Genomic DNA, 72,089 nt, shown 5'->3' on the forward strand with positions numbered 1-72,089 from the left:
CCCAAGAAGATCAACAAGCCCAGATGCCGATCGTTCAAGAATATCAACTAGCTTAAAGATTATAGTTTATTTTGAAAGCATCAAAATACTATGTATTAGAGATTGTACTCACTTTCCACAAAATTAATACGAATACAAAGTTCAAATTCCACGAAATAATTTTCCCTTGAAATCTCGTGCGAACAAATTGACACGCCCAGTGGGACCTTTCTACCTCTCATCTCTCTCAGCATCCAAGTAAACTAATGACACCAAAGAAAGTTGCATCCAAAGCAACTGCTGCAAGTAACACCTACACAAGACTTGTCATCTACAACCATTCAAATGAGAGTATGCAAGAGCAAGAATAAGGTTTTGTCTTCGCAGAGAAAATCTGAGAGCAACTGATGGAATCTTCTAAAGGCGAGATCATCATATGAAAAAATTCTTTGTTTGATAACTCTACTTATGCTTCTAACCAATCAAAGGAAAAATCATACCTCAACGTAGTGTCTGTCGTGATGGCCGATATAATGACTAAGTTAGCCATGGCAGAGATGGAAACGAAGATAAATCTCCTAATGAAGGCTATAGAGGAGCGAGATCATGAAATATCTGCTTTAAGAAATCAGATACAGGCTGCTTGTTATCTTCCCTCGCATACACGCGTTATATAGATAACTAGAAGCATTAAAGAACATATTGGGTGATTTTTAATTTTGCTTTTGGAATGTTTAGATATTGTATATTTGTAGTTCTAGAATGTATTTGTGGTATTCATGTTGTTTTTGAAGCAATGTATATTTGCATTTTCGTTTGTACTTAATTTTGTTATTTTAGGTGGTCATTTATTAATTAGTATTTTTTTTATATAAATTATTTTACTATTTTTATAATTTTAAAACTTTTTTCCCATTTTTTCAAATGAAAATTTTAAAATTTACTGTTCTCTTGTCAGTCTAATATCAAATCTATTGACTATGCATTTTAGATTCAAGTTGAATCCATCCTAAGATGAACTTGGGCCGGCCCTTGGGCCACTGGCAGGTAATGAGGCTAACTTAGCTCAATTCGATTCAATACAAAGAATACAGTGCCGACCGTTTCCGAACCGGTTCGATTGGGTCGGTCCACAAACGAACCGAATCGCAAATAAAACCGCGTCAAGAAAGCGGAAAAAACAAACGCAGGTCAGGATCCGTTGGTAGAGAGAGAGACGGGAGAAGACGGGGAAGAATCGACTTCTAGCCCCTGCCCTAGACTCCATGTTCGTCGTCTACCCAAAGGTATTCCTCTACCTCAACCTCAAATCATTCTTTCAAGATTAGTTTGTCACTGCTGCTGTCGATGAATTCTTAAAGATGAACACAGATCTCCTCCTGATAGGCCTGTATAATTGTTCCCATTGTTCTTAACCTCCCCTTTACGCTGGATATCCGGTTTCCAGCTTACCTTTTGTAGATGATTGCTTGTATACCAATCGCATTATCTCTCTTTCTTCCGGTTCTTCTTCCATCTCTCTTTTTTTCGTCATTTTTTCCTATCTGTTCGTCTGCTTGTTTACGACTGCTAATTCTCTCTATTAGAGTTTTTTTGTTTCCCTTTATTTCAGTGTTTACTTTGTTTGTTAAGGTATATGTCTAAGGTTTTTCCGTTGTTCAACTTCATTAATTTTGACCAGTTAGTTTATCTTGTATGTATTTTTATATATTTGAACATTATCTAAGTTTTTCCTTTCTTCTCAATTTATTAAAATTCATCACTAAGGAAAAAAATTCCAGATTGGAATTTTTTTGTTTTGTCTTGTAGAAGATCATCTTATTGAAATGGGGAAGCGTCCCACCTGTGGAATACTCATTTTCTATTAGTTTTCATTGTTCAACTATGTTCTTTGAGAGTATATTGGCATTTCCATCCCTACCATGTCTCGTGCTTTCTACTTCTCGTTCTTGGAGGGTTAAAAAGCTGCCTTGTATTTTAAGCCTTCTTACGAGAAACATTCATCTTCCCTTCCATCTTGGCTTCTTCATTTTATGAACTTCATCCGTGTGCTTTATATCATAAGCTTGTTTCCCTATTCATTATGGTTTAGTTCCTAATAATGCTGCATTGTTTCTATTTTATTTCATTTGCAGACTTTTCAGGTTTAGTCAAATCTAGGTTCCTACCCAGTATATTATTGGGACATGGTTTCTGCAACAGCACTTCTCCATGACCATGAGTATGACAACTCCTTATTCTCACGTAAAAGGCGTAAAGTGACAGACATTCAACATCAAGATCCAGATATATTAGGCCGTGAGTGTAAATATGATTGTTTTCCCTCATCTTCACAGCTTAGCAGAGATGGACGCTCCTTCTGCAGGTAATCTATAAATTACATATCTCACCCCTCTCTCTTCAACATTTATGTTTATGCATAGCTCAAGGTATATGTAGGCACGATAAGTATTTGTGTAGTCATGAACATACCTGTAAGTGCAAGGTTAGGTCCCTATCTAGGATTTTCATATAGAGTGAAGCTTTCTTTGGTTAAACAGCTTTAGGTTTGCTTGGATAATCTTCAGGAGATAATCTATTGGGGTTGAAAATCTAATTCCAACCTGCTTTATTTCTACTTCATCTTCTGTCCTCTTTGTTGTTGTGGGGTTGGGATAAGGAGTCAAAGTAATTTCAATATAGGAAATATAAAGAAGGGGCATGGAGAAGTGATTTGAATTATCAAGAAGCATGGAAAAGAAAATAAGAATCAAATGCTCTTTCCCCTGATCTTACTTAGTATACTTCCTCTTTTTGATGAAAGCTATGTTTCTTATTAAAAAATAAGAAGAAAATGTAAACAATGATGGATTGACAATCGTAACATTTATATCAACCAAGTTCCACAAAGGGTCTTTGAAGAGACTTCCAGTCGAAGTAATTGAAGGGTATCTAGCTTCCTAAAGTCTTATTCAATGAAAGGAAACTTGCCCTAAGGCAATTTACAACTCCTTAACCTGTATAGAAGGCTGAGTCCCCTCTCCCTCACATTCTCGAGAAGAAATTACCAAAATGAATGCTCCCTCTCTCTGACTTCCCCTCTTACATATATTCCCACTCTCCCTAACTAACTGTTGTCCCCCACCATTTTACTCTCAGTCAGAGGAGGATGTTCCACTCTCACTAACATGAGGAATTCCCTTCCTACCCTTACGTTGGTATTGAAATATAATTGAAGGCCTAATAGTGTCCTAGTACTGTGAAGAAATATCATGTTCAGAGGTACTTTAGGCTTCTGAAACAATACATCATAAATGTAGTCTTAGTATGTATTTTTCTCTTCTCCTCCTAAAATCTTTATTTGGTCTCACCACTTTTCTCCCTCAAGGTTATATTAAGTGGACTATGACTTGGGTAGGTTAGTAAGCTGTCCGTTAAGGCAGAAGGTACTTGCTTCATTTATTTCCTAAATGCTCATTTTGAGAGTTTTGTTTCTCGGTGGAGGTTGTTTGAAATTTTCTGATTTCGCTGGACTTTGCTTTCTCGTGTCTCTACTTTGTGGATCCACCTCTGCAAGGAAAAATTAAGGTTTTTTATTTTATTTTATTTTTTATTATTTTTAACCCTGTAAGAGTGGTTTGCCTGGAGAAAAATTATATATATACATGTTGCAGTAACTTTTTGGGAGCATTCATTAAATATTTTTGTGGACCACTTTCCCACCTATTCTAAATCAAGTTGGAGCTATATCAATGAAGTTTGAGGGCAGGATATCTGCTATGGGTTGAGCAATATTTAACTTTTAGGATGAGAAGTTCTAGGAGGGAATTATTCGATAGTATAGAGGGTGTTATTACATAGCTTATAGTGAAGATCTGCAACATTTATTTTTTGAATATTGTTTCTCTCAATCACCCCCCAATTGTACTAAAAAAAGAATGTTGTTTCTCTCAATCATCTTGGTGGCGTTGTTTCTCATTTTTCCAGATTTCATGGACCTTTGACAACTCTTTTCGGAAAAACATACATCAAACTTTTTGGTCCTCCATTGGCCACTAATTTTTAGATTTTATGGTCCAATGCAATTAAAGCTCTTTTGTTAGAAATTTGGTTTGAACGTAATCATAGGGTTTTTCATGACAAATCACTTCCTTGGTCCACATGGTGTTCTCTTTCCAAGACTTTTTCATATTATTCTATTATGAACACTAGTTTGAATTGGAATGCTTTTTAATTCTCGGTTAAACTTGCTTTATCTTATTTTTGTAATGTTATTTTCAGCTCTTGTTTTGTGTATGTTGAGCAATAGACTCTTTTTATTATATCAATGAAAGGTCCTTTCTTTTTTTTTTTTTTTTTTTAAAAAAAAAATTAAAAAAGCAATATAGCATTTAAGCCTCTAAGGTTTACAAAAGGAAACTCTATTCCCCTAATTTGTATTCGAATTTCTGTAGTTCCTAGCTACGAGGGACTATCCTTCTCTATTTGTGGAGGTGGCTTATTGAACTAGAAACCATCAAAGTATACAATGAAATTCTTCCTAACTAATAACCACACAAACAAACCAATCTCCATCTAATACTAGTTAACTCATTTTAAAAAAACAATTATTAAAAAGAAATTCATGCACTATTCTGTCTCTTCAATCAATATACCAAGAATATTTTGAATCATATACATGTTTCCAAGGAAAGTTTGCATGTGAGGGTACATCCATAGTGTAGTAATAAGACAGATGGTTGCATATACTATTTGGAGATCACTGTTTAGAAAACAATAGTATCAATTATCATAATCTCACAGACAATTAATGGAAAAACTAATATAGAGAATAAAAATTTGCACTCTTTAATGAGGCATGTATCTAGCATGGTGTTGGGTCTGGTCCCGTGTTTTCTCTAGTTCCTAGAGTAAGGTGCTTGGACTTTGACAGATCTGCATGTTAGGTATGCTATCTCAACGATTAGTATTTGTGATGATAATATGCTAAGTCTTTTCTTGTAGAATGTTTCGTCCTTATATCTTCCACATTTCCAACAGTTTTTCATTGTCTTACTTCTTTATATTAACAAAAACTCAGATGCAGGGATAGTGCTTGCATATCTTCATGTTGCATCGATATTGATGAAAAAAATGGTTCATATTCATCAGTGGATATGAGCTGCCAGTTAAATGGCACTAGCCCTGATCTTCCAGAATGTTGCAGTTCGGAGGGCTCCTCATTTCAAGATAAGGGTTTCTCTGGGTATTCTTTGCTTACTTGTGTAAGTGGTTGGATGTATGTTAACGAACAAGGTCAAATGTGTGGCCCTTATATCCAAGAACAGCTTCATGAAGGATTATCTACTGGTTTTTTGCCAGATGAGCTTCTTGTTTATCCTGTTTTAAATGGAGCATTGAGCAATCCTGTACCACTCAAGTACTTTAAGCAGTTTCCTGATCATGTTGCAACGGGTTTTGCATATTTGAGTGTGGACTTCTCCAACATGGGTATTAATGGAGCTCATTCTGATACTTGTAAAAATGATTTGGCTATGCATAGGCAAGAGGGTTTGGTGGGGTATGCGAATCCACAGACTCTTTGTCATGAGTTGCAATCTGGTCCTCTAGGTCTCGGATATGAAAATGGTGGCTGTAAACAGGCTTCAAATTCTGAAGCATTTTTCTTGACTACTTCGAATCTTCCATCGGTAGGCAATCATTTCCTGTTGACTACTCCAGAAAGTTATACAATACATTTGCTTTCTGAAGTACTCAAAACTATTATTCCTCTTCTCTAAACTTCTAATTTTTTTATTTTTAATTTTTCCAGTCAGTTGAAGTAGCATGCTGGTTCATTGAGGATCATACTGGGAGGAAACATGGACCCTATTCTCTTCTACAATTATATTCTTGGCATCAGCATGGATACTTGAAGGACTCAGTTATGGTAAGCTGGAGATCAAAATGGTGCCCATTGTGCTTAGCAACTCTGCGTAAATCTTTGAAAATTTTGATGCCATCATCCATCCACTTTGAAAGAGATACCTTTTCATATTTTTGCTACAATGCAATGCAAATCTTTTATAACCCAGCCTAGAATCTATAGCCTAATTATATTAAATTCTCAAAAAGGGGATTAACTAATTTAATTTGCCCCATTTTGTAAAATACAACTTATTGAACCTGTCTAAGACTTTTCCTTTTAGAACTCTTTGGTTCCTTTCAATCTAAAATCTACTCCAAGGATTACCCTTTTACTGCTTTATCCATGATACACTTTAACTGGATTGAACGGCAATATAATCTTTTTTGACTTTCTCTGAAGTTATTGCTACATAGAAACTTTATAATGTTCTATTTTTTGACAAGCAAAACACTCATGAAACTTGCGTTTGTTGATAATAACTAGCGTTTTCTATTATTCTGGAATTTAGAATTTTACTAATGTGGAAATGAAAAGTGGACAGTGTTCATCTGTTTCTATGGCTTATAAGATTGTCCTAGGCACTTGATTTCTGTATGAATTCCACATTTGAGCAAATTAACTTGGTCAGGAGAAGTTTCCAAAACAGTTTTTTTTTTTTTTTTTTTTTTTTTTTTTTTTTTTCCATATGCATGCAAAATTGTTTTCAAGAATTATAATTGTGTGACTCATGAAATCAGTATTCAACAGCCTTTGCTTATAGAGGGAAAACTAACTTTTTGTTCTAAAATGGAGCATATGTGAAAATAAACTATAAGAAAATAAGAGATTTACATCTTTTAGATGTAGTTGCTTAAACGTGTTTTTCCTGGATTGCTGTGGAAAGCAAGATTATTTTATTTTATTTTTATTCTTAAATACTTTCCCAATCTTTGTCTTTATTTGAATGCATATTTGGATGTAACCGGTTCAGTTATTTGATCAATCTTCTCATCTGCCTTCATTTGAAATGTATTACTGGATGTCATCAATTGTTCAATATCTGGTTAACCTTTCCTTACTGTAGTTCATCAATTTTTATGATGTAGATATACCATGTCGAAAGCAAATTTAGACCCTTCACATTATTTTCTGCGGTGAATGCATGGAAAGCTGCAATAACTCCACCTCTATTCTCATCTGATCTCAAAACCAATGAGAGTTGCTCTTTACTGAAATTTATATCTGAAACTTCTGAAGGAGTTTCATCCCAACTACACTCTGGAATAATGAAAGCAGCTCGCAAAGTGGTGCTCGATGAGATTGTTGGCAACATCATTGCAGATTTTATCACCATCAAGAAATCTGAAAGACAAATTAAGGTTGGACAAACCAACCAGACTATGAAGGTTTGCTCTCTGGACAATAGAATGGTAATGAACTATTAAAAGAAAAAAAAAAGTCGATTATATTTTCATATTTCTATTTTGCTTTATAGATAATAATATTTTATTTTGGCAGCCAGAAGTTACTAGAGGAGGGGATCTTCCTGCTGATTCAATGCCAGAAGCACGAGATTTCTTTAGTGTTCCTGAGAAAGTTTCTACTGATGCTGTTCCTGTTCAGTCCCCTAAGTTGATTGGCAGCGTCGATAATTTTAGGGAGGTGCATGCAGTTATTTGTCGAATGCTTTTTGACTACTCCTTACAAGTAGTTTGGAATGCTGTTTCTTATGATACGGTGGCAGAGTATTCATCTGCATGGAGGAGGAAAAGATTTTGGTCTTATCGTCCTCACTATAATTTAGCTTCTAGTGGATATAGTGATCGTGTCAAGAAGATTGAAAAAATACCTGCTGAAGCTGTAAGTCTCCACATGGAGCATATTTTTCTGCTATTCTGGTTGCATTTTTATGAATATATTTGACACCAGGGAGTGCCTGGATGAAGTTTAGTCCTAAATGTTAATGGATATGTGTTGAATTGTTATGACCAATACCTATACATTTTGTATTTAGTAATTGACGTAACATGTAAATAACATATTTTTAGTTAAATTTCTTCTAAATAACTATTTGTTTATAAAGTTCTATCACTTCTCGAGATCATCATCCATTATGGAAGCCGTTTTGAGATGGTTGAATCATACCACCTTTATCGGATCAATTCTGATTTGCTAGTGTTTCTGAAATCTCCGCTACTGTACATAGGTTCATTTCTTTTTGGACATGGCTTGATTAATGAAATGTTTCTTATCCATAAGAGATTATGCAAAAGTCATGGATCTAATTAGGGAAGTGTTTGCCTGATAAATGAGACTCTCATGGCCCTCCTTGCTTGCTGGTTCTGGTATTTATTTTAAGTCCTGTGTTGTTCTGTTAAAGTTTGATGTAATTAGCCTTGATTCAAGCTTCAAGGAGTTTGTACAACATTGAGGTTTGTATCCTGAATAGTATTTTTTTCCTGAAGCTAATCGTATGATGAGTGGCCATATAATGTATTTAGAGAGTATGTTTTGTGAAGAAAAGAAATTTGTTTCTATAAATGAAATGATATTATTATAACGTATTGTTTATTTTGCAGGCTTTACCACGAAAGGAATCTTCTCTTTATGGTGTCAATTCCCTATCAGTCTCCAAATTTGAGGGAGCACAAACAGAAAACTGTGTGCACTCACCTGCCATATCTCGGTCAGTTCCTGTTAGACACAAATCTTCTAGGCCAACAAGTCATTCTGGTTGTGATAGGCCAAAGGACGACTTAAAATGGATCGTGGAATACCTCGAAAAAGAGCTTCATTCCTCTGCAAAGGTATCCATGGTTGAGTATATTCGGGATATCCTCGAGGATGAGGTGACAAGCTCATGCAACTCCTCAAAAGATATCCAATTAAGTAAGGTATGTTTTAGTTTGGCTCATTTTGGTGGGGGCTCTTTAACTTTTCCTCAATGAAAGGTTTGGTTTTCTCATTAAAGAAAAAATAACGGATAATTTTGGATTTAGTTTGTTTCTCAGCTTCTACTTTGGAGTTTTTTTTAATGTGAAGTTTTTTGTAATTTCTCTTTAGATAATGTTCATGCCGATTGGAGTAGGTCATTCTTGTACTCCTAAGGCCTTGATTAGAGGAGATACTTTACCTTTCCTTGATTTTGTAACTATATGTCATTGAAATTGAAGAGAGTTCTTATGAGTGGAGCTGAAAATGACCTTTATCTTTTAATCTTTCCCATCCAGTAAATCTAAAGAGACTTCTCTTATTGTTCCAGGTTACTCTTGATACTCTTGATACGTCCATTCAGTGTTCTAGTATTAACAATTATTCAGACTCCTTTGGTGAACTGCATTGCGATTCAAATGATACACGTGGCGATAGAAATTCATGTGAACTTGAACTAGCTGTGTTGCCAGAGGACAATCTGTCTAGTGATACGGCTCTGAATGCTGTTGCTAATTCATTATATGGAGTGTTCAAAGAAATCTGTACAAATGAAGTTTGTGCTTTTAATGAAGATTCCAATGAATTACCAGTTCCTGGTCTTGAGGAAAATCCTACCTTTCTCATTCCATCTCCTGCTTGTAAATTTCGTCCTTCCAGCTCAAATAAGTGCTCTCCTAAGATTGAGGGGTACATTATGCTGGCAATATGCAGGCAGAAATTACACGATGCTGTTCTTAAGGAATGGGCATCATCATACAAAGATGATCTTCTTCGTCAGTTTATTACTTCATGGATTGCTTCAAAGAAACATTGTAATCCTAATGGAATTGTGGTATGATGTGATTTCATTTTTGTTCTTACTCCAATATTTCTCATGAGACAGCTGCCGCTTCATTTGCACGTCTAGTTAGTTTCTTTGGGTCTGCTGACATCCTTGAAATTTCTCTTATTTGCACACGTTTGATTTGTGTATTATTTTTACATTAGGAAGGAGCATGTGATGGTGGTGAAGCCTCTAAAGTACCAGACAAATTAAGGGAGGGATCAAAACGCTTCTTGGAATCTTCTCTTGTAACTGGTAATTATACTTATTACCGCAAGAAGTCATCAAAGAAAAAGTTAGGATCTTCAGATTGTGCTACTGAGGGTAGCCCTGTTGTACGAATTCAACCTTCTGAAAAGTCGAGGAAAGAAAATGTTTCTGCTGATGATGCGTGTGAGACTACAGACAGTGAAATTGCTTCTTTGAAACTTAAATGTATTGCAAAAAATAAAAGGCAGAAGGACTTGTCTGTTAATGCCACCTGCAAGTGGACTTCTGCAGAAGTTACATTACCCAGTAGTTATTCTTCTGGGAAAACCATATGTGGTACAAAGAAGTTAAAAATGTCACCTCTCGTTAAAGGTATACCATTTCGTGTTAAGATTTCTTAACTTGCAAATGTTTTTGACAATTTCACCTGCATGATTGCTCACTGGTTCTCTATTTAGATGATAATGCCAAGAAGGATTCTGTGAAACATGGGAAAGGGAGGATGATAGGTTCGCCTTTGGTGAACAAGAATGTTGATAAGGTTATGAATAAATGTGATCGTGGAGTTAGTGCTCAGGAAAAGCTTTGTAAGGATCCCTATTAATATTTTTGTTTTTACTGTTATTATTTCTTTAATTTTCATACTTGTTTCTTAATTTCTATTTCATTGCTATTATCTTTTTTGATTCTTCTTTTTCTCTCAAGTTCTTTTACTCGCCTATTCTGTGCAGCTGTGGATGTGTTGAAAATAAAGAGGAAGCAGAAGATTGATGAGGTATCCTTGTCTTGTAATAAGCTCTCAACAATAGCAGGTGATGTTAGCAAGCAAGCTGCAAGTAAGAAGGTTGTAGCTCAAAAGAAAAAGTCTGATAAATCTAGGAAATCAAATCTCTCCATTAGATCTGATGGTTGTGCCCGTTCATCAATTAATGGATGGGAATGGCGTCGATGGACACTGAAAGCAAGTCCTGCTGAGAGAGCTCGTAATAGGGGTCTTCAATATTTTAACTCTGAGCCATTAGGTCCTGATGTCAGTACTTCTCATTTGTTAAATGGCAAAGGCCTTTCGGCACGGACAAATAGAGTGAAGTTGCGGAATCTTCTTGCTGCTGCAGATGGCGCCGACCTTTTAAAAGCATCTCAATTAAAGGTATTAAAGAATTAGTTGGTCATGGAGTACACTTCATTCTCCCTTTGACTATTATACCATATGCATGTAAATTTCAGGCAAGGAAAAAGCGTCTACGCTTTCAGCGTAGTAAGATTCATGACTGGGGTCTAGTCGCCCTAGAGCCGATTGAAGCAGAGGATTTTGTAATTGAATACGTTGGGGAACTAATTCGCCCACGGGTAAATATCTCTTCTCTGTAATCTTATTCTGAGAATTTATTTATTTATTGATTCGTAAGTGCCTTTATGCTTATTATTATGATGAAGTGAATGAATTGATTTGACAGATTTCTGATATAAGGGAACGCCAGTATGAGAAGATGGGAATTGGAAGCAGTTATCTTTTTAGACTTGATGATGGTTATGTGGTCAGTATAATGCCTACAACCTCTATCGCACCTTTCTCCTAACCTATATATTCAGAAACTTTATGATTACCAAAAAATAAAATAATAAGAATAAAAAATTATCCTGCTATTGGTAGCTTTTCTAGCACTATCCTACTTTTGGAATTAGTATGGATGGGTTGTTGACAACCTTACTTGAACAGGACTTAGGTTTTACAACTGTGGCATTGAGTTTTAAATTATAGATGTTTGGTGCTTCTCTTTCAATGTGATATTCTCTTTGTTCCATGTAATCTGGCCCCCTCTCTTCCACTTACTTGCAAATCTTGTTGAGCGATCTTTTTTTCAATGAATTTTTGTTAGGTTGATGCTACAAAGCGTGGGGGTGTTGCACGATTTATAAACCATTCTTGTGAGGTAACTTGGGAACTAGTGTGATTTTCCTTTATTGAGAAGGCTATTTTCCTACCTCACATGGATATTGTTTGCAGCCTAATTGCTATACCAAAGTTATAACTGTTGAAGGTCAGAAGAAAATTTTCATCTATGCAAAACGACACATATCTGCTGGTGAAGAAATTACGTACAATTACAAATTTCCTTTGGAGGAGAAGAAAATTCCTTGTAATTGCCGTTCAAGGAGGTAGTTTAACTATATATATATATATAGTATATATATATATATATATATATATTATTCAATCTATATTTTATTATTATTTAAAATTAATGTACTTCTATCTTTGTAAATTTGTTGATTCCAGATAAAAGGCCCATGAATTTTTCCTATTTTCACATATGTAGAAGTTGTCTGACCTTGAGTTTATTTTCCCCCCCTTTCTTTTCAGGTGTCGTGGATCACTAAACTAGGAAAATTTATTGAACTTTCCAGGTATACATCATTCTTAAGAAACTTGTTGAGCGATATGTATACTTTTTTCTAATTATCTCTCCATCTCATGTTGAAAAAATGTTTGATATTTGTTTTTAGGATCTTGTTTTCACTCTTTATGTTCTTATTTAGGATCTCCATTAAAGAGATGCTACATGTTTGGGTTATAATCTTAGCTTTTGTACTGCTACCATGTAATATTAGAAAGTGGCTGTGGCATCTCCAAGATTTGAGTTCTTGTATTTTGCAATTAACTATTGTCAATCAAGATAGCATACGAGGAGTGCCTGTTGAATTTCCTTTGTATCAAATATGAAAAAGGAGCTGTAAATGCTAGCGTGCTGAACTGATGGTTATCGCATTACTGTGACTTAACCAGATGGTGGTTATGGTTCACGAACAAGGATGTTGAATTCTTGTTTTTGGTCTTTTGTCCCAACGAATTTTGTTCCTGGGATTTTTGAATGATAGTCACATAATGACATATTTCTGATGATGTTTTCAGATGCAAGATACAACTCTCAATTGCTTGAGGTTGAAAAGTGATGTGGTGACATTAGTTTAGGGAAGAACAAGAAAAACAAGTAATGTCAATAAGAAATTATAATAGAAACAAGTAATCCGAGGTAGTTGCACCATCCCTCTTGATATCTCTCCCAAGCCCTAATTCATTCACATAAAGAGACTAATGCTCATACAGTGAAACTGAACTGCATTACAAAAATACCAAAATGAATGCAAAGAAAAGAAAAGTACTAAGCATGAGAAATAAAATCAATCCAGATCAAACATTAAGAGGCTTGAACGCGAGCTGAAACAAAGTGAGCAAAGAGACTTATCTTAAAAAAACCGCTGAAGTCTTTCAAACCAAAGCTTTAACAGAAGAACTTAAATGCCAACTAAGCTTGAGATGGTTCATCTGCCCGTTTGGGATAAGGAAGGGGCTCTTTGGTGTGTATCTTTCTTTCCTGTCTACAATATTTGGCTTGGACTAGGAAATTTTCTGAAGCATTTCAAGGCTTTGGAGAGTTGTGGGCTTTAGTTAGATAGTGACAATCCTTCTTTAGGTTTCCTTCTCTGAGGAGTTTTAGAACGTTTCTTTGTTTTTTTGTCTCTTATAATTAATATTTATAATGGGGGCCTTTCTTGTAAGTCTTTGGTTTTGGTCCCTCTGTACGGGCTCTTTTTGTTGTGTAATTTACTTCTTTTTTGTACGATCTTTTATTTTTCTTTTAGTTCTTTTTCTTCTGAAACAACCATGATATTTTAACAATGTAGGAAATTATGGAGATAAGTCTTTTCTTTTTTCTTTTTATTCATGTTTATCTGCTATCTCTGTTTTGTTTAGAAGCAGGGAAAAGGAATAGAGGAATAGAAGATGAAATTTAGAGCATAACAATTAAATTAAAGAAAAAAAGTGAACTTATTGTCAACCTCTTTCAGATATGAATCTATCTGATTAAGAGGGAAAGAACTTGCATCAGTATCTCAATTTCAATTCAAACATGGGTTTGATTCACACTTCATGTTCTCAGAAATATTTACCATCCGAAAAAAGGAAAAAACGGAGTCTTTGTCTAGCTTTCTTTGGAGAGAGAGATTTGATTGAAAATGTAAGAGAAAATTAGATATATGTCAAAAGTTGAAAACCGTCAGTTCATGTTCTTGAAGATAGCCACTTACCTATGGAGGTTGCAAAGTCTGTACATTTGGAGGAGCTTAATCTCCTGGTCATGCCTTCACTAAGTTATTATTATCATTATTTTTATTTGGATAAGAAACAAAATTTAGGTTGTTACTTGTTTTTGTTTGAAATGGCTTATCTGTCTCTCCATCTGATCATTCTGTTTGTAGTATCATTCACACATTCTCTTTTAATCTCGTGTGATATTTTTCTACTTGTGTATTTGGTTCAACTCTGCAGTCATGAATCAGCAATAAATTTCATCTTCTTTTGTAGTGGACATGAAGTCTTCTCAAAATTATGCGGATGAAGAAGCGTGATACAATTTGGTGCTTTCTGAGGCCTAAATTGTCTCTCTTTGGCAAGCGATGAAGGCTTTGCATATTGCAGCTGAATGCTTTTCAGGCTACTCTGTCATGCCTCAAATCGCCCAGCTAAAGTTGGTTGAAGTAAGTCATTTGATTTTATGTATGCACAATGCTCGTACTCAAGCGTTGGTTTTAAATATGAACGATGTATACAGACATGGTATCTTAGTTTATCTTTATGGTGGATATTGGAATTGACGTGAACATCCTGATTGTTGACGAGCAGTAACACTAAATGACCACCAATAAAATTTTATGCTTGTTTACAACCGTGTTTTCTATTTTCCCATTAACGAGTCAGTAAAAACACTTTTACTTGTGACACTTTTACTTATGTGATGCTACTATTTTTTTTTATTGTATGGTGAAAGTGTTCTCTTTCTGCTACGTAGGGAGAGGATAAGAAAGTTGTTTCCAGTTCTATTTTGTAAATTTCGAAATTTCATCTCTTTGTTAATTGTATCATCCATGGTAGAAGCATTTATATCTTTATAAAACTTGTTTGGATATTTAACCTCATCATATTCTGTCACATAATTGTCTGCGTTCTGCGTATGAAAACCATAATTGTCGGAGTAAATCCGGTCTTCATTTTCCTTGCATTGGCAAATTGGTCTTTGCTATTGGCAAATTGTTGGAGGATTTATTGAACTAATAAATTAAAATTTTTGCTTGTTCTAGTGAATGTTACTTTTGCCTTGATTCCGCTGGTGTAATATTGTGAAAGAGCGAGAATCGCTGGTTTACGAGTTATGAGCACTAATGTAATTTCTTTGTTATTTCAGGCTATTGAATATGATTGTTGGTAGGGGCTGTATGATTGTTACACGCGAGACACTTGGCATTCCAGTGATGAATTTCTGACCTTGTTCATTCTTATAGATATCTCTATATTGCAGATGAGTCTCTCCTCTTAGATACTGTAAAGTCGATTTTTGTTTTGCTTACACAGTCCTTGGATATTGATTTTTTGTACAGACATGTTTAATTTGTTATTCAATAAAAGATAAAATGAATATGCTGACCAACCTTGGGAGTGATAGCATCGCAAAAGTCAGGAATTCGATATTTTAACGAAACAATAATTGCTGAGATTCATTCACCCCCATCCCTCCAGAAAAAAAAAAAGGAGAAAATTCCGAGCAACCGATTTTACGATGACAACTGGTTCCATGTTCGCTATATACATATTTTTTTTAACATGTAGAACATGCATATTATGAATGTGCATGGTTTTGGTTTTGAATTTTTTTTTTTTTGTGCGTCTTCATTATTGTTCTTCCATTGGATTAGTTTGAAGCTCCTCGGTGGGTTTTCCTCAGAGGTTTGTTCCAAGTAAAAGCACATAAATACTTGTCAATCTTCATGGCAAACCAATTCAAAACATGCTCTTTTTGGAAAAATTTCAGATACTTATGGACGCATATATATGATCAAGCTTTGCCTCCAAACAATGATTATTATCATCAGCAATCTCACGACTAAAAGACACCTTTAAGAGTCGAAATTTATTGTGTCGAATATTAATTTGATAAGCATTAAATTGCAGCTATTTTTAGTGGATTCTTCTTTTTAAGGTTTCTTACCATCGCAGGAGTTGATACTGTGTGGAACTTTCGCTGCTGAGAGATTAGGGGTTGACGTTTGTCTCTCTGGTATGGCTTCTCTTCCCTTCAAACCCCAACCCATTCATTTCTTTGGTGTCGTGTCAGGTTCTCTCTAACATTTCATTTGTTGGGGGTTGTATCAATTATCCACCCATACCTTAATTAATTGCCATCATCATGGTAAAATTGTTGATTAATTTATGGGAACACCCATCAACAAATTCTTGATTTATAGGAACATTGTCCTGGCGATGACCTTTGATAATTATTTATTTATTTTTTTAATTATTATTATTATTTTTTAATTTTTGAAAATTAAGTTTATTTTATCCACATTTCGTACAATGATTTGTACCTTTATTAAATACAATAGTTGAATTCTTAGTCAAATTTAAAAAACAAAACAATTTTTTGAAAGCTGGTTTTTTAGTTCTCAAAATTTGGCTTGATTTTTAACCATTGGTGAAAAGTAGATGACAAAGGGAGAAATTGGAGGCGGAAGTAGTGTTCATAAGCTTATTTTTTCAAAAAAAAAAAAAATGGTTACTAGATTGGGTCTTAGTAAATTTGATTGAATATGTCCAAAATTTTCATTCATCTCTTCAAAAATGAGAAGATTAGGCTAATGACGAATTATGTATTTTCGAAATCCCCAACCCCATAATTGATGAACTAGAAATATGTATATTAGAAATGTTGAGAATACAAATAATGAGGATCCGTAACTTATTTATGAATTGCCCTTTTTGTTTGTTAATTCTAAATACATTTTTTTGTAATAATAATAATAATAATAATAATAATAATAATAATAATAATAATTTTTATTTATTTGTTTATTTATTTGTAGTTTCTATGTTTGTTTTCTTATATCTTCACATTGATCTTTCCATTATTTTGGAATTCTATATTTTCGGCCATTTGACGATTTATCACGGCATAGTTACCAATGTATTTGTGAGGCCGGTGATAATGATGATGATGAGTCTGATGTGACTTGCCAAGAATTTTTAGTCAAGACGCAAAAATGTTCAGAGTTATGGTTGGTAATCATGAAGAATAACAGAGAAAAAAAGGAAAAAAAAAAAAAGAGTAAAGGACCGACGGCCATTCTGTAATAATTTATGGACTTGTCCAATTCTGTCCATATTGTCAGTTACATCCTTGACCTTATTAAATTTTTAAGCATTGCAAAAAGCCTGCAAACTTCAGTTCCTTGATGCCCTCACTCTTTTCCAAGTCATTGTCATGGAAACTTACGTCGCCCTCCCAAGATAATGCTTTGATGGTTGAATATTGGCAATAATTTCATTGGATATGGAAGACGACATTTTGGTGAAAGAATTTTGTTTTCTAAGCTGTATCCACATTGTAAGCTTAGGTGAAGTCCATCATTTTGGTTTTCAAAGTGCGACAAAAGGACATCATTTAAATCTCATCCTAGTTTTCAAGTGACATTCAGGGCATCAAAGTTTAAAGATCCACAATAAAATAGATGGTTTTGAGTTTATTTTATTTTTTTCGCTGGTACGTCTTATACACTTTCTTTTGTAATTGTTGGTTTGAAAGTATTACGCTTTGTAGGGGGGCCTTGTGTGTTTGAATGTTTACACCGGCTAGTTGCCTTTGCTTTTGTAGTTTATTTTCTTCATGTAAAACTGTAAAGAAAATTGTGCTCGTTGGAACTATATCTCGATAAAATTTTAAGGCCTCATAGCACTCAGATCTCGAGAAGTAAAAATGTGATTTTCTTTCAAATTCTAGTGATGATCCTCGCTTAAAGAGAGAAAGGGTGTGGCGAAGAAGCCCAAATAGCTACGTAGGAGTTAGGCCTTTGGTCTCTCGGCATCTCTTCTTTGATTCGTCCAAGAAATTTTGTTTTCCCCTGCACGAGTTTTGGTGCTTGCAACTTTTCGTACGGACTTTGCAATTGACTCTCTGGCTGTGGCCTTTGTTTGTACCTTTGTATATGTTTGTATGTGCGTACCTTGTATATGTTTGTATGTGCATGTGTGCATGTTCTTTATAAGCCTTTGCTTTATATGTTTGATCTATGTTCTCGAGAATGTCTTTGTTTATATTGTTGGGAGTTTTTTTTTTTGGATACAAAATCTTTTTACTTGCGTTGAAATTAAGCAAACGAAAAACAACAAATAAAAAAAATATAGGAAGAGAAAAGTCTCACTTTGTTTTTTCCTCTCATTTTGCTTTTGTGAGGAAGTTCAATTCCCGTTGGGATAGTTCATTCTCGTTTATCATGGAGAATTGTGTTGTGACTCGGGTTCTATTCCTTGCTTTTCCTATCATGGTCGAGGTGTATTCAAAACATGCATTTCTAGATGATCGAGGAAGCCGTTTCCCATCTTGTTGAGGTAAAATATAAGGAATTCCCATTGTTAAGGCGTTCATTTAATGTTCTCTAACCTTTCTCGTTTCAACCTATCGTGAAGTTGACTAAATTTTGATAGTGTCTACTTCAACTTCACCGTCACTCAACAACACATTTAATACTTCTATGTTATCTTGCAGTTGACATTAGCTTCTTGAGCATAAAAGGTATGAATCTAGTATACTTCATAAAGAAGAAATTTCTCATAGATGCTAAGAAAAGTTGACTTACTTCTGACAAAAACGTGATTTGATAAAGAACTGAGAGAGGTAACTAATACAAGATCTCGAGAAATCTATGAAGTTTGACTCTCAAGAGGAGAATCGGTATTTCACAATCAACTGTATATTTCATGTGGATCAAGTGCTCATATTGGTTATTATGATCAATGATTACTATATCAACTCTCATTCACTTTATAGATCATCCTCCTGATTTTTTTTTCTAATGCAATAGTTGTATACCTTCAAATGACAAAAATTTAGTGAGTTTTTGTAATTTTTTTATTGTAAAATGTTTAGCTCCTAACCTTGTACATTATTTTAGTGATGGACGAGCACACCCCTTTCTTTAGTAAAAAGCTCAACTTTAAAGTTGGTAGCTCAACTATACTAGTTGTAGGCTGGCAGGAGTTTTAATAATTTAATATCAAACAAAGGGTCCCATGATCTTAAGAATCTAAAAGGTCTCAAAATAGAAGGAAAAGCTGATTTGCCTTGATGAAAAAAATGAGACTGGAGAGACCACTTGTATGATGATTTGCAAGATTTTTATGGACTGTCTTACTTGCTTGAGCTTATTGATAAACCAATCCCCTAATTTTAGGGTCATCTTTATCTAAAGTAGGATTAGAGATCACTAATTAGTCAAATGAGCTTTCCTCATTGGCATCATTGTTGGATCGATTCTGCTGGTGACTCCTACAACTCCATGGAGCCTTTCGTACAATTTTTTTTTTTTGTTAGGGGACTTGTTTAGGGTCATTTGTCTTCTTTTTTGGGTTTTGATTACTCGAAATAGAAATATTACGAATAAAGTTTGAGGAGTGACATTCCATCGCAGTCATTTTATATGTAAATATGGTTACATATAAAAAAAGAAAAAAAAACATGCTCTTCTCTTAAGCCTATTTTCCCTCATCCCCGCTGGAGAAACGGGTCCCCGATAGGACCCATCTCCTTGTTCTTTTTTTAAATTATATATTAATTATATATAANATATATACGGGGCGAGGACCCGACCCCGTGGGGATTTTTGCCAATCCTACACTAAATTACTTGTACTTGTTCTCAAAACCCTAGCTATGTGCTCATGTAAATGGAGTGCTCTCTTAGTTATGCTGCACCTTGCTTTAATGTTGCAGTTTTTTCTCCTCGATCCATGAAGGTAAAATGGATTACGAACGCCAACGGTTAATATAGAAGGGACTCATTGAGTTGAGATCACTAACTAATACTAATATAATACTAGTAGAAAGGAAAAGAATTGTCTTTTCTATATACTTGGTTTCATTGCTATCATGAACTTTATGTATCAATTTGATCATATAGATATTCCTTCAACAAAACATAAGTCATCGATATTCCCACAACTTAGAATGTAAAACAAAAAGTATTTTTAGTTGAGGCATTAAGTCAAAAAGGTGATCACACTGGGTATACCGAGTTAGTCTGTTTGTTCAATATATTTCGTAGGTATTCTATTTCAAAAAGAGAGAGTTTGAAACAATGGAGTATTTTTTAGAGATTGGATGCAAATACTAATTAATGATCTAGCATGTACAAAATGAAAAGTTTATTCTCGAGACCTCTTTCCCTTCGGCTAACTCTCAATTCACATGGTTCTCCGAGGCAAGGTGAGCAATAAGTACTAAAACTAATTTAACTTGCACGAGATTCTTCAATTGACTAGCACGTTGACTTCAACTTTTATTTAAATTCTTTCATGAACTTCAAAAAATTGGATCTAGCTAACTCTATTACTATTGTGAGATTTTCTAGGCTTTGAGAATAATATGTCATATCCCACGCCACACACAAGATCACAGGTAATAGTGGTCGAACCATTTCTATTATGAAATTGTAGGGTGCCTTTGATATGATTCTTATTTCACATGATCTAGAAATTTTCATAACATTGGCATGATGTTTGAGCAATAGATCCTGATGTGATACATTTAATGAAAATCGAGTGATAACATGAGTTGTCTTTTTTTATACAAATATCTATAGAATGAGCACTATAAACTATCTGCATAAAAAAGATTGTTGAGTGAAACAAAAATCTTCTCTCTTTTTCTTTTTCTCCATTAAAATAGATGTTGGGATTCTGAAATTATTTGTGGCAAGTGTCAAACTCTATGCTTAGTTTGCTACTTGGAAGATATAACCTTCTAGTCGACTGAAAGGTGTTAATGTTTTAGTTTGTTGATCTAGCTCAAATTGACTTCTAGGTTATATTTTCATTTTCTCTATTTTGTTAACATATTTTGATTGATACGCGTAGTACTTTCTTAGATGTATAGAATTGAAAGGGGGAAAAAAAAGGGAAAAAACAAAGTATTCAACCCATCTTCTTTTTCATCCTCAAGCTTGAAGTCATGCTATGATGTGCATGTAAAATTTGAAATTATATAGTAGTTTTTAAAAATATTTATGAAAATGTGGTACTTTTAAAAATATTTAGAAAAATATTGTAGTTTTTTAATAATTACATTCCCTCCCTTCTCTTTTCTTCCAATTTTCAATAACCTTTCGACTCACATTTTTCTCTCTTTCTTTTCTATTCTCTCTCAATCTTTCTTCTTCTTTATTCAACAATTTCTCTTCTTCATTTCTTTTTCATTTTTCATCAAATCAATTTAGTTAACTATAATATCCAAATATTATGGGTCAATTGGCTTTGGATTTATTTTGTTAACTTCTAATTTTAAATTGATTTTATGATGGAAATTGATAGTCTGTTTTAAATTCATTCGTTTGGAAAAAAAAAAGAAAAAAAAGAGAAGATTTTGATATCAAAATTTGAACGTTCTTAAATCTATATCTTTTTTTTGAGAAAGATTCATTTATATACCTTTAAACATAATGTAAACACAATTAAAAATTATAAAAAAATCTAGTTAAATACTGGAAATAAAACAAACTTTATGGTTTGGTACATTAGAAATAAATGCTAATATACAATTCAATAATTACTAAATACTAAATTAAATTGGTAGCACTTAAACATAAAAGCTCAAATTAGTAATATTACAATTTTACACTTCAGATTTGAGTTTTGTTTCAATTTGATCTCTAAACTAAACGATTTACATTTTTAACCACAATTAATCTAAGATAATTATGAAGTGAAATTTTAAATTCAATTTTAAAAGTGATGCAAAATAGTGAAACTTAATTAATTACAATTCGTTTAATTAATTTAAATTTATTAACATATATTAACACTAAAGATGAAAAATGAGTATTAGAAGTTTAGGTCACATATTTTTAACTTTATTTCTATATATGATCTCAAAACTTTAAAATGTGTATAATAGAACTCCAAAATTTTTATTATGTATTTGGTAGATTCTTATGGTTTAAAATTTATATCCAATAGGTCTTATATATAATTATATAAGCAAATAATTAAATTTAAAAGCACACTACACTTTCCAAAGCACGATGACCACCCTACCAAAGATCAATTTAGTTTCAATTGGTGAATAAGTATATATATAACAAATATTATGATCAATCGATGGGGCAATGCGAGGGCGAAGATTCAATGATCGACTAATTTTTTTAATATGTAGTGCGAGTGATGACCTAGTTAGCTCAGAGTTTCTTTGGTTGTTAATAGATATCTTTAGATATATGATCTTGTTCTGTATGACTCTTATTTGTTAATGATAACAATAAAAAGTAAAGGATGTAAGTAGGTGCAGGTCAATGATTTTCTTGTTTAGCTGAACTTCTATAAAATTGGAATTTCATGACATTTAAAAAGTGTCACAATTAAAATTCGTGACACTTATTTTGTATAGTTATATCCTCTGTAAATATATGAATATTAATGACAATTTTAAAAAAACCATCGTAATTAAATTTTTAATGACAATATTTAATTGTTAACAATACTGACAATTATAAACCGTCATTGTCAAGAATATTTAATTGTCAAGTTTACTAGGACCGATTATCATTGTCATCAATTGACTCAAAATTAACTTATTGTTGTAGCGTTATGGTTATTGACGACAGTTATAAAATATATAAAAAAAATATATAATGATTTTTTTTTCTTGTCAAGAATATATGAATCATAGCATTTTTTATTGTCAAGAATATCTGAAACATGACAAATATTTTATGACAATAAATGTTCTATCATGATACATTTTCTTGTCACGAAATTTCATATTTATGGCACTTTTATATTGTCAAATTAGGGGTGTTCATGCGTTGGGTTGGGTTGGGTTAGGTTAAAAGAATTTTTAGACCCAACTCAATTGTTCGGGTTGTAAATTTTTTCAACCCAAATAACCTTTATTAAAAAATGAACTCAACCCAACCCAATCATGAAATTTTTGAGTTGGGTTGGTTTGGGTTAATCGGGTATTTTATTTAAAATTTTGTTCTAAAAAGAAGCAAAACGTAAATATGTAAAAATAAAATTTAATTATTTTCATATATTGAATTAAGATTAACAACTCAATTTCAATTTATTTAGTGAAAATTTTCTTTCTAAAGTGCAAAAAAACTACTTTTAAGAATTGTTGAAGAATAAATTAGTCAGAAAATATTGAAATTAAATAAAATTAAAATCAATATATGTATAAATATTTGTGTTATAAATAATAAAAAAATATATTTTAAAGTTAATAATAAATTCGGGTTAGTTTAGGTCGGTTTGGGTTATATTAGGTGAACCCATGAACCAACCCAACCCATAAAAGTTTTATTTATTTGAACTTAACTCAACCCAAATGAGTTGATAACCTAACTCAAATCGCACGGGTTGGGTTGGGTTGATCCTTCTTTTGGGTCATCGGGTTTTTTGAACGTCCCTATTGTCAATAAAATACATGTTTTGATAATTTATTATTTCTTTGAACCTTGTCATTGCACACATGATTTCTATCATCAACTAATCCTATTAATTTTAATATAAAATTGGTACAAACATAAATAAGAACTTTTATGTATAGGAATAAAGTTGATAATGTTTTTACAAAGAAACTAAATATATACTAGAAAACTATTGAATATCCCAAAAGGACAAATACAAGCAAACTAATAACCAAATTTGATAAAATTCTTACAACGTAACTAAATACAACAAGGTATTGCCACAAGTAACTACATTATAAAAAGTTCTATCACTAACCAAACGTCAGTCATTTGCTTGGTAGCTTTACCACTTTAGTGAGTTCATGTAAGACCTAGTAAAAACATAACATTAAACCTTAATTCAACACTGTGAATCAGTTTGAAACTACAATAGTTATAAACTAGGTTTAACATTTAGAAAGAGCTTGAAATGATCTAAGAGAAGCTTGAGCACCAAAAACTAACAAAACAATCTTAAACCTTAATTCAAACATGCTGAATCAATCTCAAACTATAAGGAGAGAGTAAGAGCTGAAAAACATATCACATTTGAACCGTGTGAGTGAAATTTTCTTGACCACTAATCCTGAAAATCATCTTTTAAGAATTCTTGGATTGAGAAACCTAACACTAAAAGCGAAATTTAATAACTTGTTTAAAGAAAACGAAACAAAACAAAGAACAAGTAGATAACACCAAAAAGTAGTGTCTCATATTAACATTACACTATGTGACAAACCTTGGCAACTTGAAACTTATTAAATTCAAGTCCTGCAAGTAGAATTGTAGAAACAAATCAAAGACTTACATACCAATAAAATTATGCTACATGCAAGTAGTCTTTTAGGTTGAGCCTGTTGGAATTAGCATACAATTAGTGCAAGCAAACAGAATCATTAAGTACTTTAATTCATTAATTTTAGCAACTAAGAAATCATGTTCATAGAATAGAAACGAGGGTTTCTGATATACCTTTGTAGAATTCACGAAAATCAGCTTCAATCTCCTCAGCAACAAGGTGTGTACCACCACTTGATCTTCCCTACTATTCTCTAGGACCTTAGATTGAATTGTGGGATTTAAAATGAGCTTGGATTTAGGGAATTTTAGAGAGAAGAAGATTGGATTTTCTGGAGCAATTGTAGAATTCTTCTTTAATCTCCTTTCAACCAAAAAAAAAAAAAAAAAAAATCAATTGCATGTTCTACATACTCAACACCATGCAATAGATTGCACACCAAATTGACACCAAATCCATATAAGGTGAGCGAAAATTAAGGTGGAATTTGAGTGGGAATTGTGCTAAAAATTGAATAAACCCACTAAATTGAGGGTTTTTCATTTTTTTAAATTTAAAACCCATTTTCTTTAATTAAAATTTCAAAGAATGTAAATTAAAACTAAAATTGAATTTAATATTTGAATTTTCCAAAAAATTCGAATTTCTAATTTTAAATAAAATTAACTTAAATAATTAATTAAATAATTTAGTATCCAATATTAAATTATTTACACTATTAAGTCCACAAACATGAATTCCCATTCATGTAATTTTAATATTTAAATTATATTTAAATATTATCCAATTATCCAATTTCGTTTAATTCATTAACTTGACGTTTAATTATATCACATATGATTAATGATTCCTTCAATTCAAATTTGAATATTTCAAATTCTCTCTTCACGCTATTCTAAGGTTTAATCCGTTTGTAAGCTAGTAGGGGGACCTAACGGACCTACAGATCATGAGCTCCAACGATCTGAAATTAACCGACTAAACTCTTTAACCCATATTAACCAACATTTGTTAACTACCGGGTCACTCAACTTAAGCTAGTGGTTGCATTCCCCTCACTATAGATATAATTGTATCCACTCGATATAACCATAATCAGTAAGTTAACCCTTCACAGATTGTTCATAATAACGGCTGGGTCAAAAGTTGTTTTACTCTCAAGATTACATCTTGTTCCTTAAGTCCAATTGATCCTTTAGTGAACAATTGATTTGTGATCCAATCACTAAACTGAGTCATTCTCAGGCAAATGGAAGGATGGGGTCTCTTGTTCATGACCCGGAGTCAGTACTTAAGGGAATAACCTCTCTACTATCCCTAAAAGTGGGTAGGAGTGAATTTCATCTTGCACCCTATATCCTCAACTATCTACCCGGTCTTACCCCTGTAATGGGAGGCTTATTGAGCCGGCACTGTTGAGCCAACTCTCACCCATGCAAATTTGAGGATAATCCCGAATAAATAGGAGGTCATAGTTAGCTCACGATTAATGTCAAGTTACCTAGGTCATCACTTTGAAATAGTCAGTCTTAAATAGTTAAACATTATAAAGTAAGAGTGACTAATTTCTTAGTCCGATCTTATACAAACTCTTTGCATAGGACACACCTACTCGTATGTCTCCACATGATCGAATCAGGATCACTTCGTTTGTAGTACTTTACAACAATTGTAACATCTACAAAGTGGACCGCATCCGATAGTGTCCCTAAAATAAGGTACCCAGCCTGATCTGTATAGTATAGAATATTTTGGCTATTTACTTGAACTTGATACACACTTATGTCTCCACATAAAGTTCAAGTACTCAATTAACAGCCATGGATCTTAGTTTATTGGATTTAGGTTATTTCTAAAACGAAATGAGCAATTCAAACATTCAATAACAACTTTATTGAATCAAACTTCAATATCTATATTGATTAACAAAATAAGTTTATTGTTTATAAACCACGAGTTTTAGGACATAAAGCGCAATAAATTCCCACTTGGACTAAAAATCCAGTGGTAACACACATTTTTACACATAATGTTGAGTTTTTGAGTTTTTAGAGAGAAAAACAATAAACTAGGGCATCACATATCAATACGTCTTTACTAGGTATCATATACCTATGGGCTTTTCTCCCACTTACCCTGGATTATACAACCCGTAGTCATAGACTAACTAGGTGACCCTCAAACACTTTTTTCGAGAGGACCGCTGTAAACATATCAGCATAAAGTAGACTTCTAATTATCAACAAATAAGGAATGCATCTTATATCCTCTTCTTGATTCTAGATGCCATTACCAAGTATTGGTAACTGAAGTTTCTACTAAACCCATGTTCTGGTTAGGCTGTCACACAACCCTCCAACAACATCGAGGCACTCTCAACTTTTTGAGAAAAATGCATATGACCAGTTTTAACAACTCTTATTTCAGGGTCAACTTAATCAATAACTCTTGTTGTTGATACAATAATTTTTGATCTCTCGTGTATACTTCTTCAAGTAAAGTAATATTTTTCGATACAAATACTTGATTTTCTTCTGGATTGAAGAAGTATGCTCTTTTTGGGTAGCCTATGGATAAGCATATTGTTTTGAACAATGTTCCAATTTCTTAGGGTTCGACACTAACACATGTGTCGATCTTTCCCAAATTGTGAAATATGTAAACATCCTCACTACAAGAATTTTGGGCTTTAATGTTGGTTGGAAAAAATGAAACCGGATGTATAATGTTGATTTTGTTTTTTTTTTTTTTAAAAAAAGCGGATCTTTAATGTCGGTTTTAAACCGACATTGTAGGCATACATTTAATGTCGGTTTAAAACCGACATTAAAGATCCTGTTTTCTTTTTTTTCCTAAAAAAAAAAAAAAAAAACCCATTCGCCCCCATTTTTTTTCATTTCCCGCTTCTATCCCTATCCATCCTATCTATCCCTTTTCTTAACCCTATTTTCCCCATCAGCCACCTCCTCTCTAGTCCCCCCCATTTTTGTTTCTTATGAAAATGATATTAGGTTACATTTTGTTTCTCTCCTTTCTCTCTTAGATTTCAGACAAACCTTCGTAGATAGCGAAAATAACTGAAACCGAAAGCTATAAAAAATGGCGACAAAAAATGCCAAAAAAGCCAATCTCTTAGATCATCACTCCCTCAAACACATACTCGATGAATCTGTTTCTGAGGTAGAGAAGTAAGAGATATGTGAAACCAACGAGAAATGGCAGAACCCGTAGATAGGTCGGCAATGCCGGTCCATGTAGTACCGATTTGAAATCGATTTTGCGTCTTTTCGTACCCCCGATGCCATTGATAAACAAGCAGTGAGAGTCATAGTCGATGCTTTGAGAATATTCCAACGATGATTGAAAAAATAAATTGAAGAAAGAACAAAGAGATCAGTAGAGATATGAAGCATTTGAATCTGTTTCTGAGGTAATTCAATCTGCAATTTCATTCTCCCTTTTTAGATCTTTTTCGCGTCAATTTTAATCTAGGTTTGAGCTTTTTCCTTGCAAATTGTTACCAGCCGTAATGAAGGATTTGAATATGAAGTATTTGAATTTGTTTCTGAGGTAATATGAAGGATTTGAATCTTTTTCTGAGGTAATGCTATTTGGCTAGATTTTAGTGTTTCTAAATATAAACCAGCTAAAAAGACCACAAAGTTCTAAGATTTTTGGTAATGCGATACATTTTTTTGTTTCGTCATTCATCTGTACTTCTTAGAGGAGAGAGGAATATTAGAGCATTAGATATTTGGAGAAAGACTTTATTGATGTTTGTTCATTGTTAGTTCATGTCTCTCTGGAAAGTGTCAAGCTAAAGAAAAAGAAGAAACACAAGAGAACAGAAAGGCCCAGGTTGGTAATTCTTTTGACATTTTTTTCCAGCACCATTTGTTACATAAGTGTGCCATATTCAGATATTCCAATCCTGCAGATGGTAGCAAAACTTTGGAATACTGAGACCATTTCTACTTCGGAGAATGAAATCTGATGTCGAGCTAATGCTCCCTCGGAAGAAAGAAATCATAATATATTGGTTATGATTGAAGGTAGCACTATTTTTAATCTAATTGTTATAGAATAGATTCTATAACCTGTGCATCAACTTCTCTTGTTTTCATAAATATTATTTATATATTTAGATATATATATCCCGCCCAAATCCCTCCTCTCTCGCCCAAATCCCTCTCGATCTCGCTCATAAAGGCTAAATCCCTCCCCCCTCGGCTCTCGTCCAAATCCCTCTCGCTCTCGCTCTCGCTACTCTCGCTCTCGCTCTCGCTACTCTTGCTCTCGCTCTCGCTCGTCCCTCCACTCTCGCTACTCTCGCTCTTGCTTGTCCCTCTACTCTCGCTACTCTCGCTCTCGCTTATACCTCCACTTTCGCTACTCTCGCTCTCGCTTATACCTCCACTCTCGCTCATACCTCCCCGTTGCCAACCCTAGAAGAAACTGATCCTATTAAATCTAGCGCCTTGAGTAAGTGTTGTCTTTTTTTTTATTTTTTCCTTTTGACTTTTTAAATTGGTGGTTTTTTCCCTTTAATTTCTTGGATTATATTCTTATCATCATGCGTTTGATAATTTATTCCGTGCGAATTGGATTTTCTCTCTGTTGGAGGGAAGAGGACAAGGACATATGGATTAATTAGTATTCTTGTGGTGAACTGTTAATATCACCATCACTTGTCAAAATTGCTTTCTTGACTTACTTTCCAATGGTTTACACAAGATGTTTTAATTCATAAGTCTTGTCAAATTTGATGGCTGAAAATACAGTTAGCTACGTGTCGTGGTTGTTTGTTCCACAATAGTCCATGTGAGCTCAATTTGAATCATGCCTTTTTAAGTTAATCCTACTAGTGGCCGCTTTATGTTTATTGTGTGGTGGTGGTGATTGATCCTTGTTAACAAGAATTATTAGTACAGGAAGTTCACTTTGGGAAATTGATAGTCTTCGGCACCATTATTGTCCTCCTGTTTCAAGGTATGCAGTTTAATATCGATCTAGAAACTTCTGTTGCTTTGGATTTCATACTGAAAACTAGTCCTTATGTTCTTGTAGGTTAGTTCTATGCCTAGTATCCTCGTACAATCAAATGTGTGAAGTGTTAAAGAGAGAGCTTGGCATGACACCGGATAAGGTATATTTACTTGGCTAAACCCGTTTCATATAATCAGACTATGCATTCATTCTGTTGAATGGAGATTACTTTTGCAATCTGACAGAAACTGGGTATCTTGATTGTGTTACTGTTACATATGAGTTGGCACTTCTGTTTTCTGTATTCTGATCACATTATAGCATATTTCAATGTGCGTGACAGATTGAAATTTCATTAACATTTGGCCTTTCATATGATTATATAAATGTGGTTATGGTTATAATATTAATTTTTCTCCTTGGATCAGAGTCTGCTTGAGGTTAAATTCTTAATCTCAGGCATATTACTTGTTAAGTTGAAGTTAAATTCTAAATCTTTCCAATTCTTCTATAGTTGCTGGATGAGCCGAACAAGAAGAATCTTGATAATGAAGTCCATCTCAACAACGTATATTACATCTCTTAATCTCTCAAACCCTCCCAAATTTATAGACAAATAAAATTGTGTTGCCCTTACACGGAAGATTTTGTTGTCCTTGTAAAATCATAATCTTTGTATTACTTGTAATTTGTGTTTTCAAGGCTTGAATTATTGTACGCCTTTTAAATCATAATTCTATAGCAGAATTTGTGGATTAAATGTAATAGATTTACAATCCATACATGAATAATGTTATAGCCATAGTGTTCGATGATGATGTGTCATGTTATACTTTTTAATCGAAAAAATGGATTTGGCAAGGGAACTTTAAAAAACGAACAATAATTGATAAAACAGACAGATTCGAGCTTCAATGTCGGTTAAGAATAAAAAAAAATGCTTTACTGTCGGTTGCAACCGACAAGCTTTAATCACTAAATACCTTTAATGTCGGTTGCAACCGACATTGAAGGCTGTGTTATTGGTGTTATTGAAGCCCTTTAATGTTGGTTTAAAACCGACATTAAAGGACTTTAATAACACCATCTTTAATGTCGGTTGTCAACCAACATTAAAGCCCGAATTTCTTGTAGTGCCTTTACTTGTCGTAAACAACTTTTATGACCTCTCCACATCTCATATGGAGTTCCAGAAACACTTTTAATGAAAATAGTTAGCTACAAAATTTACAACAACAACTATAAAATCCTTCGAAAGTGTAACTGTGACACGTGGCAGACCTTGACTTTAGCAGCACCCTGGAACTTCTTACCTTTCGCTATCTGGGAAGAAAAGAAAAACATTTAGAAAGCATGAGCTATAAAGCCCAGTGAGTGACCAGAAAACTGATTTTTATCAAAAGAACTACCCCACAATTGGGTACTTTTGCTCAGATACCTTCTCAACTGTGTCCTTTAGTATCGAGCTATTCAGATACCTTCTCAAATGTCCTTCGATATCGAGTTTCAAGTAAAACTAGTCATAAAATGACTTTCTTTAATAAAACTTAGAAAACACGTCTTTATCTGAAAGATCTTTCTTTAGCACATGGTTTCTTAAAACATTTTAAATATTTTAGTCACTCACCTTGATCGTTTAGGAACCTTTCTCTCTAGAAGTTCCTTTGTCACCTCAGGCTCCCTTTTGAACCCTAAAATCCAGATTCAATTTAAAGCTCAGATTACTCATAGTTATAGGTTTTATCTAGAGATACTTCCTTCTACACATATACTCTAAAATGTCTCAGGAATCTTACCCTAAAATATTAACTCAGAACTTTTCATGGTTTGGCCGGAATCATCAAAACATCAAGACTGGCCCTTCTGTATTTTTCTCAGTTTCCAGACCGATTCCTTGAAGCTTCTTCTTCGGCAGCACCACCATGAAAACTAGACTCTTTTAGCTTTTAGATGGCTTGGAAATCACTCCAAATGCACGAGTAAATTGGGAGAACTCCTCGTCCCAAGTTGATACTGCTTTCCAGGCTTCACTGTCCAATGCATCCTCTTTGAAATTCTATGATCAACGCATGGAATTTGGCCTCAATACAAGGTTTGCTCAACTTTCCCACTCTTTTTAAATGTATTTTGAGTTATGATCTGAAAAATGTAGTCTTCTGGCCCTATTTATAGCATCCAACCCTTCTCCAAATTCGACACCTCCTACTTGGCTGCATGTCCAAGTGTTTCCTCCTCACACTAACAACACAATTCTTTGATCAATGCAATCTAAGTGTCCTTCTCCTATGTAGCCAACGCATGAGCTTCCAATTTGATGCAACCACCTCAAATTCGTAAGGCTTAAGGCTTCCTCCCAAGAAGACATATGGTTTGATGACCTTTTTTTTTAGGTAATCTCATCGTTTATATGCATCCAACTCTTGGATGTTCAACGCATAATCCACTACTCAATGCCTAGCAACCCAACGTAGCCATCGCAATCCAACTTAGCCATCGCAAGAGCTAGCCATCACCAACGCATAGGATACTCATCCTCGATGCATGGCTTACTAGGTATCATCGCATGGCTTGCTCGGCATGGGCGCATGGTGCTTGGCATAGGCGATGGACACTGACACATGGGCGTGCTGCATAGGCACTGGCCATCGCTCGACGTATGGGTGTGCTGCATAGGCACTGGCCACTCGATGCATGGGCAGGGCTGTTCAATGCATGGCCGCTCGGCACGACAGCTTGGCATGCATCTCTTGGCAGTTTGACCGAGACACTTCGATGCATGGCTGGGCATCTGGCCGAGGCTGCTCGACGCATAACTGGGCGTCTGGCCGAGGCTACTCAACTCATGGCTGGGCATTTAGCAGCGCTTGGCCTGCTTGACGCATGTGCTGTGCACTGTGCATGAGCGCTCGACGTATGCCGAATGCCTTGCCTGTGTCCTCACCTACCCTTGTACTATCCAACCTTTCAATGCATTACTTCCATTTTCCTTCCTTCACCAACGCATACCACCACATCCACCGCATCCATCATCCAACGCATCCCTCATATAGGTTTATACTTAGCCAATTTTCCAAGTTTTCCCCCAAAAGTCAAGCTTCCAAATTCACACTTTTTCTTCTCCCTTTGCCCAAGTAATCTCTCCAAGATCTTATGGCCAACGCATGGCAATGCCTAGTCCAACACTTAGTCAAATTTTCATCAATTAAAGCTTAACTCAAACTACTCAAGGAAAATCCATTCAACACCTAGAAATTTTCTTCACTTCAACATAGGATTTAACTTTTACTTAGTTAATTTCCTTAACCACCTGCTTAAGTAGGAATAATGGAAATTCGGGTTTCACAGTGCATCCGGGTGAAAGGATAATTAAGAGCGATAGGACAGAAAGCTGATGACAGTCGGATCCAAATTAAGTTGACAGCCGATAACGGTCACGAAGTACATTCAGCTTTATCGGTGATAATTATTCAGCGTGTCAATCATGAATTAAAGCTGTCCCATCTGTACAACCGGGAGAGAGAAGCCGACTTTCACCATGGAATCTCTATAAATACCAACTGTATTCTTCAGAGAAGGGGTTAAGCAGTCGATTAATTCATCACTTTACAAGTTCACGCCTCTGTCCATAGTTTTCTTTCATTTTAAGGTGGACGTGAGGAAGGAAGTGTGCCGGTAGATCGTTCCGGTAAGCTTGAGAAAGCATCGGAAGCTCCAAGACAGAGAGAGGGTCGACGCTTGCGGAAGCGGGAACATTTATAGATCATAATAGAGATTCAACGTAAAAAGCCTCGGTCAGCAAGGAATCGCTACCAGGCTCTCTACCTTTATTTTCCAGTGTCATTTTGTACTCAAATCAGTTATAAGAATGAAATTTCTTTCTCTATATCTGTTCACTCTCTGTTATTCATGCATGAGTAGCTAAATTAGTTGAATGGGTTGAGAAGCAGTTAGCTAGCATAACGAGGGAATCTTCATTCTTTGCGATTATCTTGTTTATGTATGCTGCATTCGTCTATTAGAGATACTCGGGAGGGTAGTCTAAGGACAGGATCTAGACTTGGGAAGGTCAAGTCAGAATCTAGGTTTGGAAGAACCAGATTAGAACGCATAAACGAGAGATAGGCGCTTAGGAATGAGCACTATTTGTTATTAACGCATTGCATGCATCTTAGCGATAAGATATGATTATATGCGATCAGCTTGCTTTCATGCATTTTGCATCAATGCATAGGACAAGAGTAGAGACTTAGGGATAAGCTCTATGGATATTTTGCATTCAACACATGCGTCCTAGACTTAGGAGCATCGCATTTATATTGGGAAATGACTTGCTGTGCATGGTTGTAACATGATCGCATAGTTTGACGCATTCCCGAGTAACGTCAGCTAAAGATCTTCTCAACTCGTTCATCACATACTCATTGCATCTATCAATGCAACTATCTTTCTCAAATCCGCCACCTTTATTTACTTCTTTTTCATCAACGCAACAACACACCCAACACTTTATTTATTTACTTGGTTACCACAAAGTTTTCATAAACATTACCAATGCAACTATTTTCACAAGTCCCTGTGTTCGACCCTGGACTTACCAGGAAACTCAGAGAAATTTACACTTGAATTCTGCTGGGGAAACTTGAGTGCATAATGCAATCCATCAACACATCTCATCCATATTTCCATTCATTAAAATTAACGCATCAGTCACCTATGACTCAAATGCTATAATTATCAATGGTGAACGACGCATTATCTTCTCAGGTTCAATCCATTATCCATGTAGCACTGAAAAGATGTGGCCTGATCTTATTCAAAAAGTTAAAGATGGTGGACTTGATGCAATTGAGACATACATTTTCTGGGATCGTCACGAGCCGCAATGACGAAAATATGATTTCTTTGGAAACCTAGATTTCATCAAATTCTTTCAATTTGTCCAAGATGCGGGACTTTATGTTATAATGAGAATTCGTCCTTACGTTTGTGCTGAGTGGAACTATGGAGGCTTTCCACTATGGTTGCACAATATGCCAGGAATCCAACTACGAACTGACAATCAAGTGTACAAGAATGAAATGCAAACCTTCACGACAAAAATAGTGAATATGTGTAAACAGGCCAACCTCTTTGCCTCACAAGGAGGGCCAATAATTTTAGCTTAAATCGAGAATGAGTATGGAAATGTGATGACACCTAACGGAAATGCAGAAAAAGCATATATCAATTGGTGTGCTCAAATGGCTGGATCTCTTAATGTTGGTGTTCCATAGATCATATGCCAACAAAATAATGCCCCACAACCTATCATTAATACGTGTAATGGACACTATTGTGACAACTTTACTCCTAACAATCCTAATAGCCCAAAAATGTTTACTGAAAATTGGGTGGGATGGTTCAAGAAGTGGGGTGATAAAGACCCTCACAGAACTGCAGAAGACGTAGCATTTTCTGTGGCTAGGTTTTTTCAATCTGGTGGCATACTTAACAATTACTACATGTACCATGGAGGCACCAACTTTGGAAAAACATCGGGCGGACCATTCATCACTACATCTTATGATTATGATGCACCACTTGATGAATATGGGAACTTGAATCAACCAAAATGGGGGCATCTCAAACAACTCCATGCATCCATCAAATTGGGAGATAAAATTTTCACAAATGGCACCAACTAACCAAGACTATGGTAGCTCTGTCACTTTAACGAAGTTCTCCAACCCATCAACAGGGGAGAGGTTTTGCTTTTTAAGCAATACAGATGGTAGCAAGGATGCAACCATAGATTTACAATACTAGATGTGAAGAAAGATATATTTCGACCTCGAGATGATAATGAAGATCTTCCTCGTCCTGAAGTACCATATCTTAGTGCAATTGGTACACTTATGTATCTTGCCAATAATACAAGACTAGACATTACATTTTCAGTAAATTTATTACCAAGATATAGTTCTTCTTCAACGAAAATACATTGGAATGAAATTAAGCATATACTCTATTATCTTCGATGAATGATTGATATAGATTTGTTTTATTCAAATAAATCAAATTTAGATTTGGTTCGTTGTGCAGATTCTGGATATTTATCTAATCCACACAAAGCTCGATTTCAAACAGGTTATCTATTCACAAGTGGAGGAACTGCTATCTCGTGGTGGTCAGTGAAACAAACCATAACAGCTACTTCCCCAAATCATGCTAAAATTCTTGCAATTCACGAGGCTAGTCGAGAATATGTATAGCTAAGATCAATGACTCAGCAAATTCGTGGAGCATGTGGTTTGTCTTCTAGTAAAACTCATCCAATAATATTATACAAAGACAACACAACATGCATATCCTGAATCAAAGGAGGATTTATTTAAGTAGGATATATTTAAGGAGAGAGAATAAAACATATTTCACTAAAGCTTTTTTATACATATGATCTTGAACAAAATGACGACGTCACTATACAACAAAATTGTTCGAAAGGTAACTGGAAGACATATTTACAAAGGCATTACCTATTGCAATCCTTGAAAAACTGGTGCATAACAATGTAATGCAGCAACTCAAAGATCTCAAGTGATGTTTCCATGATGGGGAGTAAATATACTTTTTAGGAGTATAAAGTACTCTTTTCTCTTCACTAGGATTTTTTTCCCATTGGGTTTTTTTCCTAGTAAGGCTTTAACGAGACATATTTCATATATATAAGGATATTTGTAATGCACAGTAGAATAAGAGAAAAAATCTAAAAATATATTACATTTTAAAAATATTTGCAAATATGGATGAGTTGATTAGTCAATCTTTGATTTTTTTTAATTTCCAATTTCGCCCTCCCTTGTCTTATTTTGTTGTATAACTTTTTTTTAGTCTTTTTATTTTATTTCTCTTCTTTGATTTTTGCTTCTTCTCCTTTTTTTTAAATTTTATTCTTTACATTATCCGATTTTTGCTTTTTTCCTTTCTTTTTTTATTTTCTTTGATTTTCTTCTTTTTTTCCTTTCTTTTTATTTCCTTTATTTTTTATTTTCTTTCATTTCCTTCTTTTTTCCTTTATTTTTTTTTTCATTTTTTTTTCATTTTCTTTTCTTTCTTCAGTTTTTGATTATTTCTTTTTTTATTTTTTTTCTTCAGCTCTTACCTATTCCTTTTTTTTTTTAAATTTTTATTTGGATATTTGTAATGCCTAGTAGAATAAGAGAAAAAATCTAAAAATATATTACATTTTAAAAATATTTGCAAATATGAATGAGTTGACTAGTCAATCCTTGATTTTTTTTTAATTTCCAATTTCGCCCTCCCTTGTCTTATTTTGTTGTACAACTTTTTTTAGTCTTTTTATTTTATTTCTCTTCTTTGATTTTTGCTTCTTCCCTCCCTATTTTCATTTTTTCATTTTATTTTCTTTCTTAGTTTTGCTTATTCTTCTTTTTTTATTTTATTCTTTCCATTATCCGATTTTTGCTTCTTTCCTTTATTTTTTATTTTCTTTCATTTCCTTCTTTTTTCCTTTCTTTTTTTTTTTTCATTTTCTTTTCTTTCTTTCGTTTTTGATTATTCTTTTTTTTTTAATTTTTTTTCTTCAGCTCTTACTTATTCCTTTTTTTAATTTTTATTTGGATATTTGTAATGCATTGTAGAATAAGAGAAAAAATCTAAAAATATATTACATTTTAAAAATATTTGCAAATATGGATGAGTTGACTAGTCAATCTTTGAATTTTTTTTAATTTCTAATTTCGCCCTCTCTTGTCTTATTTTGTTGTACAACTTTTTTTTAGTCTTTTTATTTTAGTTCTCTTCTTTGATTTTTGCTTCTTCCCTCCCTATTTTCATTTTTTCATTTTATTTTCTTTCTTAGTTTTTGCTTCTTCTCCTTTTTTTATTATTATTTTATTCTTCTCTTTATCCGATTTTTGCTTCTTTTCTTTATTTTTTCTTTTCTTTCATTTCCTTTATTTTTCCTTTATTTTTTTTCTTTTTTTTTTAATTTTCTTTTCTTTCTTCAGTTTTTTATTATTCCTTTTTTTGTTTTTAATTTTCTTTCCTCATCTCTTACTTATTCCTTTTTTTAATTTTTATTTGGATATTTGTAATGCATAATAGAATAAAAGAAAAAAATCTAAAAATATATTACATTTTTAAAATATTTGCAAATATGGATGAGTTGAATTGTCAATTTTTGATTTTTTTAATTTCCAATTTCGCCCTTCCTTGTCTTATTTTGTTGTACAACTTTTTTTTAGTCTTTTTATTTTATCTCTTCTTTGATTTTTGCGTTTTCCCTCCCTATTTTCATTTTTTCATTTTATTTTCTTTCTTAGTTTTTGCTTCTTCTCATTTTTTTTTATTTTATTCTTTCCTTTATCCGATTTTTTCTTCTTTCTTTTATTTTTTTTATTTTCTTTCATTTCCTTCTTTTTTTCCTTTTTTTTCATTTTCTTTTATTTCTTCAGTTTTTGGTTATTCCTTTTTTTTTTCTTTCTTCAGCTCTTACTTATTCCTTTTTTTTAATTTTTATTTTCTTCCATTTCTTCGATTTTTGCTTCTTCCCTTATCTTTTTTTTTTATTATTTTATTTTCTCGTCTTACTCCGATTTTTTGCTTCTTCTCTTTCTTTTTATTTTTCTTTTTTAGTTTTTCTTTCATTTTTCCAATTTTTGCTTCATTTTTTCTACTTAATTTTCTTTCTTTTTCTTCAGTTTTTGTTTCTTCTCTTTCTCTTATTTTTTTAAATTTTTCTTTCCTTTATCTGAATTTTTTTCTTTTTCTATTTTTTCACAAGAATTATGAGGCTGAGTTCCATACGCATGACTTGAAAGTATTCAATTCATAAGTGACTTAACACCAATAAGCCAATCATCAAGTTTGATTATTATAACAAATAATCAATATAAATAGCAAATGCAAGTCTATCAGTGATAGNTCTCCTTTGTGCACATAGCTCCCCGCTCATGGGCTCAGAAGCTAGGCTCGTCGACCCTCTGACCATCCCATACGAGGATCCTCCCACAGGCTCAGGAATTAGACCTCTCGGTCCCCTGACCATCCCGTGAGGTTTTACTTTTGGGCTCAAGAACTAGGTTTATTGATCCCCTGACAATCTCGATCACATAATCTCATTCTCATGCTAGTACTCATTCATAACATAAGCATATACAATTTACTCTAAAAGATATGCTTTAAGACTTAAAGGAAAGTACCACTCACCTTGGTAAGGATAGGAATCTTTCTCTCAAGAAGTTCCTTGATCACCTCGGGCTCCCTTTTGAACCCTAAGATCTAGATTCAACTTAAAGCTTAGATTACTCATAGTTCTAGGATTTATCTCGAGATAATTCCTTCCACAAATATGCTCTAAAATGTTTCACAGGCCAACCTCTTTGCCTCACAAGGAGGGCCAATAATCTTAGCTCAACTCGAGAATGAGTATGGAAATGTGATGACGCCTTACGGAAATGCAGGAAAAGCATATATCAATTGGTGTGCTCAAATGGCTGTATCTCTTAATGTTGGTGTTCCATGGATCATGTGCCAACAAAATGATGCCCCACAACCTATCATTAATACCTGTAATGGACACTATTGTGACAACTTTACTCCTAGCAATCCTAATAGCCCAAAAATGTTTACTGAAAATTGGGCGGGATGGTTCAAGAAATGGGGCGATAAAGACCCTCAAAGAACTGCAAAAGACGTAGCATTTTCTGTGGCTAGATTTTTTCAATCTAGTGGCATACTTAACAATTATTACATGTACCATGGAGGCACCAACTTTGGAAGAACATCAGGCGGTCCATTCATTACTACGTCTTACGATTATGACGCCCCACTTGACGAATATGGGAGCCTAAATAAACCCAAATGGGGGCATCTTAAATAACTCCATGCATCAATAAAATTGGGAGAGAAGATTCTCACAAATGGCACTCACTCAAACCAAGACTATGGTAGCTCTCTCACTTTAACGAAGTTCTCCAACCCATCAACAGGGGAGAGGTTTTGCTTCTTAAGCAATACAGATGGTAGCAAGGATGTAACCATAGATTTGCAGACATATGGAAAATATTGTGTGCCAGCTTGGTCCGTGACCATTCTTGATGGTTGCAACAAGGAGGTTAACAATATTGTAAAGTTTAATTCTCAAACATCTATCTTTGTGAAGGAGCAACATGAAAAAGACAATGCAAAACTCTTGTGGATGTGTGTTGCAGAGCCCATGAAAGACACATTACACGGAAGGGGTAAATTTAAGGCAAACCATCTTTTGGAACAAAAAGGAACTATTGTTGATGCCAGTGACTACTTGTGGTATATGACAAACATTGAAACCAATGCAACTTCTCCTCTTCGAAATGTGACTCTTCAAGTAAATACAAAAGGTCATGTGCTTCATGCTTTTACAAATAGAAGGTATATCGGGTTACAATGGAGGAACGATGGGCAGAGTTTTGTGTTTGAGAAACCTATTATACTAAAATCAAGAAAAAAAATAATAACTTTATTAAATGCCACAGTTGGACTGAATAATTACGGTGCATTTTATGACACAGTGCCAACGGGAATTGAGGGAGGTCCTATTTTTTTAATTGGAGAAGGAAATGTCACAATTGATTTAACGTCAAACCTATGGTTTTATAAGGTTGGACTAAATGGAGAAATGAAGAAACTATACGACCCGATGTTCTCACAAAGAACAAAATGGAGAGCATTAAATAACAAGTCTATTGGAAGATGAATGACATGGTATAAAACTAGCTTTAAGACTCCTCCAGGAACTGACCCAGTAACATTGGACATGCAAGGAATGGGAAAAGGCCAAGCTTGGGTAAATGGGGTAAGCATAGGCCGATTTTGGCCTTCTTTTATTGCCAGCAATGATAGTTGCAGTGCAAATTGTGACTACAGAGGTGCATACAATCCTAGAAAATGTGTTGGAAACTGTGGGAACCCTTCTCAAAGATGGTATCACGTTCCGAGATCGTTTCTTTCAAACGACACGAACACGCTTGTTTTATTTGAAGAATTTGGAGGAAATACTCAACAAGTGTCAATTCAAAGCATTACTATAGGAACTATCTGTGCAAAGGCTAATGAAGGAAGCACCTTAGAGTTGTCATGTCAAGGAGGACGCATAATCTCTGAAATTCAATTTGCTAGCTATGGAAATCCAGAGGGAAAATGTGGTTCCTTTAAGAAAGGCTCGTGGGATGTGAAAAGAAGCACGCTTTTGGTGGAAAAGACTTGCATTGGTGTGAAAAATTGTACTATTGATGTATCTGCAAGGTTTTTTGGAGTAGACAATGCTACTAGCTTGTTTGCAAGACTAGCGATCCCAACACCTGTCTCTTATACACATCTAGATGTGTATAAGAGACAGATTAGATATAGTGACATTTGTGGGTTCGCCTTTTTGTTTTTTTCTTTAATTAATTTATTTAAGATTGATGTTGCATAATTTTTGTTGATTGTGCAAAAGATATTTATGATAACATAATTATTTGTCTCTTGCCGATAACTTTCTTTTAGGTGAGTTATTTAATCTAAAAAGCTTAAATTATTGAGTAGAAAGCATGCGCTCAGTGTCATATACATTAGTATTACATGTGATTTTATGTAAAACCAAGACAAGCATGTTTCCGTAGCCTTGAGTAGTAAAATGAAGAAAAATAGGCGGAACAAGAGTTAATTTTTTAGTTTTGCTCACGTTTTTGTGTAATATATAAAAAGAAATGTCAAAGTTGCACACAAGATGCAACCGCAACCCATCAGATGATAGTATGCAGAGCACCTAAGAAGAGTTAACATTGGTGCACCTGGGAAGGAAATTTTACTCTGTCTAGTGTCTTATTTGATGTATAGTTGTCTCTTTAGATAGATTACATTACGTTCTTATGGATGGAATACCTCATTCCATGATATCCAACAAACATTACATTGTAAGGCAAACTTATCTTCAAGAAAATTTTGATGGAAAAATAGTGTGTTCTTCAAATTTAGAAAAGATATATATTTATGGAATTATTCATTGTCATAACTCTTCTATAAATTGATTGTTAGTTTGAATAAGATGCAAATATTTAACCATGTGATGAAGGAATAACTCGTGGATGTGAAAGAGTGAAACTCATGTAAGAATCACAACCTATGGATGTGAAAGGACGGAAGGCATGGATGAGTCACATATAATTTATTCTTACAAGCTCCGACATAAATGATGAGTTTGATCTTTCGATAGTGAATAAAAAGTCTTTTCTTAAAAAAATAAATAAGTATTGAGTTTTTTCAAATGAAGAACCTGTATCAGGATAAGTAGTAATTTTTAGCTTTACATAGTGAACATCAATCAACTTTACTTGATTAATCAGTAGACTTGATATCTTGAACTATCATTCGTTCTAGTAAACTAAATCAATAGAAGTCACATTTTTTTCATCTCAACAAAGTGTATGATCATTTCTCATTATTGTGTTCATTTTGGCCTAAGACCACTCGGTTTCATGTGTGCTTTAGAGAATTTATCTTTTAAAAGTTTCATCAAAGTAGCTCTCTTCATACTCACACAGTCATATAGGTGATTCCTAAGGGTATCATATATGCTCTTTTCACAATACTTTAACCACTTTAAAAAATCATTAATTAAAAGTATAACACTGACCCTGGAAACCACTTTTGCATTTTTTTTCATCCTTAGAATTTGTTTTACTCTTATTGTGGCTATAAGTATATAAGAAGATGAAAAATATAGGGATAGTTCTCCTCATTGGGTAAGCTGAAAAGTGAGCATTCAAAAAGACTATGTCACATCCCCTCCCAAATTACCCTCTTAATCTGGTAGAGAATGTGACAGTAGTAGTTACCAACCCTTTTGTGGCATCCACTACTTGATGAACTTCCTTAACCCACTTAAGAAACCCTGGATCCCATATAACATTCACCAGACTAAAAAACACTTTAAAAAAAACAACCTCTCAACACCGGGGCCCAACACTAACATAAAACATCATAATAATATTTACAGAGTTCAGTGGGTCCCAACACTTCTCACTAGTCTCTAACAGGTTACCTAGAGTGTCTAGTAGTACACCGATGCCTAGATAGACAAGTTATCAGGTTACCTAGAGCACCTAGTAACCGGTCACTTACTGGGTGTTATTATACTCATTCTTTCTTCCTTTATATTTTTTAGGCAATGAGAGGAATGGACTGCTAAGGAATGAAAAATAGCACATTGAAGATGTTGTAAGTATGCAATCTAATTAAATTTTAGGATTAAAATGAGTAAGGAGAAAGAGATGATATTAGTATTTTTTATAATGGTTCAATCCACTTCTTAAACCACTTTCTTTGGTATTTTTACTACATTGATTTTTTAACAAGTAAAACCAAATTGATTTACCACTCGTCTTACAGGTTTAAAAGTCAACCTCCAACCAATCATTTTGCAGGATTAAGATCCAGCCTATACCAATCACACCCCGTCCTAGACTACTCTCTGAGCCTAGGAAAGGACATGACTGCAGTAGTTATCAACCCTTTTGTTGACACTTACTGCCTAATAACTCTGGTGGAAATAACTAGGATACCAATGAACAAATTCAACAACCAACTGATTAAGTAGGCACATTTTATTACAACAATGTAACATTTATAAAACTCCAAGACTTAACTACAAAGTTTACAACAACAACTGTAAAACCCTCCGGAAGTGTAACTGTGGCTTGTGGCAGACCTTAACCTTAGCAGCACCCTGGAACTCCTCACCTTTCGCTACCTGGGAAGAAAAACATGAAATAACAGAATGAGCTTCACAAAGCTCAGTGAGTGGTAAGCAACTTCTAGAGTCTATTTCAACTCATAAATAACCATATCATATATACGAGATTACATTCAAACCTCAGCCTTGAATGAGTCTGTTCTCAACTCTATCTACACGCACGGTAGATAGCAAAACTGATAACAACTTAGAATGAGTATGCTGTCTACCTACACACACGGTAGATAGTTAACTGTTACTAAACTTAAACGCTTACTCTTTTGCGTTCCCTTTGTCTTCTATGTGCACATAGCTCCCCACTCATGGGCTCAGAAGCTAGGCCCGTCAGCCTTCTGACCATCCCATACAAGGATCCTCCCACAGGCTCAGGAATTAGACCTCTCGGTCCCCTGACCATCCCGTGAGGTTTTGCTTACGGGCTCAGGAACTAGGTCTATTGACCCCCTGACCATCCCGATCACGTAATCTCATTCTCATGCTAGGTACTTATTCATAACATAAACATATACAATTTACTCTAAAAGATATGCTTTAAGACTTAAAGGAAAGTACCACTCACCTTAATCGTTTAGGAACCTTTCTCTCTAGAAGTTCCTTGATCACCACGTGCTTCTTTTTGAACCCTACGATCCAGATTCAAATCAATGCTCAGATTACTCATAGTTCTAAGCTTTATCTCGAGATACTTTCTTCTTAAATATGCTCTAAAATGTCTCAGAAAGCTTACCTCAAAATCTTAGCTCATAACTCTTCGTGGTTTGGCCGAAAACATAAAAAAATCAAGACTGGCCCAGCTTACCCGACAACTTGACCATTCTGTATTTTCCTTATTGTCCAGCTTGATTCCTTGGAGCTTCTTCTCTGGCAGCCCTACCTTGAAAACTAGGCTCTCATAGCTTTCAGGTGGCTTTAGAATCACTCCAAACGCACGAGTATTTTGTGAGAACTTCTTATCCCAATTTGATGCTACTTCCAGACCTTCCTGTCCGACAGCATCTTCCCCTCTTGGAACCTCTTGACCAACACATGGTCTTACTATCAACGCATAGTCTCCTCCCAATACACTCCTTTATGTCCATTGAAAAGAATTTGAGTTCTCAACTGAAATCCTTGGCCTTATTTATAGGCTTCCAAGATTTCTTTAAGGCTGACATCTCCTACTTGGCTGCATATCCAAGTGTCTTTTTCTTACACTATTACCCAATCTTGCATCAGCACAAGCCAAGGTGTCTTGCTCCCCTTTTACCAACGCATAGCCCTCAATTTTGCATGTCTTATTGTGCATCCACCTCATTTGCTTAAGGTCTAAGACTCCTTCCTAGCAAGCCACATGTCTGGATGACGTCCTTAGATGCATCCATCCTTCATATGCGTTCATCCTTCATATGCATCCATCCAACTTCATATGCGTTCAACTAGGATCATGACTAACACCCTTTCAACGCATACTACTAGCCTTGTCCTATGTGCCCATATGCCCTCGAATGTCCAACGCATAGCACATCACCAACGCATAGCAACCTTTTAGTTGACCTTGTTCTCAACTCAACACCTCAAGGCATAGCTCACCATCACCTAGGTTCTTGCTAACGCATCCCTTATGACCAACGCAACCAACCTCATAAACCTTGTTACCGCAAGCCTTAGCAACGCAAGGACAAATCACCATGCATCCACCTTAACTCGTTCCATCGCCTAGTTCATGCTTTAGCAAGGCCGCCACATCCATCGTATCCATCGCATCCATCGCCGCATGCCATCACATACTACCAATGCATTCCTTCGGCCGCACGTACACAATACCATCGACCGCATCATCGCATGCCCTCAACCGCATACTCTCGCATAGCAACGCCGCCACATGCCACTAACGTATAGCACCGCAGTATCACCGCATGACATCAATGCATAGTGTTGCCGCATAGCATCACCTTGTGACACCAATGCACAGTATTGCCGTATACCATCGACGCATACCTTCAGCCGCACAATGCATAGCACCGTTGCATGATGCCAACGCATGGTGCTGCCGTATACCATCGACGCATACTCCCATCGCCCGCATTCCATCCATCGCCGCATGCTACCAACGCAACCATCACATCCATCGCGTCCATTGCAGCCGTCGCACCGCATGCGTTGTTCTAACCTCTTAAGACAGTGGTTGGCGCATGCGTTATTCTTGGCCATACTTCACCCTCTCTCCATGCCCAAGTAACCTCTCAAAACTTTATGGCCAACGCATGGCACCACATCAACGCATAGTCCAACACTTAGTCATTTTCCTCCTTGGCTTCCAACGCATGGTTATACTTAGCCAAATTTTACTAGTTAAGGCTTAACTCAAAGCTACTTAACAAATCTGTTTAAACACTTAGAAATTTCATTCACTTCAACATAGGATTTGACTTCCACTTAGTTAATCCCTTTTATTTCTTGCTTAAGTAGGAAAGATGGAAATTCGGGTTTCCCAATCCCTCCTTTACATTAAGTTTTCCCTTAAAATCCCAAATAGTCAGAGTCCACCACTCTTGGGTTCTCACCTTGAGAATACCAAGATAACATTCGTGGTAGTGTTTAATTTTGTTTGACGTTAATCTTGAAGAAGGTCTTCAAGGAGTTCGTGATTTGTTCGAGGGAAAACATGAAGGAAAGGTCTAAAAATGTGAGGTTTCTTGAAACCCTTTCTAAAGCATGCTGTAATTTAGAATTAAATGCATATCTTATTTCTTGTTTATTGTAAACTTTGTATTCAATAAAAATGGAATTTGGTCAATCTGCTTCCGCTCAAGGTTCTCTCCCCATTAGAGTTCTTCACATTTGAAATATCACCTTTCAATTTGTTATCAATTTTCAATGGCTATCAATGATACACTTTAATCAATTGGAATCAAACATGAAATATTAACACCTAAGGCTATCAATAGATATTAATGATTGACTATTATAAGTAGTTATCAACTTTTGAAACGAAACTATCATCTTTCAAAGATTAACATTTAAGGTTATAAGGGATAAAAGTCTATCAATGACAGGTCTATAAGTGACTTATCTCTGGTATTTACCTAAGTCATATCACGAATATCATTAATACCATTCATTTTGTTGATATATACCTAAGTCTATCACTGATATACAGATATCACTGATAGCTATGGCTATAATTGATAACTTCAATCAGTAGCTATCACCGATAACTTATAGTAGTGGCTATCAATGATAGAATTTCATCAAATGGAATTGACTTTTATATCATTGATAACATCGATATACAGATATCACCTAAGTTCTATCACCAATATCACTTATATCACTTATATCGTAGTTATCGGTGATAGCTTCTATCATTGATAATATGCTATCAGAGATAACTTCTATAATTCCTTTTTACCATCAAATAACATGTCATCGTTGATAACTTCTATCAATGATAACATGCTATTAGTCTTAACTTTTAGGCATTCCACTTACACTTTAGTTCGAGATTCAACTTTATTAATTAAATTCTCTAAGTTGGCTATCAATGATAGACTTCTATAAGTAGCTATTAACTGTGAAAAAAATCATCAAAGATTAAGCTATCGATGATAGAAAATATTAGTGGTTAACACTGATAGACTTTCATTATTGACTATCAATTTTGAAAGATTAACACTCAAAGCTATCAGTGGCTATTATTGAGAAACTTTTATCATGATTATCAATAATAGACTTTGATCACTACTAGACTTCTACCGTTGATATCTACCTAAATTCGATATTACTAATACATGAACATGACTGCTATCTATCTAAGTTATATCACGAATATCACTAATAATTGATATTATCAATAAACAAATATTATGGGGGCACAAACACACAAATATTTCAATTTGTGTCCATTTTGGGTCATCTATGTCATTTTTTAAAGTTTATTTCTGATAGACATCATACTCTTAAAGTCCTATAAAAAGAGAAAAAGAAAAACTATTGGCCTGTTTGGTATCGTTCGCATTTCTCATTTTTTGAGAAATAAACTTGTTTAATAACTATTCTCGTTTCTTATTTCAAAGTTTTAAGAAATGTTTCTAAAAATGGTGCAAATTTGTGGACTAAAAAAGGTAGTTTCTTCAAATCTGTTTTCATTTGCTATTTATATTTAATGTTTTGTTATAATAATCAAACTTGATGATTGGCTTGTTGATGCTACGTCACTTATGAATTGGTTATTTTCAAGTCTTGGGTACAAAACTCAACCTCAGAATTCATATGAAATGAAGGGGAGAAGAAAAAAAATCAGATAAATGCAAGAAAATTTAAAGAGAGAGAGAAGAAGAAGAAGAAGCAAAAATAGGAGAAAAGAAAGAAAATTAAAAAAAGAAGCAAAAACTAGAGAAATGAAAGAAAAAAAAAAAAGGAAAGGGAAGAAGCAAAACGGGAGAAAGAAAAGAAAATTAAAAAAATAAAAAAAAAAGAAAGAAAAGGGAGGAAGCAAAAACCCAAGAAATAAAAGAAAATTAAAAAAAAGAAGAAAGGGAAGAAGATGGAAAAGAAAGAAAATAAGAAAAATAAAAAAAAGGGAAGAAGCAAAAACCGGATAAAGGGAAGAAAATAAAAAAGAAAGAAAGAGAAGAAGCAAAAACTATAAGCAAAAACCGGAGAAAGAAAAGAAAAGAAAAAGAGAAAAAAAGAAAGGGAAGAAGCAAAACCAATAAAATATAATATTAAAATATCCTTAACAAAGGTGATGGTGAAGCTTGATCCTAAAATATGAAAGATATACAATAATAATAATGATAATGTTATGAACTTGAGGAGCGCAATAGGAACATAGATACCAATAAAATATAATATTAAAATAAATATAATATAATATAATAATAAAATAAATGAATATTAAAATAAATTAAAGAAAATATATAAATAAACAAAATAAAATAAATTAGCAAAATATAAAATAAGAATTTTCTCTAAATTCTCCACTTTCTCCAATTTTTATGGAATTTGCCCAATGTGCATGTCTTCAAAAACCCACAAAATGCCACTATTTATAGGCAATTTGGCAAGTAGGATACGGATTACATGGACACTAGTAATGTGTAATGTTGAGACACATGGAAGACACTTTGGAAAATGGGGACATGATACATGGTCAACTGACACCAAGCATGAGCATTTAATGGGCATCTATTATCATAATATTTATAATACTCCCCCTTGGATGCCCATTATATATATGAAATATGTCTCGTTAAAGCCTTACTAGGAAAAAAAAACCCAATGGAAAAAAATCCTAGTGAAGGGAAAAGAGTACTTTATACTCCTAAAAAGTATATTTACTCCCCATCATGGAAACATCACTTGAGATCTTTGAGTCGCTGCATTACAATGTTATGCACCAATTTTTCAAGAACTGCGATAGATAATGCCTTTATAAATATGTCTGCCAGTTATCTTTCGAACAAATTTGTTGTATAGTGACCTCGTCATTTTGTTCAAGATCATAAGTGTAGAAAAGCTTTGGTGAAATATGTTTTACTCTATCTCTTTAAATATATCCTCCTTTGATTCGGGATATGATGTGTTGTCTTTATATAATATCATTGGAAGATTTTTACTAAAAGACAACCACATGGTCCACGAATTTGCTGAGTTATTGATCTTAGTTATACACATTCTCGACTAGCCTCGTGAATTGCAAGAATTTCAGCATGATTTGGGGAAGTAGCCATTTTGGTTTGTTTCACTGACCACCACGATATAGCAGTTCCTCCACTTGTGCATAGATAACCTGTTTGAAATCTAGCTTTGTGTGGATTAGATAAATATCCAAAATTGGCACAACGAACCAAATCTAAATTCTATTTATTTGAATAAAATAAACCTATATCAATCATTCATCGAAGATAACAGATTATATGCTTAATTCCATTCCAATGTCTTTTCATTGGAGAAAAACTATATGTTGCTAATAAATTTACTGAAAATGCAATGTCTTGTCTTGTATTATTATCAAGATATATAAGTGCACCAATTGCACTAAGATATGGTAGTTCAGGACCAGGAAGTTCTTCATTATCATCTCAAGGTCGAAATATATCTTTCTTCACATCTAGTAAACAAACTTCTATTGGAATGTTCAATGAATGTATTTTGTCCATATAGAATCTTTTCAAAAACCTTTCCTATATAAGTTGATTGATGAACAAATATCTCATATGTTAAATGCTCAATTTACAAGCCAAGGCAAAATTTTGTTCTTCCGAGATCTTTCATCTCAAACTATTTCTTAAGATATTCTATTGCCTTTTAAAGCTCTTCAGAAGTCCCAATTATATTTAAGTTATCAACATATACAGTTATAATAGCAAATTCCGACTGTGATTTCTTTATAAAAACACATGGATATATTGGATTGTTTTGATATCCCTCTTTCAATAAATATCCACTTAGGCGATTGTACCACATTCATCCTGATTGTTTCAATCCATATACCAATCTCTATAACTTTATTGAATACAATTCTTAGGAATTTGATTTATATGTTTTAGGCACCTTAAATCCTTTTGGGATTCTCATATAAATATCATTGTCAAGAGATCCATATAATATGTTGTGACTACATCCATAAGATGCATGTCCAGATCTCCATACACAATCAGATCAATTAAATATCTTAATGTAATTGCATCCACAACTGGAGAACACGTCTCCTCGTAATCAATACTAGATTGTTTTGAAAAACCTTGTGCAGTTAGTCCTTCTTTATATCATGTGACCACATTATTTTCATTTATTTTCCTCACAAATACCCATTTTTATCCTACATGATTGATACCTTCTGGTGTTCGGACCACTGGTCCAAAAACCTGACGTTTTGAAAGTGAGTTTAATTCTACATCGATTGCTTCTTTCCACTGAAGCCAATCTTTTCTGTGTCGACATTTTTCAACTGATTTTGGTTCTGGTCTTCACTTTCAGATATTGTAAACCTCAAAACCTATTTTCCCTACTTAAGCATGTCAATTAGTATGTTAATTAAGAATAAGAATGAGTTAATATTATGTTTTAGGGAAGAAGCTTGAAGAAGAATAAAAATATTCTAACTGTGGAATATTTAGGCTCTCGGATGTTAAAGTGTAAGTATGTATATTTAGAAGAAGGAAAATTGGCTAAGTATGGAAGCCTTGCATTGAAGGTCTTATTGAGGTATGTGGCAGCCTAAGCATCTTGAGGTTCGTTGAGTGCATGTTGGGCATGAGGAAAGAAGTAGACAGCTAAGTGTTGGCCGAAGGGCATGCCATGCATTGGGAATGAGCTATGCGATGACCAAGCCTTATGTTGAGGTTAAAAAGCTTGGACGCATGCGACATGTCCAAGGTTGCCTAAGGTGTTGTGGCAGCAACAAGCGCATGCGATGGTGTGCATTGGCTAGGCAAGGAGTGCGAGCAAGAGAGGCCATGCGATGATCTTGAGACCGAGCGATGGGTGCAGGTGGCGTTGAGGCATGCGCTGGTCAAGGGGGTGTATGTGTCCAAGTGCTACCGTGGTTGTGAGTGTAACAAGCCGTGCGTTGAATTAGGGGAAAATCATAGCTTAACCACCGACTAAAGTAGTCCAGCTCTAAAGTTTAGGAGAATTAAACCCACTTAGTGGGTGAGATGGTAGCCTAAGGTTTAAAGAGGGGCATATAGTTCATAGTATAAAAGAAGACCTCAGTTTAAAGGGTCGGTTTGAGCAGTTTACTTGTGCACAAGAGGTGATTCTAGAAGCATTTAACGGTTATTGAGTTTATTTAATGGCCCTGAGCTGCTAAGAGGAAATTATTAGAGATTCAAGTTGAAATCTAAAGGATTCTTCAAGAAAGTCAGGCTCTCTGATGAATGTGGGTCAGTAGAAGAGATCAAAGGATTCCAACCAGACCACGAGAAATTTGAAGCTCAAATTTTAAGGTAAGCTAGTTAAGACATTGTGAAAAAAAAAATTCAAGAAAATTTTCAAAAAAAAAGTCTGGAAAATTTTCAAGAAAAGGTCTGGAAACTAAGTTATTCATGCCCAAAGTTGACATTGAAAATTTGGTTTGAACAAGCAGGCAACTACAACCATTGAGCAGGCAAGCAACTCAATCGACAAGTTGTAGACGCATGCGAGGGCAGGTTGACCTGAGACGTTGCGCCAATGTGCATGCAAGGGGTTGCACAGTGGGCGGCAGGGCGCATGCTGGGGTTAAAGTAATGCGATGGTGTGCGGCGGAATGGGCGCATAGGCATGCGTTTGGCGCAAGAATGATGCTAGTTGGCCGCATGATTTAGCATCAACAATCAAGGAAATTCTTAAGTGTTGAACGGATAAGGAAGGCATGCGTTGAACTAAAGGAAGATGTTCTAAGTTGAATGTTAAGCTTGTTTATGTGAGTTAGACTCACACGGTAACTAATAACATTGATCAAATATGTTTACCATTTCCACAGGGTTAACACCAATAGGGAAGGCTTATCAATCCTAGGAAGGACGCCCAAGGCTGTGAGTGATAAAACTAAGTGTTTTTCCAATGTTTTAGTAAACTCATGTTTTATTTAAAAGTACATACTCATGCTAGCTCTATTTATAAGAATGTTTAAGGCAGCTCCAAGAAAACTAGTTTTTAAAGTGTCTTATTAACGTATGACTTAGTTTAAAGAAGTTATGAAAGCATGTTCAAGTATTTATATACTTTATGTTACTAGCATGCGTTGGAAGTTCATGATTATATGATAAGGATTTTTAAGAATATGTTTCATGCTACTATGCTTTTATACATGCTTTAATGAGTATGTTTCTATGATGATTATGATGAACCTGATACTAAAGCACAGTGAGATTGAGAAGATATTCGGACCATAGTACCTAAGGTATGACGGTACACTTAATTATTACCACGTGCACATAGGTAGAGTTGTTGGTTGTGTTGAGATTACTCCACACAAATTAAGGATAAAGGTTGAGGTATTGGGCAAAAAGGTTCTATCTCAACAAGGTTTAAGAAGAGTTATAATGTTTTAATGTTTTCAGAAACTCTATATTTAAAAAGTTTTACGTATGAGTTTGCTTGGTTGTTTTCAGTTTAAAGCATGATGATTAAGTTTTATTAGGCACTCACTAGGCTAGTTGCTTACTTTTTCAAATGTCTTCCTTTTCCCTAAGTAGTGGTCATCTCCTCAGAGGTTAGTTGCCTTGCTGCTCTGCCACTCAAGGACTCAAGATTTGCTTAAAGACTAAAGTGACATTCTAGTTGCCTATTTTGTCTATGTCTGTACATATGTGTTGTTCATCCTAGGAACTAGTGAGGAATGTTGGGACCCGCTGAACTCTGTAACTGTTACTATGATACTTTTATATTTGTATTGGACCCTAGTGTTCCGAGCTTGTTTTTAAGTTTTCTTAGTTTACTGAATGTTATATATGGGATTTAGGGTTTCTTAAGCAAGTTAAGGAGGCTAGTTTCTTTCTTTACATCCACGAATGCATCTGGTAATAGATTTTCTATATTTTGCAAATGAATTATCTTTTGAACTTCAAGTTCACATTGATCTGTACGAGAATCTAAATGAGACAATAACGATGCATTCCATGTAATTTCTTTTCCAAAATTTTAATTCCTCCCCCTAATGTTTGAAAATTTGTCTCATTAAAACGACAATCAGCAAATCGCGCAGTAAATACATCACACGTTAGGGGTCCAAGATATTTAATAGTTGATGGGAAATCATATCCTACCTCCTTTCAGGAGTATATCGTGGTGGAGCAATTGGAACATATACTACACATCCAAAAATTCTCAGATGGGAAATATGTGGCTCATGATCATAAGCTAATTGTAATGGTGAGTACTTATGATAAGCTACTGGCCTAAGTGACATTGCAAGCAAAATAGCATGTCCTCATATAGGTGAAGGAAGCTTAGCTCTCATAAGCAATGGTCTTGCAATTAATTGCAAATATTTTATGAATGATTCTACTAAACCATTTGGTGTATGAACATGAGCTATAGGATGCTCAACACTATCCTAATTAACATACAATAATTATCAAAAGCTTGGGATATAAATTCACTATCATTATCAAGACGAATGGTCTTAATTGTATAATCAGGAAACTGTGCTCTTAACTTAATTATTTGAGCAAGTAATCTTGCAATGCAAGATTTCGACTTGATAATAAGCACGCGTGTGACCATCTGCTGGATGCGTCTATTAATATCATAAAATATCTAAATAGTCTACTTGATGGGTTAATAGGTCCACAAATATCACCATGAATTCGTTCTAAAAATGCAGGTGATTCAATCTCCACTTTAGCTGGTGATGGTCTAATTGTCAATATTCCTTGAGAGCAAGCATCACATAATGATTCATTAGATTGAAGAATCTTCTAGTATGATTGAATCACTAAAACACTAAAATTGTCCGTAAATAAACATTTGTTATCATAAAAAAAAGGTATGACTGAAGTCCACAAAGCTACCAATATTAATTTTTTTTTTTAAAAAAATTAGATCCAACACCTAAATGAGTTGATTTAAAAATGATATTAAGAGAACAGGAAAATGAAGAGAAATTTTCGAACAACTAAACTTGAAGCAAGCTCATGAAATGTCCAACTGAAACAAACAAACTATTTCTTTTTTTTCCGTTTTAGCAAATTCTACTAAAAGCGATGTATGGTTTTTATTGAATGAACCAACTTTAAAGTTTACTATTACTTTTAATTGAATTAATATGATAACTAAAAACATAAATGTTGATAGCAGTTGAAAGTGCTATCTTCATCCGCTTAACTCAAGGTTGTTTAGATACTTAATTTGGTTTTATTGATTATTTTGTAGGACTCGAGTGTACAAGTAGTCGGATTAAGCGTTCGAAAATAACAGGTGCTAAAATGACAAATTTAGGAGATATCCATCAAATGACGAAGTAAGAAGGCTACTGCACTACGAAGCATCTCAACACTCTGATTAAGCTTAAGTCCAATGCTAGCTTGACACTATTGGATAGAATGCTTAGATGTAGGGAAACGTTTCATTGCAACACTTCGGAGATTTCATGATGCCATCGTTGCATTGTACCTTGGCGCTTGAACTTTGAAGCTGAAAGACAGAAGCATCAGCATTGCAACGCTTCTTCAGAGCACTGTGATGCTACGGTGTTTGACGGACGCATAACCCTAGAGCGCGAGCAATGCAGCGTCAAGCCAGCGCTACAATGCCTGCCTGATGCTTGGCCATTATGCGCCGCAGCGTAGCAACGCCCTTTCTAGTGTTGCGACGCTGCAACAGTTTTCTAAAAGGAGAATTTGGGTCCAACCGATATCATCGGATCTAACACACCCAATTGTGAATGCCGTCACTTTGTCTCAGCCTAGTTTTAGCCCACTTTTATACCAAAACTCTGAAAAGAATTCTTCCCCTTTACCAATTGTATTGAGTTCGAGTATGTTTAATGGCTAAAGGGTAAGAACTTAGCTTAGGTTTGTTAGTTTAATTTCATTCTAATTTAATTCTTGAGACTGGTTTTGTAATTCTGTGAGTTTTATTATGAATTTATGGAATTCATCTTTAGCATATTCTTTAATTTTCATGTATAGGATAATCTGACAAATTAGCTATGCATATTTAATTAATTGCTTTGATTGGCCCTAATTTGTAATTGTTAGGTAGTCATCACCTAGAAGCATGGGTTAAGTAAGTTTGTTGTGTTAATCTGGGATTCCAGTTAGCAAGCATTTACTTTCTAACTTAGATAAATTTTGCTCAATTAATTAGTTAGATGATGGAAACTGATTAATGGACAATGTTGATCACAATAAAAGAAAATAGTGTCGAGGATAGCTTTTCCATAAAATAAAAAGATTTGTAGAAGATGAAGTTTTTAGAGAGAAGTTGTTGCCAAAAGAGAGAAAAAAATCAGATTTCAAAAGAAGTAGAAGTTTAGATTCAAATTTGGCCATTGGAGAAGGTTAACAAAAAAGTTGGTTGCACAAATAACAATCAGACCCAAAATAATAAAAGATGTAGAAAAAGGATAAAAATATTAGGGATATGGAAAAAAATTAGCGCCATATATCACTGGTAGCATCTATCAATGATAGTTGTATAGGTAAATGACTAAAAAGCCCATATGAAGCCAACCATTCCGTGTTTCTTTTTCTGGTTTTCTCAAATTCAAAACTATCAACTAATAGCAGCTATCAATGATAGACACTGATAGCTACTTTGAGTTGCTATCGTTGATAGCTGCTAGCAGTGATAACTTTCAATTTAAGAAACATTAATACAACCTTAAAATAGTAACATTGTTTTGGGGTTGATGCCCTAAATCTCGTAGGGTTATATAGTTTGTAAACATTTTTGAACAAACTCATTTTGTATTTAATAAAATATATGAATAACTCATTTTGTATTTAATAAAATATATGATATTTTATTCATTGTCTATAAAATATATGATATTTTAGTTGCATTAACCACAAACCAATAAACTAACATCCAATGTTATCTTTGTAACTTAAACATGTATGTAGAGACATACGCATGGATCATTTTAAGTGATAACCTAAATGGTCTGTAGTAGATGGATAAGATTGGGTACCTTATCTTAGTAACACTACGAGTATGGCCCACTTTGTAGGTGTTATAATTGTTGTAAAGTGCTACAAATGATCTGATCCTGATCATTCATGTATAGACATGCGAGTAGGGATATTCTATATAAAGGAGTTTGTATAAGACTGGGCCATGAAATTTTTAGTCTCATTATATAACGCAGTTCATGATACAGACTTACATTTCACTAGGATAACCATAGGTAACATAACCTGAATCCTAAGTGAGTTGTGAACTCTTGCCTATGAGGGCGGTCCTTTGATTTGTATGGGTGAGAGTGGCCAGATTGCTAACTCAATAAGCCTACGATTTTAAGGATTCATCTGATTGGATATGCCCTTCTGATCATTGTGAAAGAGAGAGAGATGTAGGAGATTTGAAAATTGCCTAAGAAGAAAGATACGTACACCCGTTACCTCTACAGCTAATTGGGTGAATATCACTCAGTTAGTTGAGACTGCTACTAGAGTTGAGCAGAGTGTAGTGAGGGTAGATATACTCCAGCCAGGTGCGGAGCAATTCAAGATTCCAGGAGAAATGAGAGGTAAGAGTTTTAGATCCCCGTTCTCTAGATTGTCAAGTATGAATAGTTTTGGAGGCTCGAGCCAATAAGGTTCAAGTCGAAAGAGGCCAAGACCTATAACTAGACCGAGTGGTAGATTGGTAACAGGTCGTGCTAGCGAGTTAGTAGCTAGTACAAGAAGGAAACCACTGTGTGCAAACTGGGGTAAGCGCCATACAGAAGTATGTTATGGCGAGAGGAATGTTTGTTTCCAGTGCAGACAAGCAGGGCACTTCAAGAAAGATTGTCCCCAGCTAAGTCATGGAGCACATAGTGAACAAAGAGGAGTTACCCAGGTTGTAGACCAACCTAGAGCGACCGGAGCCAGAGGTGAGGATCCAGCGCAGCTAAGCAGAAAGGGGTAGCTAGATGACCCCAACGACAACAGTAGGGTAGAGTGTATGTTGTGAGACACCAGGAAGTAAAAGAGGCTCAAAATGTCGTAATTGGTACGATAACTTTATGTGATCAGTTCGCTTATGTGTTATTTGATCCTGGTGCTATGCAATCATTCATATCTAGCATGTGTGCGTTGCATATAGATAGAGTGTTTGAGCATATGAATGAGGATTTGTTTATCTCTACATCTGTAGAGGATACTCTAATTGTACATGAGTATTACAGGAATTGTGAAGTAATTCTTGGGAATCAGAGTTTATGAGTTGACTTGATTTCTTTAGAATTGCTAGATTTGATGTTATCTTGGGCATGGATTTCCTAAATAAATACTATGCCACTGTGGATTGTTTTAAGAAAGAGAGTGTTTAGGAAACCAAGTGAAAAAGAGATAACCTTGGTAGGAAGTAAAAGAATACTTCCAGGAGGTCTAATATCAGAAGTGAAGGCTAGGAAGCTGTTGAGTAAGGGATGTGAAGCTTATTTAGCTTATGTGACATTTTCACAGGATAGGAACCTGAGACCTGAGGATGTACCTGTGGTACAAGAATTCTTAGGTGTGTTCCCTGAAGAGTTACGAGGTTTACCACCTGACAGGGAAGTTGAGTTTACTATTGAGTTAGTTCTATGTACAACACCTATATCTCAGACACCATATAGGATGGCACCAACATAACTGAAGAAGTTGAAAGTTCAGTTACAGGAACTTGTTGATAAGGGGTACATTAGACCCAGTGTGTCGCCTTGGGGAGCGCCAATCTTATTTGTCAAGAAGAAAGACGGTACTCTCAGATTATGTATAGACTTTAGATAGTTGAATAAGGTGACCATTAAGAATAAGTACCTATTGCCTCATATAGATGATCACTTCGATCAGTTAAAGGAAGCCACAATGTTCTCTAAGATAGATTTGAGATTAGGTTATCACCAGTTGAAGGTGAAGGAAACAGAGGTTCCAAAGACTACTTTTAAAACTAGGTATATCACACCCCGCCTCGAGTCCGCACTTCTGAGCTCGAGGAGAGGCGTGAGAGACCGCAGATACCACCCTTTTTTGATACCTACTGTCCAACTGAACCTCTTTACTACACTCAATAAACTTTAAGTCAAGGAGATAACAACAATTGATTAAGTAGGCCAATTTTATATTACAACAATGTAATGTTCATACAACTCCAAGACCTAATTACAAAGTTTACAACAACCATTCTTAAAACCCTCCGGAAGTGTAACTGTGGCTTGTGGCAGACCTTGACCTTAGCAGCACCCTAGTACTTCTCACCTTCTGCTACCTGGGGGGGGAGCGGGGGAAAGACATAAAACATAGAAAACGTGAGCTACAAAGCTCAATGAGTGGCATTTTTAAACAAACATAAGTTTGATTTTAGAAATTCATCTTTGGGAAAACAATTCCACAATCAACAACAATCACATAGAAAAATGTAATCTCTCCAACCTGTCAGCTGGACAACCCTGCCATGATTATGTATTTTTCCCGGGTATTCTTCGCAAATGACCCGTGATGACCGACGTGGACACAAGCTCAATACACTATAACCCGTCGACTGTGCACATGTCGACATTTCTTGTTAGCCATGTTTGGGTACGCTGACAATCCTAGCCAGATATTCTGACAATCCCAGCCAGCATCCCATCAAGCACACTAACAATATCCCAGATATGAATCCCATTTCCTAATGCAAATATACATGCATTGTGACAACAACACAATCAAATATCCAAACAAACATATTTCTCGATCATGCCAATATTTAAAATGCAACCTATATATATATAAATAAACCATACAAACAATGGAACAACCACTCACCTTGGTTGGTTAGGAACTTTCCTTTCCGAAGTTCCTTAGGTTTCCTTGGTTTCCTTTTTGAACCCTAAATTCCAGATTCAATTATCAGCTTAGATTACTCATAGTTCCAGAACTTATTTTAAGATACTTTCTTCTGAAAACATGTTATAAAATGTCTCAGGAAGAATACCTTAAAAGATTAGCTCAGAACTCTTCGTGTTTTGGCCGGAATCATCAAAATATCAAGGCTGGCCCAAGCTTACCCTACAGCTCGACCCTTCTGCATTTTCCTCATTCTCCAGCCCGATTCCTTAGAGCTTCTTCTCCAGCCACCTTACCCTGAAAACTAGACTCTCAGAGCTTTCAAGTTGCTTTGGAATCACTCCAAACGCACGAGTATTCTGGGAGATATCCTCGTCCCAAGTTGATGCTACTTCCAGACCTTCCTGTCCGACAACATCTTCCCCTCTTGGAACCTCTTGACCAACGTGTGGTCTTGCTACCAATGCATGCGTTCCTTCATCAATGCATAGATTCCTCACAATTAGCCTTCATACACTTCCTAATGTCCTTTAAAGAGAAATCGAGTTATCATCTAAAGAGAAGTCCTTGGCCTTATTTAAAGGCGTCCAAAATCTCCCCCAGCGCGACACCTCTTGCTTGGCCACATGTCCAGGTGTCCTTTCCCTACCCTATTAATGCAATCTATACGCCATCGTAATCCAAGGTGTCTTCCTCTCCTTTTACCAACACATAGCCCTCAAATTTGCATGTCTCCTTGTGCAAAGAAGCACAAGGAACATCTAAGGTTAGTGTTGCAAATGCTAAGAGAAAAGAATTTATATGCCAAGATTAGTAAGTGTGATTTTTGGTTAAATCAAGTTGTATTCCTTGGGAATATAGTTTTGGCTAACGGAGTCAGTGTAGATTTCCAAAAGATAGAAGCGATAGTTAACTGGTAACAACCCATGATTGTAATAATGGTACGCAATTTTCTGGGTTTAGCAGGTTACTACAGGAGATTCGTAAAGGGATTTTCTAAGATAGCTATACCATTGACAAACTTGACTAGAAAAGATTCGAGGTTTGACTGGTCGCAGAGTGCGAGCACAGTTTTCAGGAGTTGAAACAGAGGTTAGTGTCAGCACCAGTGTTAACTTTACCTACACCAGGTAAATAGTTTGAGGTTTATTGTGATGCATCCCGACAAGGATTAGAATGTGTGCTGCTGCAGGAAGGAAAGGTAGTGGCCTATGCTTCTCATCAATTAAAGAAGCATGAATGTCACTACTCTACACACGATTTAGAGTTAACAGCAGTTGTGTTGGCTCTAAAGTTTTGGGGACATTACCTGTTTGGTGAACGTTTTCATATATTCACTGATCATAAGAGTCTAAAGTATATCTTTGATCAGAAGAGCTAAACTTGAGATAGAGAAGATGGATCGAGTTGATCAAAGACTATGACTGTACAATTGATTACCACCCAAGCAAAGCAAGTGTGGTGGCTGATGCTCTAAGTAGAAAGACCAGATCAGCCAGAGTTGTTATCTGTATAGTAAAAGGTGTACTGATACATGAGTTGCATAGTGCTAAAGCAGCATTATCAGTTGGACAAATCGAAGATTTGATAGCTTCATTTCAAGTACGTTCTACTCTCGTAGATGATATTCTACATGAACAGTTAAAAGATTCTGAACTTCAGAAGTTAGCTGAAGAAGTAGGTAAAGGTCTGAGGATGGAGTACCAGTTAAGAGCAGGCAGAGTGCTACTGATAGAAGGTAGAGTATGTGTACCTAATACCTTAGCACTTAAACAGGCTCTTCTAGAAGAGGCACATAATTCGGCTTATGCTATGCATCCAGGCAATACGAAGATGTATAGAACATTAAAGAAGTCGTACTAGTGGCCTGGTATGAAAAGAGAAATAGTAGAGTATGTTGACAGATGTTTAATGTGTCAGCAAGTTAAGCCAGAAAGATAGAGGCCAGTAGGATTGCTTAATCCACTCCCAGTACCAGAGTGGAAGTGGGAGCATGTTACGATGAATTTCTTGTTTGATTTACCTAGGACACCAGCGAGCTATGATGGTATATGAGTAATTGTGGATAGATTGACAAAGAAAACTAAGTTTTTACCTGTTAAAGTTACTTTTACCCTAGACCAGTTAGCTAAGCTATATGTTGACCGAATTTGCGAATAACAACAGTTACCATTTGAGTATCGGAATTACACTGTATGAGGCTTTATATGTAAGACCATGTAGAACTCCGATATGTTGGAATGAAGTTAGTGAAAGGAAATTACTAGGCCCAGAACTTGTTCAGCAGACGTCAGACAGTGTTAAGATTATTAGAGAAAATCTTAAAACAGCTCGAGACAGGCAAAAGAGTTATGCCGATAAGCAGAGAAGAGAATTGGAATTTGAAGTTGATGATAAAGTATTTCTTAAGTTGTCTCCGTGGAAAGGAATACTCAAGTTCAGTAGGAAAAGGAAGTTAAGCCTGAGGTATATTGGACCTTACGAGGTAATAGAAAGAGTTGGCCCAATGGCTTACAGGTTGGAATTACCTCCAGATTTATCTCGTATTCATGATGTGTTCCATGTGCCGATGCTAAGAAAGTATGTGCCAGATCCTACCCATGTGTTGCCTGAGCAACCAGTGCAATTGAAAGAGAATTTGTCTTATGAAGAGGAACCAGTGGAGATTCTTGATAGAAAAGAGCAAGTCTTAAGGAATAAGAAAATACCATTGGTAAAGGTACTATGGAGAAACCATTGCACTGAAGAAGCTGCATGGGTAGCTGAAGAGCAAATGAGAAACAAGTATTCGCAGTTGTTTAATTTACGGACTTGTAGTGAAAATTAGAGGATGAAATTTTCTTAAGTGGGAGGTAAATGTGAACCTTGAGCCCTAATTTCTCTACTTGAGCATGTTCCCTACTGAGACCAATATGGTGAGTAGGTGGATGTGAGAATTAATGTGTAATTGTAGAGAAAAGGATAAGAAGTTAGAAGAAAAGCTTAAGTTTGAAAACTTGACTCTTGGGTAAAGCTTGAAAAATTGGCTAAGTATAGCCGTGCTGCACTAAACAATAGCCATGTTGCGCTAGACGATGGGCGTCAGCGCTACAAGATGGGCATCCGTGTGCTATGTGTTGGGCGAGATCGTTGGGTGACAAGCATCAATATGAGGTCACTAAACGATGAGCTAAACGATGGGGCGTGAGCTAAACGATTAGACTTGTATTGATCGACATTAATCACCGATTAAAGACACCAGATGTCCTTAGCATCGGATGTTATTCCATGAAAAATGAAGTGTCACGCTATGATTTAATGAGAGGCGGTGGAAAGCAATATAAAAGGGGAGGTCGAACTTCAAATGATCAGTTTGATCAATTCCTCCATGCAAATTTAAAGTTCTTGGTGTTTTTAGAAAGCTCCGATAGTCTACTTTCAGATGTGACACTGATGGAAGAAGTTCTCATTGGATTAAGGCCGAAAAAGGAGAAAAAGAGCCAAAGGTTCTGTTCTCGGGTGAATCCGAGCCATCATTAAAGAATTGAGTGTCTAAGATAGACCACAAGGAGTCCGAAGCTGAAATTTTGAGGTAAGATTCCTGAGAAAATTATAAACATGTTTATGGAAGGAAATTTCTTGAGATGAGCTCTGGAATTCGATTTATTAATTTTGTAAGATGAATCTGGAATTTTATGAACAAGTAGGCAGCTGCTTGAGTTGAATAAGCTAACAGCTCGAAGGAAACACTTGGACAGACCAAAGGCTTAACTTTTCCATGTGTGGGACCTGCTGTGTAGACTGAGGAGAGCTTGCAGTGGGTCTTGGATGCATAATCAGCCTTGAGGACGACCATATGCAGCTGTAAGAACACTTAGAGAGAAATGTGTTGGTTGCATAAGTGGTGTTGCGTTTGTAAAGAGCAGTTGGAAGCTTTGCATGAGCCAAATCTCAAACAAATTCTAAGTTTCTAAACCTACAGCAAGGATTGACACCAATAATAGAAGCATATCGACCCTTGAGGAATAGTTCTAAAAGTTGTGAGTGACTAAATATTTACAATATTTTAAAGAAACCATGTTTTAAAGAAAGATTATTCTCATGCTAGCTAGTTTTACAAAGTAATTTCCAAGCAAACCATGATTTATGTTTTAAACGCATGCCATGTATGAAAGTTTATTGAAAAACTATTTATGTGTGTAGTTACACAAAGCATGCGTTAGTATCTTTAAAGAGAAAGTCATTGTATGACTAGTTTTACTTGAAACTTGATACCGAGGGACATTTGAGAAGGTATCCGAGCAGCCCGATACTGAGGGACAAGTTTTGACAAGGTATCTGAGCAAAAGTACCTAAGGTATGACGGTACTTAGTTATGGCCACTGATGCATTGTTTTATGTAATGGAAATATGGATGATATGCGTTAATGGAATTGCGTTGTGCAGTCAAGTTTCCCAGCGGAATTCAAGTGTAAATTCCTCTGAGTTTCCTGGTAAGTCCAAGGTCGAACACAGGGACTTGTGAAAATAGATTGCGTTGGTAATTTTTTATGAAAACTTTGCGATAACCGAAAAATAAATAAAGAGTTTGGTTATTGATTGCGTTGATTGAAAATAAATAACAAATGCGGCAGAGTTTGAAAAGAGTTTGTAAATGGGAAATGCGATGAATATGCAGTGAACGGGTTGAGAAAGATTTCGGCTAACACTCTCTAGAATGTGTTCATGCTTGCGATCATGCAACATGCATATAACAGTAAACCACCTCTCGGTGCAAATACCATGGCTTCTAAGGCTAGAACGCATGCGATAATTATGCGATAAGTCTACAGGGTTTACACATAAACCTCTATCTCTATTTATGCGATGATAACATGACATTCACACAAATATGCGACCACGTAATATCATTCCCATTCCTAGGATGCATGCGATGCAAGTTAACAAACAGAGCTTATCTCTAAGTCCCTATCTCTTGTTTATGGAAGCCTAATCTTGTTCTTTCGAGTCCAAATTCTACCTAGCTCTCTCGAGACATTAGGTTCTTTCTTTAGACTCTCTTTCTTGAGTGACTCTAAAGGGTATTTTGCATAGCATAAATCAAGACAATCGCCAGCAATGAACTTCCTAGGTCATGTTAGCTTAATTCTTCTCAACCCATTCAACTAGTTTAGCTACTCATGCGTATTAAGAGATTAAGTGCAGAGATTAGAGAGTAGAAATAGATATCGTTCCACTTGAATAAGAATATGATAATGAAGCTACCAAAATTAACACGCGAAAGAATATATGTTGAATAAAAGAGCCTGTTAGCAGATTTTCAACCTTGGACCAGAAGGGCAATTTTTCTTCTCCGGCATTTTACACTTGTATTCTACCCGTGTTCTGAAAGATATTCTGTTGCTCTCGGCGAGGAGTTCGGCCTAACCTCTCTGATCTATACGCCCCAAGGGTTCTCTCTCGAGTTGCCATCCTGGCGCATCGCCAGCCTCACTCCACCATCTTCTCTTGCTCTAGCCGTAAAAATGGAAAAAAAATTATGAACAGAAGCAACTGCGTTAACTCGTCAATCGATCAACCCTTTATCTGAAAGGAATGCACTTGGTATTTTGTGTGAAACCCGGGGTGGTTTTCATTTTTCCTATTAAGTAGGTGGTTAAGGAAATTAACTAAGTGAAAAGTTGAAAATCTATGTTGAAGTGAAGGAAATTTCTAGGTGTTGTAATAGATTTTTCTTATTATTTAAGTTAAGCTTAAATTTGATTAAGAAAAATGACTAAGTGTTGGACTAGGCATTGCCATGCTGTGCATATAAGGATCTTGAGAGATGTATATTTAGGCAAGGAGAAGATGAATGGGAGTGACACATACCTTTGAAGTTAGACCAACGCATTAGGCTGTAATGGGTGCGTTGGATGCATTGGAATGATGGGTGTGATGTGTTGGAATGCATTGGATGATGGTAGATGCGTTGGATCATGGATGCATGGATACGTTGTGAAGGAAGGAAATGGAAGGATGGTTTGAAGGTGGCAACCAAGGATGAGGCATTGGATGACATAAGGGCTAGGGTCGATAGCATACATCGAGCAGGCTCGGCCAAACTGCCCAGCCATGAGTCGAAGCGGGCCAAGCTGTCGCTGCCAAGCGATACGTCCGATGGAAGCACCCATGTGTTGAGCAGGCCAAGCGCTGCCAAATGCCCAACCATGCGTCGAGCAGCCTCGGCCAAACTGCCAAGTGATGCGTCAATAGCCTAGCTGCCGTGACCGAGCGTCCATGCCTATGCAGCCCGAGGCCCTGTCGAACGACCATGCCTATGCATCGAAGTGCCTTGTCGAGCGGCCATGCAGTCGAACACCTTGCCATGCGTCGAGCGCTCTTGCCAAGCGCCTATGCGGCCGAGCAAGTTTGTGAGCGATGGCCAGTGCCTATGACAGCACGGCCCATGCAATCAGGGAACCCAACGCCTATGCAGCACGCTCATGCGTCGAGTGGCTAGCACCGATATGCCCAAGTGCCATGCGCCCATGCCGAGCAAGCCTTGCGGTCATACCTAGTGAGCCATGCGTTGACGATGAGCGGCCACCCTATGCATTGGTGATGGTTGGCTCTTACAATGGCTAAGTTGGATTGTGAGTTGGCTTGCTATGTGTGGATTATAGACTATGTGTTGATAGCCTAAAATGCATTGAACATCCAAGGGTTTGTGGATGCATAAGAAGGATGAACTCATGAAGGATGTCATCTGGACATGTGGCTTGTTAGGAGGAATTCTTAAACCTTAAGCAAATTAGGTGGAAGCATAAGAAGACATGCAAGGTTGAGGGCTATGCATTGGTGAAAGGAGAAGATGACACTTTGGGTTGTGCTGATGCAAGATTGCATTGATGGTGTAAGGAAGAGACACTTGGTCATGCGGCCAAGTAGGAGGTTTCGGCCATGGAGCAATCTTGGACTCCTATAAATAGAGCAAAGGACTTCAGATGAAAACTCAAATTCTCTTTAAAAGACATAATGAAGAGTGTGTGAGGACTAATTGGGAGAAGACCATGCGTTGGTCAAGGAGCTCCATGAGGGGAGATGCTGTCGGGCAGAAAAGACAGGAAGTAGCATCAACTTGGAATGAAGAGTTCTCCCAGAATACTCGTGATTTTGATATGATTTCAAAGCCATCTGAAAGATAAAAGAGTCTAGTTTTAATGGTGGGGCTGCCGGAGAAGAATCGCCAAGGAATCGGGCTGGAAGCTGAGAAAAAGACAGAAGGGTCAGGCTGTCGGGTAAGCTGGGCCAGTATTGATGTTTTGAAGATTCCGCCTAAACCACGAGAAGTTCTGAGCTAAGATTTTTTGGAAAGCTTCCTGAGACATTTTAGAACATGTTTGAAGAAGGAAGTATCGTAAAATAAGGTTTGGAACTATGATTAATCTAAGCTGATATTTGAATTGGGAATTTAGGATTCAAAAGGGAACCAAGGAAACCTAAGGAACTTTGGAAAGAAAAGTTCCTAACCAACCAAGGTGAGGGGTTATTGTGTGTTGTATTATTGATGGAATTTCGATATATAAGTATATATATAGGGGATAATGTTAAATTGGCATGATCAGGGATATATGTTTATTTGATTACTATGCTTTTTAAGATATTGCTTGTATGTTTGTTTTGGAAACTGGAATTGTACTCGGGATATATAGTTAGCATGCTTGAAAAGGGTACTTGGCAGGAAAATATAGTCATCTTCGATCGGCGGGAAATGATAGTCGGTGACGACCGGTGGGAAATATAGTCAAGTTACCTAAGCATAGCTAGCGGGAAAATAGTCGATGTGCACATTGGCGGGATAATAGGGTACAGGGAAAGTTTCCACAGGAATTGTTGTCGTCTTAGTATACGTGTGAAAGTACTGGAATGTAGGATCATGCCAGGGATAACCAATGGTAAAGCTGGGGATGTTTTTTTTTATTATGTGATAACCATCGGTTAAGCTGGGGATTGATTGTTTTAATCATCGGTCGAGCTGGGGCTTATCCAGCGGTTTAGCTGGAAAATAATATTGAACTTGTGGTAATGTTCTTCTTGACTATGCATTTGCTTTCCCAAAAGTATATTTCTATTGACAAAGTTATTTGTTTATCTAAAGGCACCACTCACTGGGCTTTATAGCTCATGTTTTCCATGTTTTATGTTTTAACCCTCCCCCCCCCCCAGGTAGCGAAAGGTGAGGAGTTCCAAGGTGTTGCTAAAGTCAAGGTCTGCCACGTGCCACAGTTACACTTTCAGAGGGTTTTATAGTTGTTGTTGTAAACTTGTAATTAAGTCTTGGAGTTGTATAAATGTTACATTGTTGTAATAAAATGGGCCTACTTAATCGGTTGTTGAATTTGTTCATTGGTATCAGAGGTATTTCCGCAAGAATTATTAGGCAGTAAGTGTCAACTAAAGGGTTGATAACTGCTACAGTCACGCCCTTTCTCAGGCTCGGAAAGTAGTCTTTGGCGGGGTGTGACATATTTATAGGGCATCAATGGTGAAAGACAGCTTCTCTCTCCCGGTTGTATAGATGGGGCAACTTTAATTCTTGATTGACGTGCCGAATGATTGTTACCGATAAAGCTGAATGCACTTTGTGACCGTTATCGACTGTCAACTTAATTTGGATTCGACTGTCATCAGATTTCTGTCCCATCGCTCTTAATTGGCCTTTCACCCAGATGCACCCACCATGTTGCGCTGACCAAGTTGTAGCAATTCTTCTCGGGCGAATGTTTGCGAGCCCGATCAACGCAAAGTCTTGCGGTGAAGTTGCGCTCGAATGATAATTTCCTATGATCGCAATCTTGCATTGCGTTAACGCATATTCTGCACAAAAATAAAAAATCAATAGTTCTAATATGCTGAATGCATGCGACCGCAATATTATAGAATTTATGCTTAATGGACGCAATTTAACATATTTTATCAACGCAATCCAACATTGTTTAATAACATAGCACTATAATAACGTGCATTTCTGCCCGTTATCAGGCACATACACGTAGGTAGTTAAAGTCAGAGATTGAGAAAAAGGGTTCTCTCTTGACTAGTAGTTGACGTTGGGATTTAACCATAGCAGGGTTATTTTCGACTAAGGAACAATTTAATGTTTTATGATCAAAACAACTTTATATGCTGTATGCTTGAAAAATGTTTATACTTCAATACAAGGTTACTGTAGAAATTTATATTTCAGTTTAATCTCTTTATTGAGACTTTTGCATGAGAATCAGTTTTCTTTCTTAAGTCACTTATTGGGCAAGCAAGCTCAACCCATTTTCAAATGTTTTCCTTTCCTTAGGTAACGGTCAAATCCTCAGGAGGTAGCTCTGCACCTGCTCTACCACTAAAGGACAAAGTTATTGTGACCCATCTGTTAGGTGGTTACTGTAAATAGTGTACACATATTACAGTTGGTCATATAGGGACTAAGGTTTTGGGAATCGGGACTTATGGAACTAGTAATGTAAGCTCTCTAAATATTTTATGTGTAAACTTAATGTTTTTAGCCTAAGAGGCATCCGTTGTGTATGAGCTTGCATGTTGGTATAAGAGTTATTTCAATTGGAATTATTGAGCTTCAAATTAAGTTTACACACAAAATATTTAGAGAGATTACATTAATAGTTTCATAAGTCCTGATGCCCAAAACCATAGTCCTTATATGAACAACTGTAACATGTGTACAATATTTACAGTAACCACCTAACAAACGGGTTACAATAACTTTGTCCTTGAGTGGCAGAGCTACCTCCTGAGGATTTAACCACTACCTGAGGGAAAGGAAAACATTTGAAAATGGGGTGAGCTTGCTAGGCCAGTGAGTGACTTAAGAAAGAAAATTGATTCTCATGCAAAAGTCTCAATAAAGAGATTAAACTAAAATATAAATTTCTACAGTAACCTTGTACTGCAATATAAACATTTTCCAAGCATAAAGCATATAAACTATTTTCATTATAAAACATTAAACTGTTCCTTAGTTGAGAATAACCCTACTACAGTTTACTTTCAACGTCAACTGCTAGTCAAGAGAGAACCCTTTTGCTCAATCTCTGACTTTAACTACCTATGTGCACGTGGCCATAACTAAGACCATCATACCTTAGGTACTTTTGCTCAGATACCTTCTCAAAACTTGTCCCTCAGTATCAAGCTGCTCGGATACCTTCTCAAATGTCCCTCAGTATCAAGTTTCAAGTAAAACTAGTCATACAATGACTTTCTCTTTAAAGTATGTAAAGTATAACGCATAGAAAACATGTCTTTAAAGATAACAACGCATGCTTTGTGTAATTAAACACACATAAATAGTTTTTCAATAAACTTTCATACATGGCATTCGTTTAAAACATAACTCATGGTTTGCTTGAAAATTACTTTGTAAAACTAGCTAGCATGAGAATAATCTTTCTTTAAAATGTGGTTTCTTTAAAACATTGTAAATATTTAGTAACTCACAACTTTTAGACCTATTTTTCAAGGGTCGATATGCTTCTACCACTGGTGTCAATCTTGTGGACACAAAAACATATATTAGCTATTAGCATAAGTCTCCCATTTGAGACTAACCCTTAAGTAAGCTTTGCGTTTAGCCTTCCTCTTGAAGACTATCACTCAACACACCTTTCTGTATACCTTAACACATAGGAATTTCTTTAAGATTTGGCTCATACAAAGCTTCCAACCGCTCTTCACAAACGCAACACCACTTATGCAACCAACACTTTTCTTAGTGTTCTTACAGCTGCATATGGTCGTCCTCAAGGCTGCTTATGCATCCAAGACTGCACTGCAAGCTCTCCTCGGCCTACACAGCAGGTCCAATGCACGGAAAAGCTCAGCCCTTGGTCTGTCCAAGCGTTTCCTTCGAGCTGTCAACTTATTCAACTCAAGCAACTACCTGCTTGTTCATGAAATTTCAGATTCATCTTACGAAATTAATAACTCGAATTATAGAGCTCTTCTCAATATATTTCCTTTTACAAACTTGTTAATAATTGTCTCTCGAATCTTACTCAAAATTTCAGCTTTAGAATCTTCGTGGTCTTTCCTAGAGACTCAATTCTTTAACGATGGCCCGGATTCACCCGAGAACAGAACCTATGGTCATTTTTCTCCTTCTTTGGCCTTAATCCAATGAGGACTTCTTCCGGTAGTGTCACCTATGAAAGTATACTCTTAGAGCTTTCCAGCGACACCAAGAACTATAAATTTGAATGGAGGAATTGATCAAACTGATCGTTTGAAGTTCGACCTTTCCTTTTTATACTGCTTTCCATCGCTTCTCATTAAAGCATAGCATGACACTTCATTTTTCATGGAGATAAATCCGGTGCTAAGAAAATATGGTGTTTTTAATCGGTGATTAATGCTGATCAATACAAGTCCAATCATTTAGCTCACCACCCCATTGTTTAGCCCATCATGTGACCTCACGCTAATGCTTGTCACCCGACGATCGCGCTCAATGCATAGTACACTAATGCCCATCGTGTAGTGCTGACGCCCATTATCTAGCGCAGCACGACTATCGTCTACCACATGCTTTCTCACACATAGATTTTCCTCTCGGCCATAATTTGGCTTCCTTCAGTGCCAAAATAACCTCCCAAATGAGCAAAGCCAACACATGGCACAATACTTAGCCAATTTTCTAGCCTTCAACACATGGGTTATACTTAGCCAATTTTTCAAGCTTTACCCAATAGTCAAGTTTTCAAATTTAAACTTTTCCTTTAAATGTTCATCCTTTTCTCTATAATTACACATTAATTCTCACATCAAGGGCCCAGGGTTCAGAACCATGAATGTTACCTTGGTATTCTCAAGGCGAGAACCCAAGAGTGGTGGGTTCTAGCTATTTTGGATTTTGAAGGAAAACTTAATGTAGAGGAGGGATTGAGAATTTTCACAAAAAAAAAAGAACTCAAAGACACAGAACACTTCTATCATTTACACTTTCTTAATCTCGATTAACCAACATTTGTAAGAAGAAGAAGAAACTTTTCCTTTTCTACTTGCCAAAAATAACCACCACACACTTATGTGGGTGGAGAGAAAAGAACGGGAAGAGAGTTGTAACTCCCTTCCTTTTTATTAAAATAATGATAATAATATAAATATAAATATGATAACTAACTTATCATAATATATATATATCTAAGTTATATGTTATATCAAATATAACATATAACCTATAGTTTTAATATTCTCTCACATATAATATAAACTATATTTTCTTTTCTTTTTTATATGACATTTAATATAAATCATATTTATATTAAATTTAACAACCATGAATCAAATTCATAGAAACTATATTTGAATCTCATTCAAAAATTTATTTCCTCCCATTAAGCTATAATGTATCAAATACATTATGACAATTATATCACATATATTTGAAACAACTTAATTATATCATATATAATTAAATCCCTCTATTAATTTGAACATTTCAAATTAATCCAAAAATTTATTCTCAACTAAATCCTATTGAGCTACCAAGGGGACCTCATGGACCTGTAGCTTGAAGCTCCAATGGTACATGAATAATTAATTAAACTCTTTTAATTACATTATTCACCATCCATTAACTGTCGGGTACTCCACTAAAGACCAATAGCTGCACTCTTCGTACTACAGATATATTTCTGTGTCCATTGAATATAACCAATCAACAGTACGATGACCCTTCACAAATTGCTCGTATGTACAGCTTGGTCAAATTACCGTTTTTCCCCTGTAGTTGCATCTAACTTCTTAAGTACCACCAATCCCTCTAATGAACAGTAGATCATAGTCCAACTATGACTAAACCCCTCTCGGGCAAGGAGAGCGTGTGGTGTCACATTGTTCAAGACTCGATATCAGCCCATAAGGGAGCAATTTATCTACTTAACCCTGCCTCGAGGAAGGAGTGAATTCTATCTTGTATAGTTGTGTTCCCAACTCCAAAATCAGACGAATCCATAAAATGATAGGCTTATTGAGTCGACGATTTGACCACTCTCACCCATACAAATCAAAAGACCACCTTCATAGGTTAGAGTTGACAACTCACTCAGGATTCAGGTCATGTTACCTATGGTTATCCTGGTGAAATGTAAGTCTGTATTATGATCTACGTTATATAATGAAACTAAACATTTCATGGTCTGATCTTATACAAACTCATTTGTATAGAATATCCCTACATGCATGTCTATACATGAATGATCAGGATCAGATCATTTGTAGCACTTTACAATAATTGTAACACCTACAAAGTGGGCCATACTCGTAGTGTCACTAGGATAAGCTACCCAGTCTTATCCATCTACTACAGACCATTTAGGTTATCACTTAAAATGATCCACCCGTATGTCTCTACATACATATTTAAGTTACAAAGATAACGTTGGATGGTAGTTTATTGGTTTGTGGTTAATGCAACTAAAATATCATATATTTTATAGACAATGAATAAAATATCATACATTTTATTAAATACAAAATGAGTTTGTTCAACAATATTTACAAACTATAGGACCCTACGAGATTTAGGGCATCAACCTAAAAAAAATGTTACTATTTTAAGGTTGTATTAATGTTTCTACAATTGAAAGCTATTCACTGATAGCAGCTATCAACAATAGAAAATCAAAGTAGCTATCAGTGGCTATCATTGATAGCTGCTATTAGTTGATAGTTTTGAATTTGAGAAAACCAGAAGAA

General features: G+C 35.5%; 1 protein-coding gene and 1 pseudogene across 8 annotated transcripts; both read left to right on the top strand.

The window, feature by feature from the left end:
- Window positions 1–1,155: 1,155 nt before the first annotated feature.
- LOC120076337 (histone-lysine N-methyltransferase ATXR7) lies at window positions 1,156–18,775 on the top strand. Of its 8 annotated transcripts, none has more exons than XM_039030137.1 (20): window positions 1,156–1,265; window positions 2,115–2,344; window positions 5,039–5,648; window positions 5,771–5,887; window positions 6,952–7,275; window positions 7,364–7,705; window positions 8,425–8,739; window positions 9,108–9,611; window positions 9,767–10,184; window positions 10,271–10,399; window positions 10,544–10,962; window positions 11,040–11,162; window positions 11,270–11,350; window positions 11,693–11,746; window positions 11,821–11,972; window positions 12,178–12,221; window positions 14,182–14,354; window positions 15,059–15,928; window positions 18,098–18,252; window positions 18,410–18,775. In XM_039030137.1, exons 2-16 carry the CDS (start codon window positions 2,166–2,168, stop codon window positions 12,197–12,199), a joined length of 3,789 nt encoding a protein of 1,262 aa, XP_038886065.1. In that variant the 5' UTR covers window positions 1,156–1,265; window positions 2,115–2,165; the 3' UTR covers window positions 12,200–12,221; window positions 14,182–14,354; window positions 15,059–15,928; window positions 18,098–18,252; window positions 18,410–18,775. The 8 variants fall into 8 exon arrangements, with proteins under 8 accessions (XP_038886065.1, XP_038886064.1, XP_038886071.1 ...); XM_039030136.1 differs by having other exon boundaries at window positions 18,102–18,252; XM_039030143.1 differs by having other exon boundaries at window positions 11,855–11,972; window positions 18,102–18,252.
- A 14,156-nt stretch (window positions 18,776–32,931) lies between these two features.
- LOC120076161 lies at window positions 32,932–60,221 on the top strand (annotated as a pseudogene).
- Window positions 60,222–72,089: the final 11,868 nt, after the last annotated feature.

This window comes from Benincasa hispida, chromosome 4 (assembly GCF_009727055.1).
Source record: "Benincasa hispida cultivar B227 chromosome 4, ASM972705v1, whole genome shotgun sequence".
Taxonomy (NCBI): domain Eukaryota; kingdom Viridiplantae; phylum Streptophyta; class Magnoliopsida; order Cucurbitales; family Cucurbitaceae; genus Benincasa; species Benincasa hispida.

What these genes read in the sequence shown, in the direction of transcription:
- LOC120076337 (XM_039030137.1), top strand. Translation starts at nt 2,166, where the DNA reads ATGGTTTCTGCAACAGCACTTCTCCATGACCATGAGTATGACAACTCC. An exon ending in CTACTTCGAATCTTCCATCG is followed by an intron (nt 5,649 to 5,770) that starts GTAGGCAATCAT and finishes TAATTTTTCCAG; the next exon opens with TCAGTTGAAGTAGCATGCTG. An exon ending in TAGTGCTCAGGAAAAGCTTT is followed by an intron (nt 10,400 to 10,543) that starts GTAAGGATCCCT and finishes TATTCTGTGCAG; the next exon opens with CTGTGGATGTGTTGAAAATA.